At 37.8% G+C, this 55,579-nt stretch overlaps 1 protein-coding gene across 7 annotated transcripts; it reads left to right on the top strand.

The window, feature by feature from the left end:
- Nucleotides 1–2,294: 2,294 nt before the first annotated feature.
- Nucleotides 2,295–51,213, top strand: NADK2 (NAD kinase 2, mitochondrial). Of its 7 annotated transcripts, none has more exons than XM_042951925.1 (13): nt 2,295–2,823; nt 13,873–13,961; nt 14,835–14,923; nt 15,765–15,846; nt 22,458–22,541; nt 23,927–24,063; nt 30,342–30,420; nt 33,272–33,337; nt 34,678–34,773; nt 43,933–43,988; nt 44,113–44,166; nt 46,711–46,834; nt 49,150–51,213. In XM_042951925.1, the coding sequence occupies exons 1-13, from the start codon at nt 2,524–2,526 to the stop codon at nt 49,283–49,285; spliced, it is 1,392 nt and encodes a 463-aa protein (XP_042807859.1). In that variant the 5' UTR covers nt 2,295–2,523; the 3' UTR covers nt 49,286–51,213. The 7 variants fall into 7 exon arrangements, with proteins under 7 accessions (XP_042807859.1, XP_042807863.1, XP_042807898.1 ...); XM_042951964.1 differs by lacking the exon at nt 2,295–2,823 and adding an exon at nt 3,369–3,389; XM_042951948.1 differs by lacking the exon at nt 2,295–2,823 and adding an exon at nt 7,459–7,541.
- Nucleotides 51,214–55,579: the final 4,366 nt, after the last annotated feature.

Here is a 55,579-nt window from a genome sequence, read left to right on the forward strand (position 1 = left end):
TCTCCATACTTTTGCTCATGCTGTTTCCTCTCTAGAAATCCTTACTATAACAGTGTTGGAATAGTGAGAAGAGAAAGGACCTTGAGGATGTTCAAGTTATAAATGAGTAACTCACAGGAGTGCCTGGGTGGCTCAGTCAGTTGAGCGTCTGACTTCGGCTCAGGTCATGATCTCACGGTTTGTGCATTCCAGCCCCACGTCAGGCTCTGTGCTGACAGCTCAGAGTCTGGAGCCTGTTTCAGATTCTGTGTCTCCCTCTCTCTCTCTGCCCCTCCCCCAACTCACACTCTGTCTCTCTCAAAAATAAACATAAAAAATTTAAAAAAAAGAAAAATAAATAAAAAAATGAGTAACTCACATCCCATAGAAATTAAGAGATGTGCTTAAATTTCCACTACAAGTCACTATTAGCACCTGCTGTGAGGCAACGTTCCTGGCCAGTGACCTACTAAAAGACATCTGGGGCGCCTGGATGGCTCAGTTGACTAACTGCCTGGCTCTGGATTTTGGCTCAGGTCATGATTTCACAGTTTGTGAGTTTGAGCCCATGTTGGGTTCTGCACTGACAGCGTGAAGCCTGCTTGAGACTCTCACTCTCCCTCTGCCCTTCCATATGCTTTCTCTCTCAAAAAAATAACATTAAAAAATACTGTGTGGTGGCTGGGTGGTTCAGTCAGTTAAATGTCCGACGTCAGCTCGGGTCATGACCTCACGGTTTGTGCATTCCAGCCCCACATCAGGCTCTGTGCTGACAGCTCAGAGCCTGGAGCCTGCTTCAGATTCTGTGTCTCCCTCTCTCTCTGCCCCTCCCCTCCCCCCACTCATGCTCTGTCTCCTTCTGTCTCTCAAAAATAAACATTTAAAAAATACTTTAAAAGTAGACATCTATCAGACTCAATTGTATATTTCCTAATAATATAGTACCCGGCACACGTTAGGGATTCCATAAATATTCAGTGAACCCATGAATAAATGGTGGTGGTGGTGGCTAGCTGAAAAGGAAGAGCCCAGATTCAGAATCAATTTGGGCTTGATAGAGCCTTGGTGCCACTCTAGTTCAGTATCTTCATTTTACCGATGTGGAATCCGAGGCCCAGAAAGAGTTAGCAACCTTCCCAAAGTCCACAGACTATTTATTGATAGTGCTAGGACTCTAAAGAAGCAAAGAGGGAGCCAAAGCAAGTGCATGTGAGGAGCATTAGGGTAACAGTAGGATGTGGACTGCCATTTGACTCTCCCCTTATCATGCGAGCATTTTCTTGCACGTCCATTACCACCAACTCAACCTAGGGCCACGTCTAACTATTCCAACAGTGCCAAGTCTCCTTCCTACCCCTGCCTCCCAATCCACTCAATAGTCCCAAGCCAGATCAACAGTCCTCAAACATTGTTTTCAGGACTCACATCTTTCCAGTTAAAAGCTTTCAAAAGGCCACGACTGCCTATAGAATAAAGTCCAAATTACTAACATTCTTAAGCTTTCTCTCTTGTCCTAGCTACCTTTTCAACGTTCTTTCCCCATCCAGAAATGCTTCACTTGGCCAGATTCCTCTACCCGCTATCCTCTAATTTCCTCAATGGCTACCTGTCTCTTTCCGGACTGATAGTTTTTTGGTTGTCAGCAGAGGCTGTAACTTGTGCAGTCCCACGGGCGCCATGCTTAGATGGGCCGGGCACCCGGCTTACCGCTCTCGGTCTTGAAATTCTTGATAATTTCTGAACAAGAAGCTCGCATTTTCATTTAGCACTAGGCCCCACAAATTATGCACATGGTCTTTGGTCAGTTTCCTTGCCCCTCCCCCTCCCCCCACACCCCCCAGCCCAGTGTTGGTCATATTGGCCATCTGCCTAGACTTAGTTTTACGAAGGAATAAAGAATGCAGTCTTATGTGCCATGATTAAAGAGTGGTTTTATGTGGTCTGTTCAAGAGCAATAAAGAAGCCCAGGCAAGGAGGTGCTTACAGGCACCTGCTCTCCCGCCAGGCGCTCGAAACCCCACCCGCAGTCCCCCGCGCCGCTTCAGACCGGTTCCAGCTGGATTCCTAAGGCAGCTCTATCGCCAAATAGAATCCCAGCCCTTCTTCTGGCCACAGCCAACCCCCGCAGCTCCTCAGGCTCCGAAACCGCAGCGGGCTCTGATTGGTTCACAGAGTTGGGGGCGGGCGTGTGGGTTTGGTGCCCACCCAGGGAAGGGGGTGGAGCTGGAGGTCGGTCCCCGGGTGTCGAAGCGGCCACTGCGCAGGCGTGGATGGAAACGGATACACAAACAAACAAAACCCACCACCCTGAGGCCTCTAGCTCTTCCCCGCCCACCTTTCCCTGGCTCGGGCTCTCCCTCCTCCCAGTCGCCGGGTTTTCCCCGCCCCCGTCAACGTCTGGGCACGTCCCCCTCGCGGCGCGGGCCACGCACTGTAGTGCTCTTAACCTCTGCCCGCCCGGCGCGGAGTTAGAGGCCGGGTCTGCGCGGGCCGCGCGCACTGTTGGTGGCGGGAGCCCGGGCCTGCAGCCCCGCCGGGCAGAGGATGACTTGCTACCGAGGCTTCCTGCTGGGCAGCTGTCGGCGTGTGGCAGGCGGCCGGGCGGCGGTGCTGAGGGGGCCGGGCGCGGGAGGCCCCGCCGCGCGGCCGCGGCTCTGCGGTGACGGCGGCGGCCGGCGACACCTGGGGCAGGGGCAGCTGCGCGAGCTGGCGGGCTGTGGCAGCCGCCCCGAAGGCGGCTTCCGCCCCTCGCGGGTGGTGGTGGTCGCCAAAACCACCCGGTATGAGTTCGAGCAGCAGCGGTACCGTTACGCGGAGCTTTCGGAGGAGGATCTGAAGCAGCTGGTGGGTCCCTGCGGCCCCCGCGGTTGTGTGTGTGCTCGACCCCGGCTTTGTGGTGTGGCGGAGACCTCTCGGGATGACCCTTCTATCCCGGCGCCCTAAATGCCCAGCCTTCCCCGCTCGCTGCCCTCCATCCTTCTGGCTTCGCTCGTAGACCCCCGCCCTCTGTGTATGCTGAGGGGGGGGGGGGGTCATTGAAACTGCAGAGACACCCCCCCCCCCCAAGACCGGGACGAAGACTTGGGGGGCAGGGGCTCCCAGTGGGAAGGGTTTGGGGATTCATTTGCGCCCTCACTAGCCCCACTCTCTATTCTCCCTTTGGGGATTAGCAACAACAGCCCCGAGAAAGGTGGGCCAGTGGCTGAGGTCTGGACGCCCTGGAAACCGCTCCCCAAGCCTCCCCAAGAAAAAGCCCCCCCCCCCCCGGGCGCCGCTGCGGGAAGTGGGAGAGAGGACGAAGGTACCGCGGACACACCCCCTTTTTCTCTGCAGGACTGCTAGGCCTGGGATACTCCAGAAAGCCGGTCTGGGCGAGCCTTTTCCGTGATGGAACGTGGTCGTCAGACAAGGTTCTAGCAGCTTGTTTTAAAAGCACACGTGTTTTGAGTTCAGAGGTTAGCAGGGGAGAAAATTTGACTTTGTGTTATTAAGTAGAAAGGGCAGGACAGAAGGCAGGTGAACCTGGCAATTATGAAATAAAGAGCCTACGTCTATAACATAGTATCTCCACAAGAGACTGTATTTGGTACAGATAGTAACATGTTTGCAGAAGTATATAAATCCATCCAAGAAAAAGCCCTGAATATCTTCTCTCTTCACTCTCCTTTTGAAACTTCTGAACCCATGCTCCCTATCCACCAACTCTAGGAAAAGGGGAGTGAAGATGCTACCATGAACAATATGGAAATCTCTAATTGTTGATACTGTGGCCCCAAAGGCTCTGGAGTTATACATGCTTATAACCATAATCTTGTAGAATTCTGTGTAAGAGTGGACAGCTTGTTTTAAACTTCTGGTATGGTTTGTAATCTTCAGATTTTTTCGTAATATTTTGCAGAGGTATCAAAATGAAATTGTAAATCCTCACTGCTTAAATATGGAGTCTGTTTTCAGCATTAAACTTCTTGATTCTTCAATGAGTTAATTGAGCAGGGTCCCTATTTTCCTTTAATGGAGGTGCTAGGTGCAGGTGTGTTTCCTCTCATTTAGTGTTTGAAGATGTAGCGATTTATAGAAGACAAGTGTATCATTTTAAAAAGTAAATCAGTTAATTTGAGTAGGAAGTTGGAGTAGTTATGTTTTGTCAGGGAGTGAAATTGGGGATGAGGCAGGGAATAATGTCAGAGGCAAGCACATTGTTTCTGTTCTGGGAAAGAGGTGTGTCCCTTGGATTGTACTCCCAGTTTTGCAAGATCTACTTTTTAGAAATTGTCAAACATGTATAAAAATGTTTTCTATACAATTTTATCAAAGCCCCTTGCAGCAGTTTAAGGTAGCACACTCCATTGGCATGTTTGTAGTGTGGGATTGGGATTTAGGAGCTTGGGGTTCTAGGCCCAGTTTGTGTGGTTAACTTCCTATCAGTCTTTTTAACTTCTCTGGGCCTCATGCATGAAAATGATACCTTTTTGTAGTACTGTCAGGTTTTAAAAGTGCTTTCACCTAGTTCAGTATATGAAACAGTAGGCTGGACTAGATAGCCTCTACAGGCTCTTTTTCGTGCTGGCATTTTGAAACTCTGGATGATTTTTCAAGGCCTCAAGAAGATGAGTGTCCTCTAAATTAGATTAATTCTGGGACCTCTGAATTAGATTGCCACTAATCAAAACATTTTAAATGTAGGCAGATCAATAAGTCTTTAGAAATTGAACTACATAGTGTACCCACTATGGGTATCTAAAGAGAAATCTCTAATAGGTAAATATTTGTCTATTGCTAGGTAATGCTGTTTGGGAGAAGAAAACTTAGCGTTAAAACTTCTGTACTATAGAACACATGGTTTTGTAATCTCAAGGCAGTGAAATAGTCGTTGTTGTCATTTCAGTTACATTATATTGGATTAGTTCCTTACTGATTTGAGTTTACCATTTACATTAAAGCCAGTATTCAGAATGGAGTAGCAGTAGATGGAGTTGAGGCCAAAGAATATGGGGCTGTGTAAAGTTTTTCTAAAATGGGACTCTGTAGTAGGACTGATAAGCTGGCTAATATTGTTTGCTGTTTTGCTGGGGTAAAAGATACTAAGATATATGAATAATGTGAATTGAGTACAAAAGAAAGTGGCCATGTGCTTACTTTAGTCTCTGGCACCTTACCTCTGGTGTCTATAGTGTCATGGTAACCTGAAGTTTTATACCAGAGGGTTCTCTTTTGTTGTGGAGGTGGTGGTTTTGTTGCAGAATAGGTCTCTGTTAGGTTGTTAAAATGCAAATAGAAGATGAAGGATGGAGTGCCAGTATAATCTTATACCCCAAAGCCTCATGGGTTACTTAAGTAGAGGAAATACTTCTTAGTTGATAAAGCATGTATAAAATAGGGTTAAATCTTTGAAGCTTGGTCTTTCACTTACTCTTATTGGTGGCATTGCTTTATTTTTAATTCGTGCAGTGATGTTTCCTGTGAATTTCTGGTGTAGGATTTTTACCTCTGCTGGCTCATTACCTTGCAAGGGATAATTAAACTATTATTCCAGTTTACTTACATCATAAGAGATGTAGCTGTTGGCAGATGTGGGACTTTTATTTATAGGGTCTGTGACACTCAACAAATTAGATCTTTAGATGAATCAAAGATGATTGGAAAGGGTTTTGACATTGTTATCATGCCTTATTGGCCAAAGAGAAGGTTTTATTGAAAACTATTTTAATATATACTAAATGAGACATGAACAATTTCCACCCTTCTCTCCCTCCACGCAACTCCTTTTAATGGTTGCCTTATTTATGTATTTATTTATTTATTTAAAGTTTGGGTGCATGTATGGGTGTGTGTGTGTGCATGCATAAGCAGAGGAGGGGCAGAGAGAGAAGCAAAGAGAGCATCTCAAGCAGGCTCTGCTCTCCAGGAATTGTGAGATCATGACTTGAGCTGGAACCAAGAGTCACTTAACCAACCTAGCCACCCCTGCAGGCACTCCTAGTTGTTGTTTTTTAATCTTTATAATGGGATGGAATAATTTCATTTAGCAGTCCCTTTATTACTGGATTGAATTATTCATAGTTATTACCTTCCTAACATATTTGGGAGATCCTAGCACCTTGGATTTTGTTTCCCTTAACAGTGTTTCCTGCAGTGATGGTGTAGCTTAGGTTGTGGTTCTTGGGCAGGTAATACTTTTGCCACATGGTGTGCAATGAATGTAGTGTATATGAATATTTATCAAATTAAAGAACATGATCTGGAGTACCTCCAGGGCTTTCTAACAGAGTCTCACTCCTCTCAAATCTTTCAGATACAGGCACCAGAGTGGTCTATCTATAGTGAACATCTGGCCAGTTTACTCCTCTGCTTAGAACTACTCAAAAGCTCCCCATAACCGGTAGAGTCACCTAGGAAGTTTGTTAAAATGCAGATGCCTGAACCTTTGCACCCCAAGATTCTGATTCAGTTTGTGGAGACTCAAGACTCTGCCTTTATCAACCACACACCCTTAAGGTTGATGGCTCTGTCCAGGGGACTTCATTTTTAATAAGCTCTCCAGGTTTGCAGGTGGTCCCCAGATCACACTTTGAGAAACACTGCTCTATGGGAAGCTTCATGATCCTTACTCAGTATGCCAAACAAGGCCCTTCATGAACTGGCTCCTGTATGTCTGTTGAGCTTTATTTCTAATCAGTTTTTGTCTCGAACTTCATTTTCCACTAATTTCAAACTGTTTTAATTTTCACTAGGTGCTGTGCTGATTTAATTTTATGTATTTATGGATTAGTGCATTAAAATGTTCAAAATGTAAAAGATACAGAAGGCTATACAATGAAAAGTCTCTTATTCTTGTTACTGGGCACTGTGTTTTTGTCCCTGGAAGTAGCCAGTGTTATCAGTTCCTTGTGTTTCCTTCCAGAAATAATCCATACATACAAATCAACACAATGAAATATTATTTTTCTTTGTCCCACCCCTTTTTACTTAGTGATAACATACTATTTAAGCTATTCTGCACCTTGTTCTTTCTTTAAAATAGTATGTGTGGGAGTCCATTGTGTGCATGTCTTAATTTATTAAAATACATTCTGTAATGGGGGTGCCTGGGGGGCTCATTCTGTTAGGCTTCTGATTTTGGCTCAGGTCATGATCTCAGATTTGTGAGTTTGAGCCCCACATTGGTCTCGCTGCTGTCAGTGCAGAGCCCACTTTGGATCTTCTGTCCACCTGTCCCCTCCCCCCCCCCCCCCCCCCCCCCCCGTCTCTACCCCTCCCCCGCTTGCATGCATGCACACTCTCTCTCCCTACCCCCCCAAAAATAAACATTAAAATACATTCTATAGTGAATAACGTGTGTGTTAATTTATGTATGTGTGAACCAGGCTCTAAGATAAATACCTAAAAGTGGAATTGCTGAGTCAAAAGGCATGTACGTTTGAAATTTTAATGGGTATTGCTAAATTTCTTCCCTTCAAGGCTGTACCAATGTATACCTTCCCCAGCAATGGATGAAAGTTGCTGTTACTCCACAAGAAGTTTATCACATTTTGGAGTTTTACCAAGCTGGGAGGTGAAAAATGGTATTTCAGGGTGGTTTGATTTGTATCTGTTAGTGTCTTTTCCTCTGCAGCCTATTTTAGTGCGAATATTTCTCTTTCCTCTAACCAAGTTCCTTTGAGGTCAAGCTCCAGATGTTACTGTCATAGGAAGCCTTCCTTTGTAACCTTGCTGTGCCCCTCTTGGGCCCCAAAGTTGTGTTAGGTACTCTTCACTGTATCTTCCCAATACTTACACATTTGAGCTTTCCACCTCTGAGTATGATCTGATTATTTTCTTCTCTAGACTTCAGGGCAAAGACTGCATCTTATTCATCATCCTCTCCACCTTCCCATCCCCACCAAAAAAGGTAGTAAAACGTTTGTCTTTCTAAAAGTTATTTTTAGTTCTTTTCTCTTGGAGGCTTCCAGTCCAGAGCCGTATTTCCAGCTATCATTCTTCTGAAAGACGTTAGCTGCTGAAATCTTAAGATAGAGGTTACCAACATGAGTTTCCTGGAAGAGGCTTCATGTGTTAAAGAAACATGAGCCTAAACAAAACAGGATTTTTATTTGACCATGGGATTTTGGAAGGGGGACAGAAAAATGTGTCAAATTTTGTGTGATACAACTTGGAAAATAGAGACTTACAGTACACTCCTTCCCATAAATATTTGTCGTTAAATGGGAGACCCAGAAAGATGTAAAAGGGTTGAATGTTACAGTAGCTGAAATTCCACCACTAACGTAATCATTGACCAGTGTGCTTTAGAGCCCTGATTTTCAGGCTTTTCTTATCAGGATTACTTAGGGGAGGTTTTCAAAACTACAAATATGTGGCCAGCCATGAGACTGTAAACAACATAATTTCTTACTGTGATCCCTTTTCCTGTGTTTTTAATTATATGAATTAAGTTTTGAGTAAAAAAGTGTTTATCAATGCACATTAGTATCTTCTTAGCTAGTAAGGTGTAAGTTAACTTTATTTTTCGCTATCACTGATCTTTGTAATACGTAATAGGTGTATTTCAAAATATCACCAAACGTGCCGGTTATTTCATGCCTTAGGAAAGTTCATTATATATGATGTGGATTGTGCAGGAGATTAGACCAACCTCCATAAGACATTTGCATTCAAGGAGAGGTTAGTCAATTGGATTTCTTCTTCCTAACTGCAAGTTGGTAGAATTAGGACATAGGAACAGAATAGTTCTTGGCCTGTGTAACTTAATCATTAAAATGAGGCTTAGTGCCCTAATGAGCATTTACAGTTCCCAAGGAGGAGTGAAATCTATAGCTAATGTAGGGTTGTTAGGAGTCTCTAGTGGACAAGTCTTGGATTGAGAGCAGGGACGCCTTGGGTGGCTCAGTCTTGGATCTGAAGAGGCGTCTGGGTGGCTCAGTCGGTTAGGCGTCCGACTTCAGTTCAGGTCGTGATCTCACAGTCTGTGAGTTTGAGCCCCACATCGGGCTCTGGGCTGACAGCTTGGAGCCTGCAGCCTGCTTCGGATTCTGTGTCTCCCTCTCTCTCTGCACCTCCCTTGCTTGTGCTCTCTCTCTTTCTCTGCCTCTCAAAAATAAATATTAAAAAAAAAAAAAAAAAAAAAAAAGCAGGAGATCTGAGTTTGGATACTGGCACCAATCTATTAGCTTTGTAAACTGGATCAAGTAACCTAACCTCTTTCTATTTATCAGCCTCTTTGACTTTGAAATAGGTATAGTGTCTGTTTTTCCTTGTTTACATAATTTTTAGGAAGAGCAAATTGATTGGAAATTTACATAATTTAAAGCAGCATAATTAGGATTTTTAGCCACAATAATGATCATTATGTAAATGTCACCATTACTTATTAAATTTTGTACTTAAAATGGTACTGATTTGGTCACTTCAAAATAGGTTCCTTTATAAAACAGACAGCTAAAGTAACTGAAGACTTATTGAATTTAACTTTTGCTCATGTTTTTTTTTTAAGCCCATTTCTCGGAGGAAGTGGTACTTTTGAATTGTTTACTTCTAAGAAGTATTTTTGTGGGGCGCCTGGATGACTCAGTTGGTTGAGTGTCCAACTCTTTATTTTGGCTCAGGTCATGATTCCAGGGCTGTGGGATCGAGTCCCGGGTTGGGTTCTGTGCTGAGTGTGGAACCTGCTTAAGATTCTCGCTCTCTACCTCTGCCCCTGTCCCCTGTTGTACTCTGTCTCTCTCTCTCAAAAAAAGTATTTTTGTAGTGGAGAAAATAATTATAAAAATTATGGTCTTTAAAAATAAGATCTAAAAATATGTTTAAAAATAAAACTTGCTTACAGTGTCACTATTGCCAACATTCATGAAGTTTGTTGGTTAATTTGTTTAAAGTGTCACCCGTTCATTGAGCACTTGCTAGGTTCTGGGGAACCACAGGTGAATAAAAGGGTTCCCAAATGTATGGAGAAAATATTTTAAATTGTGTTATAACTGTAAGTGGTCCATGGGAATACAGAGAAGGGAGGGAGTAATTTGGGAAGGGTAAGAATGAAAGAGAAAAAGATGACCTTTGCATTTTTTCAACTTTTAAGTAGACTTGCTAGTGATCTTTTTAAAGTTTAGACTTTCAGTTATGAAATGTTTTTACCACATAGAGAACTTTCAAAATAGACCCCTGTATATCCAGCTACTAAGACTTAACAGATACTAATATTTTGCCACATTTGCTTGAGATACTTACAAAAAAAATTTTTTTTAAATATTTGTTTATTTTTGAGAGAGAGAAACAGAGTGTGAGCAGGCGAGGGGCAGAGAGAAGGGGAGACACAGAATCCAGAGCAGGCTCCAGGCTCTGAGCTGTCAGCAAAGAGCCCGACACAGGGCTCGAACCCTCAAGCCGTGAGAATATGACCTGAGCCGAAGTCGGACCTTTAACCAACTGAGCCACCCAGGTGCCCCAATGCCAGAGATATTTTTAAAGGGAATGTTATAACTTATAACTAAAGCCTTATTCCAACTTTTTCCCTCCCTCTGTCCCTAGAGGTAACCACTAGCCTGAAGTTGTTAAATATATATATATATATATATATATATACACACACACACACACACACACACACATATATCTTTTTCATGCATATGTTATACATTTATTAATGTGACCATGCCCATAAAAAGTGTATTGTGTGTCTTAAAGTTACATCAATAATATATTCTTTAAATTGTATACCTGTTCTTTAGAAATTTACTTTTCTTATTCACTATTGGTTTTGAAACTTCTCTATTTTGATATATGTTAATTCATTTTAAGTGCTGTCAAGTATTACATTGTTTGGATAATGAGGTTGTTTCTAGTTTTTTCTATTAAAAAATGCAATTAGAAGTACAAATAATATTTCCATAAGCACTGAACATCTCCCTGATACCCCATGTTCTCATTAGCACTTGGTGGACTTTATCATTTTTGCCAATATGATGAGAGTGAAATGAGATCCTTTAAGTTTAGGGTATTTTAATTAAATATTAAAGAATAAGGAAGAATTTATATGTCAAGGGTAGAGAACAGTACTAATGAGACAGTGGAGAAGTTAATCTTTGCCAGCCAAAAGAACTGAGATATTTCTGACTGTAATCTACAGTTGGAAAAATTTTACATATGACTCACTAAGTACATATACTCGTATTTGAAATAAAAGGTAATGTGAAACAACTGAGCAGTTGCATGTAGTAGAGTTTATTCTTAATACCAGTGCTGCTTGTGATCAATAAATTGATGTGACAGCCATTTTAAGGGCAGTTTGAAAATCATTGTTCAAGAGTAAGTATATAGAAGGGGAACAGGTAGGCTGGACCTTACCAGGGTATTAAATGTCATGGACAGGAGTTTGCTTTATGTCCTAGTCATTTTCAGTGTTTTTTAGCAATAGAATACAACTGTCCTGTTCTCTTTCCCCACAAGAGGAGTGGAGGGTCAGTTTTTCTGAGACGTTAGCATTCTGGGCCTAGTATGAAAGCAGGCTTCTGGTAGTGGTGGTTAGGTTGGAGGACTGGGAAATAAAGACTTTTAAAGGAAGCAGTTAGAAATTCTGGAGGCAGGCTATTGCGTGACACCAGATAAGAGCTGATGTTGCCCAGAACTCAAGCAGTGGCAGCATGACTGTGGACAGATTGGACAGACAGTTTATAGGTACGATTGTTGTTCTTCACCACTGACTGACTGTGGAGATTGTGAGGGAAGAATTAAAGGTGACGCCTGCATTTATTCTGTTGCTTATATAAATGTAAGTATTATTAACTGGTATACGGGACTGAGAAGAGCAAATTTGAAGGAGGAATATGTAATCAGATTTAGATGGTTGTGGGGAAAGGTACCTGATCTACCAATGGGGGAGTATAAATGCTCACGTTGAAAATTTGAGCCGAAAGCTTAAAGGAAAGATGTGAGCTAACAGTGTATATTTCATAGTTGCCAGTGTATACTTGGGCCATCAAGTCCTGCAGCAGGGAGGTAACTCCAAGAACACGAAGTGGGAGCAGGTAAGAAAGTCAGGGATGGAACCTTGAGCAATCCCAACGTATGAGGGAATGGGTAAACAGGATAAAAAGAGGAAGGCAGAAGTAGGAAGAGAATTATGGGGAAAGTAAAGGTGAGTGCCTGGGAGAAAGGCTAAGTGAAACTGAAATGATCTAAGATAAATGCCAAATATAGCTGGAGAAATATTTAGGGTTCACTGTACCAGGCCTGATCATGCTAAGTGGAATAGTTTACTTTCTAGCTGTTGACTAGGTGTTTCTCATCAGTGTAAGGCAGTTTTGAGTTAACAGTGTATCATTTAGTTAAGTGGGTACTCTTTTTAAGAGTGCTTCAATTCTGCCTGTGAGTTTACATACCAAACAAACAGGTCATTGTCTCAAAAAGCTTGTGTATTTCTTATGCGTTAAATTTGAAGACTATTTCCTTCCCTTACTGAGCTTTCCTGTGACTTATCACAGAGAGTACAAAGTAGTAACATTCAGCTGACTGTAAAATAAGATAAAAATTTGTTTTGTAATAAACTCAGTTTAGGTCAAGTAAAAATATCTATGGTACTTTAATAAAAGCAGTTGGATCATTTAGGAAATGACCTATCACATCTAACTTTAATGTGGACAAATTTTTGTTGGTTTAGAATCCATTTTTCCGTTCATGCTTTGTTGTATTTTAACTTTCAGGCTACTTGGGCAGAAGTGATGTTCGCTTTTGGAAATTTTGTAGGAGAAACTCTTTTTGCTTGTTTATTATATTTTTAATGCTTATTATTTAATGTTTATTTTTGAGAGAGAGTGTGAGTGGGGCAGGGGCAGAGAGAGGGGGAGACACAGAATCTGAAGCAGGCTCCAGGCCGCGAGCTGTTGGCACAGACCCTGACGTGGGACTTGAACCCACTAACCACGAGATCATGACCTGAGCTGACATCGGATGCTTAACTGACTGAGACACTCAGATGCCCCACAATATGCTTTTTAATTCTGGCATTCACTCTACTGGACAAATTTCCTACTTGATTAAATGGATGTTCATTGAAGATATTTCTAAACTTCTCTCTCAACATTTTATTTACTTTTATTTTATTTAGAAGACATATACTTTAAAAGGAGAATATTAATGGTACGGTAGTAACATTATAAAATGTCACTCCAATGGACTAGGAAAGATAATTCTTGAATGATATATGTCTTTATATCTAAATGTTATCCAATTTCAGTGAGCTAACCAGTCCTTTGTTTGGATTGTGTGGGGGAAATTCCAAATAGAGTTCATAAATCTGAACAGAAGAGAGCTGCAAATCCAAGTGGAGTAAAGGTCATCTAACTGCCTTCTAAAATATTAGAAGATTAGTTTATCTTTGGTCTTCGAGTAGCCGTATGCAATGTGTTAAAAATCCATTTAAAAAATTAGTTGTAAAGTAAGCAAAAAAAATTTTTTTAATGCTTATTTATTTTTGAGACAGAGAGAGAGAGCACGAGTGGGTTGGGGCAGAGAGAGAGGGAGACACAGAATCCTAAGCAGGCTCCAGGCTCCGAGCTGTCAACACAGAGCCCAATACGGGGCTTGAACTCACAAACTGTGAGATCGTGACCTGTGTTGAAGTCGGACGCTCAACCGACTGAACCACTCAGGTGCCCCAAATAGGCAAATTTTGAGATCTTGTTAACTACGTGATTCAGAAAACTTAATGCTGTATTTGGTATTGAAACCAAATTATAATTTTCTGAAGCCAGGCTTTCTAGTTCAGTTTAAACTTGTAGTCCTACAAATATACCTTTAAAAAAAAAAATCTTTCTGTTTTTACATAGGGTTTTTTAAAGAGAGATGTTCTACTGTGTACTATATGACATGTAATAAGACAGAATTTGTTTTATTTTGATATAGCTTGCATTGAAAGGCTCTAGCTACAGTGGACTGCTTGAACGGCATCATATTCACACCAAAAATGTAGAGCATATTCTAGATAGTTTACGGTGAGTCATTGGGATTGGATCTTGGATGGGCTTTTGTATTCAGGACTTTTAATTTTTATTTTTACTAGAAGATGATCCTGCGATTTTTAGTAAAGATTTCCGTTATAAAATAATTTTCAGAAAATTATATCGTGGTTAATGGAGTTGACATTGTAGTGTTTCTAAGGAAATTTTTGTACTCTGAAAATTTCACAGATTTTCAGTTAATATTTGGTCTGAGAAGTGCCTTTTCCACAGAGACAATTCTGTATACATTATGCTTGAACTGTATATGTAATGTTTTTTTAAACAATACTAGATTATATGGGTGTTCATTAAAATATTATTTGAATGTCTGAATATCATAGAAACTTCAGTTAATTCAATTAATGCAGTCAGTGAATAAGTTTATATAAGAGAATCAGTGTGAGAACATGCAAAGTAGAAAGTATTTTAGTTACGGTTTCAGCGTCTGACAACTGAATGAATATTTTGGATTTAAAGTAATGACTATTTTGTTTTATAATTAAAAGTCTCTCAAGATGTGACTCTTCTAGGACATTTTTGTATTAATGAATTTTAGCATCAGGAATAGAGAAAATGAATTGAAATTCTCATTTATCAATATTGCTATTTGTCAGGGACTGTAACAACATGTTTTTAAAGCATGTAAAAGATTTGGGATCATTGTTAACTTTCAGTTTACTCTTGTGCATCTTGACTTACCATAGTTAATTGGCTGTTGTAATTAAAATGAAGCTAAGCTTGCAAAGCTAAACATAAATTTGTTTATAAAACAAGTTTATTTTACATCATTGTAATAATTTGCCTCTCAGAAAACATCCTTTAAATTATTAGTGGAAATTTTATGTAACGTTTACTTTCTTATCTTAGGAATGAGGGAATTGAGGTTCGCCTAGTAAAGAGGAGAGAATATGATGAAGAAATTGTTCGATGGGCAGACGCTGTCATAGCTGCAGGAGGTAATAGTTTTACAGAGGGAAAGATTGGAATACAGAAATGCTCTTTAATATACATTTCCAGATACCCTGTAGTCTAGCTGTATTGAAGGCTTCAGAATCCTACCACAAGATGCATTTTTAGATTTTTAGGATAAGATTTAAAAAGATCTGCTATATGTAACATTTTGCTTTTTTAGTGAATGAATGATGTTATTGTGAGGTTCCATGTATATTAAAGGTATATTTAACTTCAAATATGATTCAAAGAATGAGTTGTAACTGTATTTTGGTTTAGTTATACTAGTCTTAAAAAAAAGTTGAAATTATTTAAGAGTTTAACAGGATTAAATTTCATCCCACTCTGACTCTCATATACTTATACCTATTTTTTCCTGAGCTTTATTATTAAGTTAGTGAACATTCTTTCTAAAGCTTTAAATTGATAGCATTTGTTAGAAAAATCTACACCGGACACTTTGTTAGATATATTCTCATTAAAATATTTTATGAGTTTGGATTGATGTTATGACAGAAAGAAAAAGAATTGGCTAATAGAAGTGATAGGATTAGAGCAGTAGTTCCCAACTGGAGGCTACTACTGGGCATCTAGCATGTAGAGGCCATGGATACTGCTGAACATCCTGTTATGCACAGGACAGCCCCCCACAACAAAGAATTATCTGGCCTAAAATGTCAGTCTTGCCACTGTTGAGAAATCCTGGGTTAGGGCTGGTGGGTAGAAAGGCAGTGGAGAGGCCTCTGGTGGTCAACAGGATGGGGTGGGAGTGAGATTGTTAAAATAAAAGTACTTGTGTTCAGAATGATGTTAAAAACTAGTTTTGTAACAAATCTGGTTATGTAGGTGATGGCACGATGCTTCTGGCGGCAAGTAAAGTCTTGGACAGACTTAAACCAGTTATTGGAGTAAACACTGATCCAGAACGGTAAGGAAAAACACATTCTCTTTATTTGCTGTGTGTGTGTGTGTGTGTGTGTGTGTGTGTGTGTGTGTGTGTTGTACATACAGTTATACTTTGCTCTGCTTAGTATCTATTTCTGATAAATCTTAAATTTTGGAAGGTCTTTATTTCCTCTACCGTAGTCACATTGCTGTGCTCTGTTGCTGCAGAGAGTTTACTGTGGTGCATGATGTTTAAGTGAAAGCATCATTGTTCCTGGTTATCATGAATATTAGAACCATGTTCCAAAAACATTTTAGAGATGAAATTCAGGCACGTAGAATTCATTTCTACTTTTAGTACAATTTTTATTCTTTAGTACAAGTTGTTTCCAAGGATCTAGCTCTTGCTTATAGCTCAGGCATGAGAAATATATATGCATTTAGCTGCCATTGGTGGTAGAAAATTTATGATATGGGATGGACAGGTCCTCACATTTGACTTCCCAGGTAGTCTGGGAGTAGGATCTGTGGCAGGATAGACCTGAGCCCTTGACCTAGGTGAGTATTGGTGTCCTTCAGTATTGCTGAAGAGGGATGAGTTAATGTCCCATCTTCTACCTTTCTTATGTCTCTCATCTCCATTCCTGGTTATATCTCCACTGATTTTCTGGGTGACTTCATCAATTTAATGAAGAGACCAAACCCTGTCATCACTTCTTTTTTTCTTTCCTCAGCTTCACTGACATTTAGCATCATTCTCTTCCAGCCACCCACAGCATGACCATACCTGGACTTGATGATCATCTAGAATTGCCCCATCTCGCAAATCTTAATTCCACTCTGACCACAGTCTCCTATCTTTAATAGCAGTCTTATTCCCTCAATTCTGCTAAGTCTGCCCTTTGGTTTTCAGTGCATTGAACCCCTCTATTTTCTTCAATTAATTTTCCCTCACTTCATTCACTTGCTTGACAAATTTCGTAGACATTTTGTACCATTGTCTTTCTGCTCAATCCTACCTCTGTCGATCATCCTTTTTATTCCTCCCATCAGCACTGCTGAGGCCATCTGGGTAAAAAAATAGAAACTTAAGCTTCGTGGCCTAGTTTGCACCCCAACTTACTTCCAATTTGTAGTTTCTAGCACTTAGAACTGGACCCAAAATTTTCTGTGTGGCTCAGGTCCTCTCTCTTCCCCATTCTGTGTGGTAGCTTCTTCAAGGCTATTAAACTTGTATATATTCCCTGCTTTCCCTACCCTTCCTCCTTCAGCATTAGCCTTCTCCTTTACCTGATAGAGGAAATGGAAGTCATTGGATAAGAACTTCTTTACCTTTTCCCTGGCTTAAAATAAAAACCTTGTTCTGTTCCCTTTCTTTCCTTGTCTCCCTTTGCACATGGTTCCTCTTAGGCTAAAACCTTGCTCAAGACTGTCATCTTTTAAGAAAATTTAATAAATTCTTTACCCTGTGCCTTTCTCTTGATTATTATTCTTTTTCTTCCTCTTTACCCCCAAGCTTGGTATCTGCACTTACTTACTTTAGTTGTTTTTAAACCTTTGCTGGCTTTTCTGGATTTGCTCCCACCAGTTCCTTGACATTCTTTTTGTCTTACTAGTGATGTCCTGGTTATTGAACTTACTGGACATTTTAGTCCTTGTCTCACTTGATTTCTGGGAAATTTTTGGTGCTGACTTCTCCTTTAACGCATCTGTACTTCTTTGGCACTTATGACCGCCATTCCCCCCCTGCCCCTTCTTCCTATCCTGATGGCTACTACTTTGTGTCTTTTGAAGGATGTTATATTTTAGTCACTGCTTAAATAGTGGTGTTTTTATATATTACCCTCTGGGCCATCTTTCTCTCACTCCTTTTTTTTTTTTTTAATTTTTGATAGAGACAGAGTACAAGTTGGGGAGGGGCAGAGAGAGAAGGAGACACAGAATCCGAAGCAGGCTCCAGGCTCTGAGCTGTCATCACAGAGCCCGACCTGGGGCTCAAACTCACTGTGAGACCATGAACTGAATTTGGACACTCAACTGACTGAGCCACCCAGGCGCCCCTCTCTTTCACTCTTTATAATGTCTCCAGAATAGCTGATTAATATCTCTGGTTGAACTTAGATCGTGGACTCCAAAATATTTATATCTAACATTGATCTTGTTTCCACTCTTACCCGTATTTATATTCTCTTCCCACTGCAGCCAGAGTGACTTCTCTGCTCCAAATCTTATGGTGGCTCCCTTATCTAACTCAGAGTACAATCTAATTCTTTATTCTGGCTAGGGTGACCAACTCATCCTGGTTTGCCAAGGACTTTTCTAGTTTTAGCACCAAAAGTTCTATGTCCTGGGAAAATTGTCAGTCCCAGGCAAACTGGAACAGTTGGTCTCCTTCGCTGTGATATGTAAGACTCTACGTTTTCTGGTTCCTGATTATTCTTTGTCCTTTTCTCCTGTTATTTTTCTCTTATTTGAGCCATTCTACCCTCTACTTGAATGTATCCATTGGCATTAAAAATGTAACATGTCTGAGCGCCTGGCTGGCTCAGTCCGTAGAGCATGTGGCTTTTTTTTTTTTTTTTTTTAATGTTTATCTTTGAGAGAGAGAGAGAGACAGAAAGAAAGAGAGGGAAGGAGGAAGGGAAAGAGAGGGAGACAGAGAATCCTGAGCAGGCTCCGCACCATCAGTGTGGAGTCTGACATGGGGCTCGAACTCATGAACGGTGTGATCATGACCTGAGCTGAAATCAAGAGTCGGGTACTTAACCAACTGACCCACCCAGGTGCCCCATGTGAGTCTTAATCTCAGAGTCGTGAGTTTAAGCCTCACATTGGGCATGGAGCCTACTTGAAAAAAAAAAAAAAAAAAAAAAAGTAACATGCCTGCAAATGAACCTATCTCCTTTGCCCTCCCCTACCATACTTGATGAATGGAGTCATAACCTGTGCTAAAGCTGTGACCACCTGTCCCTCATCCACCCCCCCCCCCCCCCCACCCCATCCCCACCTTACCACACTGGTCTGTGGATCTAATTCTGAGTTCTTGGGATCTTACCTTTGAGCCCATCTCTTGCCATCGTCACTGGTAATGAACACCGTGTAGGCGTTTATAGTTTGTTGTTTAAATTACCACAGTAGTTCCCAGTCTTGCTCTTTCCAACCCATCCATTACACTTTGTCTTCATGTTACTCCAAAGTACAAATAGTGTATCCACTCCTAAATTAGAATCTTTTAGGCTTTCCCATGACTTTTAGGATACATTGCAAATTCCTTAGTATAATAGTATGATCTTTCACCATCTGTTGCCTGTTTGCTTTTTAGTTTAATCTATCCTCATTTACTGTATGCTCTTCAGTAAAAAACAAAACAACAACAAAAACAACACCTCTAGGAACAGCCTAGGATTCTTCCTAAGGCTGTTTCTTTTTTTTTTGAATCGCATCTTTTCTCCCAGTTTTGTTGAGATATAATTGACATGCAGACTGCATAAATTTAAGGTGTAACACATAATGACTTATACATAATGTGAAATGATTGCTACAGTAAATTTACTTATCTCATATAGACATGAAAAAAAGGGCTTTTTTTTGTGATGAGAACTCTTAGGATCTACTCTTTTAATAACTTTCAGATATACTATACAGCAGTGTTAACTATAGTCATCCTGTTGTCCATCACATCCCCAGTATTTACGGTCTTATAAGTGGAAGTTTGTACCTTTGACCATCCTCACCAGTTCCTCTACTGCCCACTCTGACGGCCGTTCTTAAGTGCAAATGTTCGATCTGAGCGTCTGCTGACACCATGGGTGGAGGCTTTTCCTCTGGTGAGGAGCTTTGTTGATATTTAAGACAGTAGGATTTGAAAGAATAAGTGAAAGAGTGCTCCAAAAGGCCCATATTCTTTTCATGTCTATATATGCACTTTTGTCCAGAATGCCCTTATACCACATACTGAGTTGTGTAGTTGTATAATTGTTCATTCATGACTCTGGTGCATCTTGTGGGCTCTGACTATAATTCCCTGTAGAGATTGCTTATCCTTTCATATCGTTTTCTGCTTGGTTGTTTGTCTCCTCCATTAGACTATACATTTCTTGAGCATAGGACTTTGTATTTTAATTTTTCTATTGTTTTTATAGTATTATACGTAGTCCATAGACAGTAAACCTTTGAACTGAATGATTAATTAAATGCTTTTAGGGAATAGGGCTAGGACCCCAACCTGAGTAAAAATTTCTTGAGCATAAGTTATTGAGATCGTTGGTTCAGTAAATATTTTTTTGACTGCTTTCAGTGTTGATGCATGTATATTTTAGAAATTCTTATGGCATATTTTTATATCGTTAAGAGATTCTTTAGTGGTCACATTTCATACGGTTTGTTGAGACATATTTTCCTTTAAAAACCTGGCTTAATAGTCATAAGCTTGTGGAGATTTTGAAACTGGTAAACAGACACTACTGCTTCTCTAATTTCTACCTAGAATAATAGGCTTTAGAAGTCCTTTGGGTTCTCTTCTTGTCTACAGGCCAGAAATGTATTAAGCCTCCTAGCTTGTTCGGTAATTCAGGTTGCCTGACTTCTTTTTCTTAAGCACTGTGGTGACTCACAAGCCTTAATCCTAGAAGTTAATATTCAACTTAAATTTCCTTTCCTCTATTAGTTATCAAATGCTGCATAACAAATCAAACCAGAACTTAAAGGCTTAAGTAGTAAAAATCATTTATTATCTCTCCTGGTTTCTGTGTATCTGGAATTCAGGAGTGGCTTGGATGGGTGGTTTGGCTTGAGATCTCTCCTCATAAGGTTATAGTTACATGTCAGGTGGGGCTGCAGGCACTTGGGAGGCTTGACTTGGGCTCGGAGATACCCTTCTAAGATGGTTCACTCACATGGTCACTCACATGTAAATTAAATATATAACCGGTTTGTCTCATTTGTATTCTGCAATTGTCTACTGAACTTTTAAATAATAATGACATTTGAATGCTTAATAATTAAAATAGGGTATACGACATGTAGTAGCTAGCCTACAAGATAGCTGCCTAGCATTTACACCTTTATGTGGTTACCTCTCCCCTTCTGTATTCAATCAGGACTGGCCTATGGAATATGGTATGACAGTGTGTAGATTCCAAGGCCAGGTCATAAATGGTATTCCAGCTTCTGTTTTGGTCTTTTGGATTGTACATTCTGGGGTAAGTCAGCCAGCATGATGTGAAGATAGTCAAGCAGCCCTATGGAAAGGCTCACGTGCAGAAGAATTGAGGTGTCTTGCTAATAGCTCACACAATTTGCCAGCCCTGTGAGTGAGCCACACTGAAAATGAATCGTTCAGGCCAAGTCAGGCCTTCAGATGCTCACAGCCCTAGCTGATATCTGACTATAACCTCATGAGAGATTGTTCTCTCTAGGATGTTTTAGACCTCCAGTTGACCCTAGCTGGTATTGTTCTATCAAATGACTGTTGATACCTTTTATATACTTAGCACTATGTAAAGTGTTGCAGGGAGTATAGAAATTAAAACACTTAGGCCTTGCCTAAGTGTCTTAATTTCAGTGTTGATCCACTCAGATAAAGAAATTGACTAGTCACGACTTTGTAAAAAGGTTTTTCTCTGCTCTTCACACTTAATGTAGTTATTATGAAGAGTTTGTTTTGCAAAGCCTACTCTCAATATTTCCTTCAAGATCAACGCATCATGTAATGATGATTGAGCTTTCTGGACACCTTTTCTCATGTTAGGTGCCATATTATCTCATCTTTCTATAACAACTATAGGCAATCTTAACACTTTGTAATTTGCAATTTTTTAAAAAAAAAATTGTCTTCTGCATCAAGCTCTTTGTTTTTAATGTTTATTTTTGAGAGAAAGAGTGAGAGTGGGAGAGGGACAAAGAGAGAGGGAGACATAGAATCTAAAGTAGTCTCTAGGCTCCGAGCTGTCAGCACAGAGTCTGACATAGGACTCGAACTCATGAACCACAAGATCATGACCTGAGCCACAGTCAGACACTCAACCAACTGAGCCACCCAGGCGCCCCATACATCAAGCTTTTAACTCCTTGAAAAGGAGTTAATTCTTCTATATTTTTTTAATAAATGAAGGATTGCATTGGATTAAGCTTTATGATTTCTCTTTATGACTTGGAATATCTTAAATGACATTTAAAAGATTTATGGTTCACTTTTGAACCATAAATAGTTTGATTCCTCAGAATAACCTTTTGAGATTGGTGGTTCTATCACCCTTTTAGAGATGAGGAAGCTGATGCTAAAATGACTTGCCTAAAGTTAATAGATAAATATTATAAAAGTAGGATGCAAATGTCACTATACCATCAGATAATTTTATAGGGAAATCAATCAGTGGCACATTTGCTGTTATTTTTTAGTTTCACTGTAATGTGGAAACTTAAGTAGTTTTGTGTATCATGGCAATAAAGCTGTATGTAAAATCACTTTGGTCTTTCTGTTTGGTCTTTCTGTCTTATTGAAAATATAGAAAACTTTGTAGCAAAAAAATGAAGTATAGAATAAAAATTTACAAAATTTTATGTCTGATTTTTATAGCTTAGTGATACCTTTTGAATTAAATTTTTTTTTCCTCTTTCTTCCCTTTACACCACTCCAAATCTCTTAAAATAAAGGTCTGAGGGTCATTTATGTCTTCCTGTTCGATATACACATTCCTTTCCAGAAGCCTTACAGAAGTTCTATCGTGGTGAGTTCAGGTAGGAATTTCTTACAGTTGTTTTACAAATAATCTTAATAAATATGTGCTATTAAAAATGCTATTGAACAGTACAAGTTAGATAATATTTGGCTTAGTCCATAGTTACAACAGTAGCCATAAAAAGTAATAAACTAGCTGAGTCACAAACATCTCTACCTTACTTTCTTCTAGTCCAGGTGGAACTGTCCAGAAACCCTGACAAGTGCCCTTGGCCTGTAACATAATTGCACGTGGAGGGGTTTTCTCCATCAGTGAGATAGAGGCCGCATTTCCACTTTTTAAAACTGGTTCTGTGTTCTTAGCAGTTTGGTAGAAAGATAGTTAAAACTGTTGGCTAAAATTAAGTGTTCAAATTCTGAGATTTTATATTTTTTATCCTCATCTCCCATCCGGAATGGCTGAGGGTTGGATTTACTCCACTATGCTGAAGGTTCCTGATGTCTTTATTTTACATATTAAGTGTATCTTAAGCAGGGGGATGTTTTTTCATATTTTTTTTCACTTACTGTGTTTGGAGGCCAGGCTGTCCTGAAAAAAGAAGGATGGGGGGAGGAGCTGAGATGGGGTTGGTGATGATAGTAGAGTGAGCCAAGTTGGACTACTTTTTTATTTCCTGATTTAGACTAGATTTTTATTGTTGGAGAAAGCTTTTTCTCTGGTTTTTGTGAAATTGTATTAAGTCTTCTTGACTTGTGGAATCATTAATAATGATTCCAGTTTCTATTGATTTCAGAAGTTTGGCACCTCTACAGATGACCAGTTTATAGCTACCAAATGGGAGTATATTTTTATATGCTAATCTAGCAGAATCTGTCCCACTAACTTTTTGACACATCAGTTTTTGGTTTTGAAATTAATTTTACCTGATTTTTTTTTCCTTTTATCAAAAATGTTTAAGTTTTAGGTATAATCTTAAATGTTATAATATTTGTCATTGATTTCTTTTTTATTATTAAAGAAAATCATCATTACAGAATTTTAGGGGAGGGAATTTTATCTAATCTGACCACCAGAACACAGTATTATTTTAATTTCAGAGTGCTTTCTTTTCTTCATGTTATGTTTTTGTATGAGCAAAATGCAACTATATCTAACTCAGTATCTTAGATTTAATGGATATATGATAAAGAATTTGGCTTTAATTCAGTTATGTGTGAGATTCTATATAAATACATTAGATATTTCTGTTATAATTGAGAGACCTAATCTCTAAATTTGTCTTTGAGTAGGAACCTGTGGGTTTTGGATGTTTCTGGTATAATTTGTTCATGGGATAACTAGTTTTTTAATATTTTTATTTTTTTAATTTGGTGAAATTATATCTAATTCTAAAAATACTTTATTCTATCTTAAATTAATTTGATTTTCCTTCACTCTTCTAAGGTGGTTATGGAGGCAACGAATCAGATTGTACCTTGAAGGGACTGGCATAAACCCTGTTCCCGTGGACCTTCACGAACAGCAGCTGAGTTTGAATCAACATAGCAGAGCCTTCAACATTGAAAGAGTTCATGATGAAAGTAGGTGGATTGGGAATTAGATGTGTTTGGAGCAATATTTAACTTAGAGTTCCTTTGATTTCTAATTTCTAGAAGTAATAATCTATAATTATTTGAGGATTTTAGTGCCACTGACCATACTTAAGAAAATAACAGTGAACTACTTCAGGTGTAAAATTTAATGACTAGATACTGAAATAAGAAGTAAGCATATTTCCAGAAGAAATGTTATCTAGGATTGAAAACTTGTTGATTATGGAAGGATTATAAATGTCTAAGAGAATAGTTGATATTTAAGGACAGATTCTTGGCCTTAATCTTTGAAATGTCAAAAAGGAAAAAGAAAGCAGTAGAAATAAAACGAGCTAGTATGTAGATTTCATCATAATTATACACTTGTATGGTTGTATTTAAATGTATTCACCACAGTTATGCTCATTGATTTAAAACCTTTTTGTTGAGAAATTTTGCATGTTAGCCTTAAGATTTGTGTTTCAATCTCTGTAAACTGCTAAGAGAATATTAGCATAAGGTGATATGCAGTTTTTTGTTATGAGTGTTCAGTTGAATTCTCAGTTGTGAGTTAATTTGTGGGTTATAATTTAACCATATTTTCCCACTTTTTCCAGTAACTATAAGATTTTTATGATACAAGAAGATCCCAAGAGATATACTAGATATCTACGGACTCCAGGAAAAGATATTTTTTTGTCCTGTGTTTCATTTCTTGGCTAAACTTACCAGGAAAAGCTACCTTTAAATATCTGTTTTGTCTCTGTCTTGTCGTGGTACCTGATGTTTATTTATGGTCATTGTTCTCAGAGTTTTTCATGGTGATTTAAAGCTTTTTATTTTTCAGTTTATTTATTTATTTTGAGAGAGGGAGACAGAGTGCGAGCAGGAGAGGGGCAAAGAGAAGGAGACTCCCAAGCAGGCTTCCAGCATCAGCACACAGAGCCCAGCACAGGGCTTGAACTCACAAAACCATGAGATTGTGACCTGAGCCAAAATCAAGAGTGGGATGTGTAACCAATTGAGCCCCCAAGGCACCCCCATGGTGATGTATAGGTTTATATAGGTTAGGATATTCTTAAACTGTGTGTTCATGTCATGTTTTAAAGATGCTCCCCCCACCCAATCATATGCATATGGATTCCTATTACTGTTTTTCAAAGACTGCAGTAAGATTTAAATTTTTAACTAAAAGTTTTACTTTATCCCTCACCAAAAGAAGTTATTGCTACCACTAGAGGTGTTTAAGATTTGGCTCTGAAATTCACCAACTACATTATAGGAAAGCTATAGATTGATATTCAGAGATTCATTGCTCAGATTCCTGTCTCAGATTTACTGTTTAGTTTGTAAAACTAAATATATATAGAAACAAAATCACATAGTTATTAACTAAGTAACATCCAGGATGTTCACATCTGATTAATGTTTTTCTAGAAAAAGAAGAGAAAATGTTCAAAATAAAAAAAACACAAGAGAATTTCTCAAAATGTAGGCACCATTCTTTGAATTGAAAGGACTCACAAGTAATGGTAACAGATTTCAAACCAAGGTATGTCAGAATATTAGGGATGAAACAAAGCTCCTGAAAGCTTCCAGAGAGGAAGTGGTGGTGGTGATTGTGGCTGAAGTAGGTTATTTTATATATAAAGAATCTGGAATCAGAATAGTTTCAGAATTCTCAATAGCAACACTGGAAATTACTATGCTTATTGTAATAATTATTTTTGTTAGAAGCAATTATATGATATTTAACTGTGCCTAGGCACTATTTTAGAGGGCTTTTTTGTGAGTTTTGTTATTTTTATAGCTTTATGAGAAAAAATTTAGGAAGATTTCAAATTGTATCTCATTTTTTTCTATTTAAATTCTTAGCAAGTTGGTAGGGAACATTTCTTAGGAGGCTGCCATTAGGAATTTTGAAATATTGGAGTAGATTTGAGAGTATAAATATGCTACCATGTTTTATCCTGGATTTAGCTTTCTAATAATATATTTATATTTATGTGTTTTAATTTTTTTTTAATTTAAATTCAAATTAGTTAACATCAGTATAGTCTTGGCTTCAGGAGTAGAACTCAGTGATTCATCTCTTACATAGGATACCCAGTGCTCATGTCAAAAAGTGCCCTCTTTAATGCCAATCACCCATTTAACCCGTCCCCCTACCTACCTCCCATCCAGCAACCCTCAGTTTTTTCTGTGTATTTTAGAGTCTCTTATGGTTTGCCTCCCTCTCTGTTTATATCTTATTTTTCCTTCCCATCCCATATGTTCATCTGTCGAGTTTCTCAAATGCCACATGAGTGAAATCATATACCTGTCTTTCTTTCACTGACTTATTTCGCTTAGCATAATACCCTCTAGTTCCATCCATGTTGTCTGTTGTAAATTAAAAAAAATTTTTTTTAGAGAGAGCATGAGTGGAGAAGAGGGGCAGAGGGAGAGCGAGAGAGAGAGAGTGAGAGCGAGAGAGAGAAAGAGAGAGAGACAGAATCCTAAGCAAGCTCCACACTCAGCACAGAGCTCTATGCCAGGCTTGATTTCATGACCCTGGGTTCATGACCTGAACCAAAATCAAGAGTCAGATGCTCAACTGACTGAGCCACCCGGGCTCCCCTATCTTTCTAATTTAGAACCAAAGATTACAGAGAAAAAAAAAAAAATTCTAGTATTGTGTATGTTTGTTTAACTTTTCAGCTTAAGAAAAATCTATCCTTTATTGGATTGTATTTATGTACAAGTTGTTAAAGGATATGTTCAAGGGAAGGTAGGGTTGGTATATTATTATTTTTAAAAATTTTCATCGCATAAATTAGTAGCTTTATTTGCAAGTCTAGTTGTATTAATTTGGATAAGTGAATTGATTTGATAAATAATCCCAGATTCTCAGTGGCTTAACATATTGAAAGTTTATTTCTATTTCATGTCACTGTCAACTGGGTGTTGAAGAACTTCCAAACAGTGCCTCCTACCATCTTCTAAGGCCTCTGAGTTTTCTATTGGATCCTCTGTAGCTTGTGGAAAGAAGAAAGAGCATAGAGTATCTTAAGGCAGGTTTTAGGAGCCAGGCTTTATCACTACTTTTCCTCATATTTCATTGGCCATTACTAGTCTCATGGGTGTACCCACTGCAAGTAAACCTGGAAACATAGTATAGCAGCATGGTGGTGAAAGAGAATTGTACATGTAGTGGTCCCTGTTACTAGTATAACAATTCTATATTTAAAAATACAAATTATAATTAATTTTGTAATCCATTGTTTTGGATAGAAAATTGTTAGTTGTCCTTTACATGTCCTATTGAATTAAGTTATAAATGTACAGTTTCATTGGTTAGGTAATGTTTGGTAGTAGTCAATTAGCATGAAAGAAAATATAGGCAGAATTAAGATGATTAATGAGACCTGAAGCAATCTTAATTTTCTTGTTTGACAAAGGGTTCTAGGTGAAATTCAGCAAGTACACACAATAAAAGTGCAAAATGGAAAGGAAAATTTGGATAGGGAGAAATGGGAATAGAGGCAGAAAGTCAATACTATATAAAATACATGGTTACAGTTTGGTGAGAAATCAGATTTATTAGTAATATTTAGTGAGTACCTACTGTTAGTTTGGCATTTGCAGAAAACCTGTGGGGAGATGTAAAACAAATTCCATTAGGAATTACCTTACGTAGGGGTGCCTGTGTGGCTCAGTCAGTTAAGCCTCTGACTTCGGCTCAGGTCATGATCTCACAGTCTGTGAGTCTGAGGCCTGCGTCAGCCTCTGTGCTGACAGCTCAGAGCCTGGAGCCTGCCTAGGATTCTGTGTCTCCCTCTCTCTCTGCCCCTCCCCCACTTGTACTCTGTCCCATTCTCTCTCTCTCCCTCCCTCCCTCCCTCCCATCCTCCTTCCCTCCCTCCCTCCCTCCCTCAAAAATAAACAAACACTAAAAAGAAAAAGGAATTACCTTATGTAAAAAAAAATAATTTCAAGAATAAAATTTAGTTTTTTACATTTGTAAAACTGTTGAATTTTGACATGTGTGAGAATGATAGATCTAGTACCAAATTAAGACAATTTCAAAAGTTAGGTTTTATAATCTTTAATGTGAATTTGATTAAACATAACAAATTTTTTGATATACCTTTTTGTGTCAAGTTTTTTCAGCTATATTATGAGATTGAGCTGATCACGTTAGCCCATCGTACAGTTTAATCAGATAACAAGTTTTCTTTTGGTCTTTGGCATTGTATGACAACTTGTTATATTCAAAAGCATCGTTGGGTCCCCCATAGACTGTTAAATCCAAAAGAAATGAGATACGTGTAATTAGTGTCTAATAAACATATAAACAGGAATATAATAGGGTAGCAAGTCAGGAGAATATTAGATCAGTGGTTGTGTTGGTGACAGTGGTAGAGATTTTATTAGTATATGAGGTGTTTAGTGTGTATTAGATATTTATTACTGCATAACGAATCACCCCCAAATTTAGCATCTTAAAACACAAATATTTATGATTTCAGAGATTGTGAAGGTCAAGACTCCAGGAACAGGTTAGCTTGTTAGTTCTGGTTTAGAGTCTTTTTGGGAGGAGGATCAAGCTGTCAGCCAGGACAGCAGTATTTGAAGACATCTGGGACTGGAAGATGTGCTTCTCAGCTCCTCACATAACTGTTAGCGGGAGGCTTTAGTTCCTCACTATGTAGGCCTCTTTATTTGACTGCTCATGAAGTCTCTCCCCATCCCCTCAACCCCCCAGAAGCCAAGTGATCTGAGAAAAGAGGCTGAGGTGGAAGGAAGCCAGGGTGGCTTTTTAAACCAAATCTCGGAAGTGTCGTACCATCACTCGTATCGTACCCTATTTGGTCACATAGACCAAACCTAATATGCTATCAGAGAGTTACACAAGAATGTGAATACCTGCAGGCAGGAATCACTGGGGACCCTGTTAGAGGCTAGTTACCACAGTCCAGGTAGACTTTCAAGCTTTGACTTAGGAGAAAGCATGGAGGAGACAGAGAAGGGAACTTGTTCCACAATGCTTGCCCAGCGAGAGTTGGGTGCAATGAATCCGCTTTTGGTGACATTGAGAAGATGAGGTTGGCATTTCCAGTTGGGAGACTGATAAAAGAGAAGTAAAAGAAACCATTTGAAGGTGACAATTGCAATTTTAATGGAGAAAGCAGCGGGAATCCTTTGGAAGATTTTGTGATGAAGTGAGGTTTAAATATCAAGGCAGATTACATAAACTGTGCATATAGCCTTATAGAATAAAAAAGAAAAAAAAGATGACATTTTTCAGAAGTCATGAAAGGAGATGTGGCAGTGTTCCTTCAGGACTACTATTGCTAGAAACACTCTTGAAGTTTTCTATTTAAAAAAAAGAAATCTGATCTCTAATAATAACTGATTTGGTTTCCAGTATGAGCCATGGGTGTAATTTGCCACTTAACTTCAAAGTGGCTCTCCTCTGGAAGTACTTGATCATTTCTACCTCTGAAGCTTTTAGAGAGAAATTAAATGTGACAACAAAAATCTTATGAGAAGAATAAATATGTATTTTCTCGGTCTTGAAAAATTGTTTCAAGAAGAATGAAGGCTTATTTTGGAGAGCTAGAGGCTTCATTGCAGCAATGTTAGGTGACTTTGAGGTTCATATTATGAACATTTTATTTATTTTTTAATATTTTTTTTTTTTTTTTTTTTATAATTTTTTTCGCATTTATTTATTTTTGAGAGACAGAACAAGACAGAGCGTGAGTGGGGGAGGGGCTGCAAGGGGAGGGGGGACACAGAATCTGAAGCAGGCCCCAGGCTGTCAGCACAGAGCTTGATGTGGGGCTCAAATCCACGGACCCTGTGATCATGACCTGAGCTGAAGTCAGATGCTTAACCAACTGAGCCACCCAGGCGCCCCAGTTTTTTCATGTTTTATTTATTTTTGAGAGAGCGAGTGAGTGAGCATGAGAGTCAAATGAGCATGAGTAAGCGGGGGAGGGGCAGAGGGAGACAGAATCTGAAGCAGACGCCACACAGTCAACACAGAGCTGACACGGGGCTTGAACCCACGAGTGGTGAGATCATGACCTGAGCTGAAGCTGGATGCTGAACTGACTGAGCCATCCAGGCGCCCCTATTATGAACACTTTAAATAAGATATTTTATTTATATGTTAATAATGTTAAAGTATGGATTATAGTGAAAAGTGTGAATATTGTAATGTCTCATAAAATTGAAATCCTAACGTTTCTAAGATTTAAACAAGTTGTCTTGAAAAAAATTTTTTTCATCACCTTCAGGACCTGAGGCTTCAGGACCCCAGCTTTTGCCAGTGAGGGCACTAAATGAAGTCTTCATTGGGGAGAGTCTATCATCCAGGTACTTTTAAACCTGTGATCTTGAGTTTGGAATTTAATGTTTTAGTATTTTTTAGATATTTATTCAATTTCTATAACTTAAGAATTATGAATAATTAAGGTGATAGAAGTAATAGAAGTGAATTATTAAATGAAATATTTCCCAAACCCTCTCACACATTTATAATACGTGTTAAGGGGAAAGAAGGTTCTATGACCAAAAAAGTTTGTGAAACCCTAGATTAAACAAAAAGTTATTTGGGTCCTGTTACTGCAGGGCCTTTAATCTATCATATAGGTGGCTTTATAAATGTTTAAGAGAATGATATACTAGGCATACATTTGCAGTTGTTACAAACTTTTATAGACAGTCCATATCACAACTTCCCTACTAATTATCTTAATAGTGTCCCTTAAGGTAGATTTGTTTGCTTATTTTTATCCAGGATCTAGTTAAGGATTATGCATTGCATTGGCCATCATGGCCCTTTAGAATTAAGAACAGTTCCTCAGTCCCACCACTGTTTTTTCATTCGTGATAGTCCCACCACTATTTTTTCATTCATGATATTAATATTTTGGAATAGTCTAACCCAGTTGGTTTGTAGAATATCCCTTGTTTTAGATTTGTATGATTTTTTTCCTATGCATGATGAGATTCATGCTAAACATGTTGGGCAGGAATACTACTTGGTGCTAATTGTATCCCTTATGCAACATCGTATGTCAAGTATATTGACAGTTTAAGATTTGTAACCATTATTAGCAAATATTAAGGTTAATAAAGTTCCTCATTAGTATAAAAATAATAGTATTTTATTACTGATGAAATCTGTTTTGTGGGTGTTGAGTATAATTTAGGCTTAAATTGTCAGAATTTTGTTTCAAAACTTTTTGTGTGACATTAGTTACCAGTTGTAAAATGACTGCCATAATGTAACGTTAATTTAATTCTTCATTGTCATTTAGAACTTGCCTTTGCATTTTTCTAGATGTAAATGAATTAGGAGTGGAAAATTAGAGATGAATCTGTCCCACTTTGCTGCTACCAGAACCATGTGACCCTTTGAAGATCATGTAGTTGATTCCCTAGTTTACTGAGAGTTCCATGTATTCTGGAATTCTGTTCGTTGTCCTGTCTTTTCATAAGAAGTTTAATTATGATGAGAAATGTTTGTCTTAATTAAAGAAGATATCTCTGTTTTAGCCAATCATTAACTCAGGTAGTACTGAAAAGAACAAAGCCTGATTCAGCAGCATGCTTTGGCCAATCTTTTTCAGTTATAATTATTTTGATTAATGTAATTTTAAGTTTATTCAGTAAAAATATATTGTGTACCTGCTATGTGTGACATGCGAGTCACTAGGGATCTTATTTTTTTTGGAGCGTGGTAAAATGTATAATTTTTAAAGTATTAAAAGTAAAAGTTATTCTTCAAAGGAATCCTAAACATACATTCTTTACAGAACGTAAAGTGTAAATATATTTATTTTAACGTAGTAATAAGACTTACACTATACATAAGATTTTTTTCTTTTGCTATATACCAAGTTTGAAGCAATATGGAAATGAATAATGGATACTTTTATGTGATAAAGAAGGCAGAAAATGTATCTCTAATTAGTGATATAATTTAGTCATGATTACTAAAAACAGAAGGCAGAAAGCAACAACTTTAAATTAAATTGAAGAAATTTCTACAATAGATGACAAATGAAACCTTGCCATTTGTGACAGCACGGATGGACCTAGAGGGTTTTATGCTAAGTGAAATAAGTCAGTTAGAGAAAAGCAATTACCGTGTGATTTCACTCATAATGTGGATTTTAAGAAACAAAACAAATGAACAAATAGAAAAAAAAGAAACAGACTCTTAAATACAGAGAACAAACTGGTGGTTGCCAGAGGGGAGGGGTGGTGGGTGAAAGAGATAGAGGGGCTTAAGAGAGCACTGGTCTTGATGAGCTCTGAGAGATGTACACAATTGTTGAATCATACTGTACATCTGAAACTAATAGAACACTGTTAATTATACTTGAATAACAAAATAATAGATGACAAAGGTAAAAATGTTTTGTAAGTTTATGTTTATTCTAGAGAAGCCATTTAATGGCTTATGTTATTCGGTTTGTATATTTTAAAAGTTGTAACTTCTGAGAGCTTCTACTAGTGTTGCTTTATAATTTGTACTTACTAAAAATTAAATAACTTATAAAAGGAGGAAAACTGGGATCAGTTGACAGACTTTTGGGAATTCAGTGAAGTCCCATTAGATTTTAGATTGAATGTTGTTTTCTGTGGCAGCAGTGATTTGGTTGGTTTATCTCCTAAATAATGTCTGATGCTGCTTATTTTTGTGTTCTTTGAGCCTCACCTTATATCCTTACTAAGATAAGGAGAGCAGTGGGTTCGCTTCTGATGCTATTGAAAAAGTTCTCACTATTGGAGGTATTAGAACTTACTTTTAAAGAATCTATGACCTAGACCCTTAGCTGGAAAGGAAATGAACACTTACTGGATGCCTGCTGTGTGTCAGGCACTGTGTGTATTACCGCATTAAACTCTCATAGCAACCCTGTGAGAAAGGGTAGTTGTAATTATCAGTGAAAAAACTGAGATTTGAAGCGTTCAAATGACTTGTCCATGGTCATATAATTAATTAGTTAGCATTATAACTGTCATATAAAACCCAGTATTTCTGATTCCAGGTCCTGTACTGAGGCTTCACTATGCCCTGAAAACTTAAGTGCTTTGCTTGGAAAATATGAAGTGCAGCAATATTATTCCTGCCTCATTTATAATGTTCTTACATTTAAGAACATTTTAAAAGCCCAATTTTTTTTTTTCTTTTCTCCTATTTGTTCTAACCTAGAATGTCTTATTCTTGGGCTGTAGCAGTGGAGAATTTAAGAAGAAGTATCCCCACTCTAAAGGGACTGTGAGTTTTATTGCTGCCTTAAAAAAATAATTTCCCTGAAAAAAAATTTCTGAGTTGACTAATCTTGATAAACCTGCATGTGAGAATGACACTAAATTTGCTCATTGTTTTTGGACTCAACACCTCTTACCTGACTATACTTTTCTTCCTCTCCAGCTCTGCTTCTCTCCTGTCCCCACTTAACTCTAATCAATCTTTTGTTTCAGTGTGATTCTGGCATAATAGCAGCCATTCCTGTAGAGTTGACTGGCTTGTCTGAATGTAATAGGCTCCTAATATGTCTAAAATTCCCAACATTCTAGGAAAACATAACAAAGCTATGAAATAGATTAAATGTGAATATTAAGCCTATCTTTTATGAAGAATGGTGACTTCAGAGAAAAAATGAAAAGGAGTTGTGCCATGTAAAACCTTTAAAGATTGAATTTGGCAGGAGAAATTGAAAGGGTTAAAATAAGAGATAATATTATCCATTGAATGTTAGTGTTTGCAAGCCTAATAATTGTCATTATTGGAAAAGCTATATTAAGAGTTTAACTTTTTTATCTGCTGGACAAAAATAACCCAGTGTTGATCAATGACACCATTATTTTAAGATACAGTTTACAAAATAAGCTTTTACATGTTTCAAAAGTTTTTTTGAATAATTGTAAATTTGTATGTTCATACAGTTAAGGAATAGTGCCATTTTTTCTGGTGTCAGAAAACCCATTTGATTTAATACTTATGAAATACTGTAAGAAATAGAAATCTCTAGAAATTATAGTTTTAGTTTTATTCCTAGTTTTGCCCACTGATGCAGCACTGACTGAGAATTTTCTTTAGAACTTTATCTCTCTTAGCTTACTATCAATTCAAAAGGCACATTAACATGTAACTTAAAAAACACGAGTTGACCAGGAACTGTTGGTAACTTGAAGGATTAGATACAGATTGGGATATATCAAGAACTATCTACCAAGAATGAAACTCACTTAAGAATGGTATTTTCTTTTTGAATTCTGAAATAAGGATCTGTATGTGCTAGAGTCCATAAAAACAGTAGAAGCAATCATAGGTAAAAATTTATAAGGAGCCCTTGTTTGAAATGTTAAAATACTGATATAAAGGAACATATGGATAGGAGAGGGATGCAGTTTTACAGATTTTTTTTTTTTTTTTTTTTTTACTTTTTCACTTAATCAGTATTGGTATTAGCATCATGGTGTGCGTGCCTAAGTCAGGTATGTCTGAGTCAAGCTGGCCCACTTAGAGTTCATTAGTTCTGAAGAAACGGTATTTGTCTTATTTACCGTGAGCCATAAATCCAGCAAATCCAGTTTTATATTCTCAATTCTTAGGGCTTCCTACTATGAGATTTCAGTTGATGATGGTCCATGGGAAAAACAGAAGAGTTCAGGGCTCAATTTGTGTACTGGAACAGGATCAAAGGCCTGGTGAGTACCTTGGGATGTTACTTATTGACTTTTGTGAAATATTTTAAGTAATGTAATTAACTCGATGCTGCATATCGGTGTATCTAAGGCCTCTGAAACGCAAGAGGTAGCCTGGTGTTGTTATGTTGGTTGGCCCAGTTTCTGCTTTACTCATCAGTTGGCTCTAGAAGTCCTGCCTGGACTTCTTAGATTAGAGCTATAGCCTGGATTTGGTCATTCTTTAGCCTGTTGCCCTAGGTTTGTAAAGAGAAAAAAGAAAATGTTTTGGGGGACTGTATTGTTTTTAAATGAAAAATATTTTAAATAATAGTAAAGAAATGAAAACAAGTACAGTAACAACAACAAATGTCCTGGAGGTTTGTGCGTCAAAGGCTTAACTAGAGATAACTTGGGCTCCTGTATCTTGTTTACCCTATAACCTCTCTCTGGGTAATGGCTTCGCTTCTTGGTACACAGACACGGATGCCTCCCAGACTTTTATCTGTAGCTATCTTGTTTCCTGAGCCCAAACTTCTGTTCTAGAATTACCTACTAAATAGAATGTTAATAGACCTTCAAATCAACACATTCAAAACTAAATTTATTATCTTCAGGTTTTTTTAAAGGTTTTATTTATTTATTTTGAGAGAGAGAGAGCAAGTGGAGGGGCAGAGAGAGAGGGAGAGAGAGAATCCCAAGCAGGCTCCACACTGTCAGCACAGAGCCCATGTGGGGCTTGAACTCAGGAACTGTGAGATCATGACCTGAGCCAAAATCAAGAATCGGACACTTAACTAAGTGAGCCACCCAGGTGCCCCCATCTTTAGTTTTTCTTGCTGTGATCCCTGTATTGCTTAATAATATCACTGTTACCATGAGTTCATGCTCTAGAGAAAAAACAGCACTCCTTAAAACCTGGCTCTTACTTTTGAGTCTCCCTGTTCTCCTCTTTACATGTACTGGTCTCTGCATCCTGCCAGTCACGCTTCTGAAGTCCTTGCCCCTCTTTTTCAGTTTCTACTGCAGTGTGGTCTACTGCTCTATGCCACACTTCTGTTTCTGCAGTTTCTACTGCTGTTTGGTCCAGGCCCATCTTTTTAGTGAATAATCTTTGTGCCTCACCCTTTATTCTTCAGGCCGTCGTCCATACTGCCAACAGAGTAATATTTCTAAAATGTAGATAAATTTGACTATTCCTTTCTGTGCTGTAAAAGCTTCATTGACTTCTGACTGTGTTCAGATTAGTCTGCGTGTAAGACGCTTTAAATATGATCTAAGAAACTTCACCAGCCTATTGTTGCCTTACTCTAACCCATTGGCACAACGGGGACACTGCAGGCTACTTGCAATTCTCAGCACAAGCCACATTGTCTCTGGGCTTTTTGTTTTTGCTCAGTGCAACTTCTTCCTGCATTGAATGCCTGAACATTTTCCACTTTCCTTACCCTGGCTGAAAAATCCAGTCTTCAAATGTCATTCTCTGTAGGAAATCTTTACTAGGACCTAGTTCTTCTCATCAGCATAATGAATCCCCTTTTGGTGCATCCCAAGCACTTTTTTGTAATAGCACTTTGACAGCACTTACCACATTATTAGTTCTCTAATTACCTAATACCCAGCTGGTTTGAGCAACTTGAAGTATTTGGCATGGTGACTAGTGGTTTTTTTGTTTGTTTGTTTGTTTAATTTTTGCATGTATAGCACAGTACCTAATACATATTCTCTCATTTTTTTTTTTTCAAATAAATGACTACATGTTTACAAATGCAGCTAACAAACACAGTATTAATCTGTGATTTTAAGTTTGGATAGTTTAAAATGGAATTTTACTTCCCATTTTTTCGGTGTTTTTAATACTTTTTATTGTGGAAAAACTTAAATATCTGTAAGAGTAGGCAAAATAGTATAATCAATATCTGTGTACCCATTAATCAGTTTCAATAATTATCAACGCATGCCCAATCTTGTTTCCCTTTTGTCTTCTTTTGTCTCATAATACTTTGAAGTAATTTTCAGAAAGTACTTAGTAACTTCACATCTTTTAAAAATATCCTAGTCTTAGCCAAATAAACCTTTGGAGAAAAATGAGAAGTATCATTTTAAAATATTGGTTAATTTTTCATTTTTCTGAGGGGGGCCAGTGAGAACTACATGTCTAAAATGACTTTAACAATAGTTTGCAAAAATAATTTAATAATCTAAGATGCTATAAAATTATTTTGTAGCCCTCATAAAATGAAAACATTAGTTAATTGCTTTAATTTATCATAACATCTTTTCTGCTCAATATGATATGTTACTTGGTGAAAACTGGATTGAAAATCAGAAATAGTTTCCCAGATCCTGCTCCTCTTCTCCTAGGATTCTCACTGCCCCCTCACACACCCCCCTCCCCCCCCCCCCCCCCCCCCCCCCGCCCCGCGCCCCCATCGTGGGCAAAGTGGTATAATTGAAAAGAGTACTGGCCTGGAAGTTAGAGAGACCTGGCAAAATCACCAACTAGCTTTGTGATCTTGTACAAGTTTCCTTTTCTGAAAAATGAGGGGAAATGGAACAGATAAAATAAGATTATCTTCTGGACTGTGATTCTGTAGGTTCTGTTGTATGCAGTAAATACTAGCTATCAGTTATTTAGCCCCTGTTACTTTGAATATACTGTGGTAGGTACTTTTTATACATTGACTATAATTCTTACAGAAATCCTGCAAGAAAGTGGTAGTATCCCTGTTTTATAAAGTAGAAATTGAGGCTTCACAAGGATAAACAATTTAGGGTGAGGTCAGAACTAATGTCAGAACCTGGATAAAAAAAAAGCTCGGGTGTGCTTGACTAAAAAGCCAGTGCTTTTTTGACTGCCAGCTTTTTAATGTTTATTTATTTTTGAGAGAGACAGAGACAGAATGTGAGTGGGTTAGGGGCAGATTGAGAGAGAGAGAGAGGGAGACAGAATCCGAAGCAGGCTCCAGGCTCTGAGCTGTCAGCACAGAGTCCGACGCGGGGCTCCAACTCACAAACCGCGAAATCATGACCTGAGCCAAAGTCGGGTGCTTAACTGATGGAGCCACCCAGGCGCCCCTGACTGCCAGCTTTTAAATGCAGAGGGGGAGCTGTCTGTAGAAGCCGCTGGTTCAAAGATGTGTCACTAGGTTGTATCGAAAAATTATTAAGGTAAACTTGCTAATCTTAGTGAAACCGTGGTTATGCTAAAGGCAGTGAATAGGCTTTTGACTTTTCAACTGGGGTGTGTGTGATTTTATTTTTTTTATTAGAAAAATTTTTTTAATGTTAATTGATTTTTGAGAGAGAGACAGAGCATGAGCGGGGGAAGAGCAGAGAGAGAGAGAGACACAGAATCTGAAGCAGGTTCCAGGCTCTGAGCTGTCAGCGCAGAGCCCAGTATGGGGCTCGAACTCACAAACCACAAGATCATGACCTGAGCTGAAGTCAGATGCTTAACCGACTAGCCACCCAGGTGCCCCTGATTTTGAGTTTGTTTTCAACCTTTCAGTAGTAAGAAGAGCATAAAGGATAAGAGCCATTAGGCTTGCTTGTAAAGCAGTCCTGCCCTCCATTGCCACACACCTTATAGTTGAGTCCTGTGTTCCCACTGGATGTGAGTAAATGTGGCTTAGATTAGAATTTCATTCATTTCTGTGTTGCTTAATAAAGTCTGATGTCTAGAACTCTGTCACTAACTATATCCTATCCCTGCCACCTTGATTACTCAGCCTCTTCTCTCTTCAGCCTATGTAGCTTGCTTGCTTCTAATGTTCTACCTTACTCCCTCCCATTGCTGATTGTTCTTTGCCTGTGATTGCGTTTTCCCATTCATCTTCTGTCCTTTTTCTCTTCAGAAAATGGAGGGAGAGAAGAGAAGCCTAGGGGCCAGAAGGACTGAGGAAAGCTATACATTTCCATACATTAATAACTTGTATCAAACTACCATTAAAAAAATTTTTTTTAACGTTTATTTATTTTTGAGAGAGTGTGAGCAGGGGAGGGGCAGAGAGAGAGAGGGAGACACAGAATACAGAGCCTGATGTGGGGCTCCAACCAACGAACCATGAAATCATGACCTGAGCTGAAGTCAGATGCTTAACCAACTGAGCCACCCTGGTGCCCACCCCCTTTTTAAAGTTTATTTATTTTGAGAGACACTGAGACAGCACAAGTGCGGGAGGGGCAGAGAGACAGGGAGACAGAGAATCCCAAGCAGACTTCATGCTGTCACTGCAGAGCCCGATGCGGGGCTTAAATCCACAAAACCATGAGATCATGACCTGAACCTAAACCAAGTCAGATGCTTAACTGACTGAACCATCCAGATGCCCCTTGAACTACCATTTCTAAGCACTTTCTTTGAGCTAAATATGTTAAATTTTCAAAAATACTCTGGAAGTAGGTGATTATTTTTTAAAGTTTATTAATTTATTTTGAGAGAGAGCATGTGTGCGATTAGGGGAAGGGGCAGAGAGAGAGGAAGAGAGGGAATCCCAGGAAGGCTCTGCACTGATGTGGGGCTCAAACTCATGAACCATGAGATCATGACGTTTAACTGACTGAGCCACCCAGGTGCCCCTGGAAATACGTGATTTTATTTTCGTTAATAGAGTAGCAAAGTCTCAGAAGTTTCCCAAAGCCATATGGCTAATAAATGGTGGAGACAGACTTTAAATTCTGTAGACCTTAGGAATCACTGGAAAGAAAGGAATAGAATAGCTTATTTCTTTTACTCTTCTTTTTTTTTTAATTTATTTTTTATTTTTTAAAATTTAAATCCAAATTAGCATATAGTGAAACAATGATTTCAGGAGTAGATTCCTTAATGCCCCATACCCATTTAGCCCATTCCCCCTCCCACAACCCCTCCAGCAACCCTGTTTGTTCTCCATATTTATGAGTCTCTTCTGTCTTGTCCCCCTCCCTGTTTTTATATTCTTTTTGTTTCCCTTCCCTTATGTTCATCTGTTTTGTCTCTTAAAGTCCTCATATGAGTGGAGTCATATGATTTTTGTCCTTCTCTAATTTCACTTAGCATAATACCCTCCAGTTCCATCCACGTAGTTGCAAATGGCAAGATTTCATTCCTTTTGATTGCCGAGTAATACTCTGTTGTATATATATATACCACATCTTCTTTATCCATTCATCCATCGATGGCCATTTGGGCTCTTTCTATACCTTGGCTATTGTAGATAGTGCTGCTATAAACATGGGGGTGCATGTGTCCCTTCGAAACAGCACACCTGTGTCCCATGGATAAATGCCTAGTAGTGCAATTGCTGGGTCATAGGGTAGTTCTATTTTTAGTTTTTTGAGGAACCTCCATACTGTTTTCCAGAGTGGCTACACCAGCTTGCATTGCCACCAACAATGCAAAAGAGATCCTCTTTCTCTGCATCCTCGCCAACATCTGTTGTTGCCTGAGTTGTTAATGTTAGCCATTCTGACAGGTGTAAGGTGGTATCTCATTGTGGTTTTGATTTGTATTTCCCTGATGATGAGTGATGTTGCGCATTTTTTCACTTGTCGGTTGGCCATCTGGATGTCTTCCTTGGAGAAGTGTCTATTCATGTCTTTTGCCTGTTTCTTCGCTGGATTATGTGTTTTTTGGGTGTTGAGTTTGATAAGTTCTTTATAGATTTTGGATACTAACCCTTTATCTGGTCGTCATTTGCAAATGTCTTCTCCCATTCTGTCGGTTGCCTTTTAGTTTTGCTGATTGTTTCCTTCACTGTGCAGAAGCTTTTTATTTTGATGAGGTCCCGATAGTTCATTTTTGTCTTTGTTTCCCTTGCCTCTGGAGATGTGTTGAGTAAGAAGTTGCTGTGGGCAAGATCAAAGAGGTTTTTGCCTGCTTTCTCCTCGAGGATTTTGATGGCTTCCTGTCTTACACTGAGGTCTTTCATCCATTTTATTTTTGTGTATGGTGTAAGAAAGTGGTCCAGGTTCATTCTTCTGCATGTCGCTGTCCAGTTTTCCCAGCACCACTTGCTGAAGAGACTGTCTTTATTCCATTGGATATTCTTTCCTGCTTTGTCAAAGATGAGTTGGCCATACGTTTGTGGGTCCATTTCTGGATTCTGTTATGTTCCATTGATCTGAGTGTCTGTTCCTGTGCCAACTTTTACTCTTCTTTTAATTCTTGATACTAGGAGATAAAAGTTTTCCTATGTGACCCTCTCCTTGCTTTGACTATAAAATATGGAAATGTATGACTTTGGATAAGATAGTTGTTATAACTGATAAACACCCACTCAGTGACTTAACACAATAGAAGTTTATTTCTTGTTCTTATAAAGTCCAAGTGGGTGTTCCCAATTGGGAGGTGGGTCTCAAAGTGGTGACTCCAGGTATCCAGGCTCTTTGCATCATCTGCCTCAACCATCTTTTAAACATAGCTCTTGAAGTCACTCTACTCATTTAAATGAAGCCACAGAAGGAAGAAAAGCATGGAGGGTCACCTGTGGCAGGCTTATGAGACAGTCTTAGATATGTTGTCTATGACATCTACTCTCATTCCTGTAGCTAGAACTCAGTCACATGGATTTATGGCAAGAAAGGATGGAAAAGATAGTCTAACTATGCATGTATGCATGTTAGTACACACACACACACACACACACACACACACACACACACACGAAGGGTTTGGGGATTAGCTCTCCCATTTTGCACTTCCCAAAATTCCTCCACAGGATATAGGATGTAGGGGTTATGTTGCATAGCAGGTTGTCTCTGATTTGTCCCATTGTCATCTCAGTCCTCTTCCCAGCATGGAACACGATTTGCTACATTCACTGGGAGAAGTACTACTGAGTGCAATCACATATATTTCTGTGTGTTTTTTTCAAAGACTTTTCCCAGTTCCCTTCCTTTATACATTCTGTTTTAGCTGACTTAATTAAGGGTAAGTGTTCTTAAGTGAAGAGAGAAAGCTTTACTAGCTAAAGAAGAGACGAGATTCAATTTGTCTTCAATTTGATTGTCTTTAGTGGAAGTTTTATTTGATTTCAAATGGAAACTCTTAGAATGGTAAAGGTTGTAGACCTAAGAATAAAGGCATCATGTGTTAGCTAATACCTGTTTAAGCATACAGTTTGTCTTTGATGTAGAATATAAACCACTCCTAAAGGGAGAGTGAATTGGCTGAGATCCAGGTTACAACCATAGGAAATTCATCTTAACCCCAATTCAGAGGACTTAGTTTGGGTTGGCTTATGATATCCCTAATAAATCATAATTCTAGGAATATTTGATCAAATCATAGAAGACTTTTGTTCTCTTAAATTAAGTCTTCAAGGGTCACCTGGGTGGCCCAGTTGGTTGAGTGTCTGACTATCGAATTCGGCTCAAGTCATGATCTCACGGTTTGTGGTTTCAAGCCTCACGGTGCCTGCTTAGGATTTGCTCTCTACCTCTCTGCTCCTCGTGGGCTCATGTGCTCGCTCTCAAAATAAAAAAAAACTTAAAAATTAAATCTTCAGTATTTAATTCAGTGGAACCCTAATAAACATGGCTCATTGTATGTGACTTTTAATTTAAAATAAAATTCTGAAACCGTATCTTCTAATAATGTCAATTAGAATATAATTCACGCATATCTCTTTCATTTGATACTTTCATTCGGTGTTGAGTTCTTGCCATGAGCCAGGTAGTGCCGCAAATGCCTTGCAGTGTGTATGTAATTATGCAGACACTAATTATGATGAGATATGTATTGCGAACTTCACGCTGAACAGTAAAAAAGTCAGGACACTTACTGGTGAAAAATAGAATATGGTGAAAAATAGAATAGGCAAGGGCCAGATTTGGGATTTTTTTTAGCATAGGGATTTGGTGTGTGAATGACCCCAAATTTTTAATATAAAACTTGTTACCTGCATTTTTAAGAGAATGCCCTAAATGTTATCACATTTCTCAAAACGTGAAGGGCATAGGGTTGGAAGTGTATGCAAGAGTTATCTATTACTGCCCCTCCTCAGAAAGGTTAAGAGCCACTGAATTATGTTTATAGAGTTGTTTGGGTCATTATGCTGCTGTTCATTGAGATTATCTACTGAGGCCATGTGAGAATTCTGTAGCAATTCTCAAACCCAAAAACCCAAAACCCAAAAACCTTTCCTTAACCTTCTTTGTAGACCCAAGGGCAGAGCTACTTTTAGGTGATTTGTGTTTGTGTTAATATTTGTTCTTAAGTGTTTAAGCAAAGCATCACACTGGTAAAGGATTTCCCATCTTTTCTATTTTATAATTTAAAGAAATATTTACAAGTTAAAAATAGGTTATAGTACAGGGACACCTGGGTGGCTCGGTAGGTTAAGTGTGTCTGATTTCTGCTCAGGTTATGATCTTGCAGTTTGTGGGTTCAAGTCCCACATTGGACTCTGCTTGGGATTCTCCCTCTCCTTCTCTGTCTGCCCCTCTCCTGCTCATGCTCTTTCTCTCTCAAAATAAATAAATAAACATGAAAGAATGTTATAGTACAAAAGGGTTTAAAATGAAAAGCTAGTCTTTCATTTCATATATCTAGTACTAATCTCCAGGCACAACCTATATATATATATATATATATATATATATATATATATATATATATATATATATATATATAACACATATTCTACATAATGCCTGTTGTTTTTTTTAAACTTGTTTCTATCAGCACATACAGTTCTATTTTATGCTTTTTAATCTCTACATAGTAACATATTTAACCAGCTTCCTACAGATATGAGTTGTTTTGCTATTATAAACAATGCTTCAGTAAATATCCTTGTACATGTCTTTTGTGTACTATAGATAGAAGTATCTTTTAGGATAAATTAGGATGAGTAATATGTTCATTTAAAATTTTAATAGTGAAGAATTGCCTTCCAACTGCAACTTCCATAATGCCATCATGTATGAATGAGAATGTCTTTCATATACCTTTCATACATTATCAGTTTTTAATTTATGTGTCCTTAAGTAGGAGTAAGATTGAACGCTTTTTCATATAAGCCTATAAACCGTTTACTTTGCCCACTTTTTAAAAGTGGGTGAAGTAGCTATCATATTTTGGTTGCTTCTTCTTGATAATTTCTAAGAGTTCTCTGTATATTAAGTAGATAATTCCTTTTTAATTTAAAGTGTGTTTTTAGAATGAGAACAAAGAACTTACATGGTGTTTCTTTCTAGGTCATTCAATATTAACAGGGTTGCGACCCAGGCTGTGGAAGATGTTTTAAATATTGGTGAGTACCAGAATAGCTATTTATGTTACAATTATAATGTACTATATAATGTATATATTTTATTGTATGTTAGCTATTATGACATTATTTAATCAAGATATTCCACCCTTTCCTTTTTCAATAGCAAAACGACAAGGAAATTTAAGTCTTCCATTGAACAGAGAATTGGTAGAGAAAGGTCAGTGACTAATGATCATAATTACTAACAATTTCATTCAAGTTCTGTATCAGTCTTTAGGATGTTATTATGAAGTATACTTGTCTAATTAGCAAAGCGTTGTACTTTTTTGACTCAAACGGGCCCTTGATATAATACCTTTACGTATATTTAAACAATAAAAAGCTTAGAGCTGGACTTTATATTAGATTTTTGTGAACTATGAAATATAACCTCTGTGCCAAAACTCTTAACTACATACATATTCTGGGGGATAGGAAAATATAGAAAAATACAGATCTGGCAAATGGGAAATGTTTACCTAAACTCCGTGTGCCATTAATATCCTCTGAATGAAAAGGAGTTCACTGAGCTGTGAATGCTTATCTTCACATTCACTAAAATCTTCTCTTTAATTTTCTCCTTTCTATTCCTGCCCGGTTACTTCAGGGTTCCTTTGAGAGAACCAGCACTGTTGGGAAAGACTACTACTGATCAGGGAACTTGAAGGCCTGGGCTCTAATCCCAGACCAACCAGTCACTCACTGGAAATATGAGCAAGACTGTGGTTCCATTCTTCTACTTCTTGAACTATAAAAGGATGAAGTAGAGATAGATTGGTAATACCTAAGGGGGTTCTTCAAATTTATTCTTCAAGTTTTTCTGTTCTAAATATTTAAATTCTTAAATTGGAAAAACACATTCCTTTGATTTGCTTATGAAATTAACTCACTAAAATCCCCTCTCCTGTACCAGAATCATTTTTGTACAGACCTCAAACTAAAGATTCTCTTGTTGTCTCTGTTTAATTGAAGAGTATCCTAAGTTTTCAAGATTATTAAAAAATCCAAACTTGTTCATAGTGCATCTCCTTATCTATGTAAGGGTGTTCAACATATACAACCAAAACCAAATACACAAAGTGGATATTGGCAAATGTAAGACTGCAGCTGGCATCCATAAACACAGACACTTGAATTTAAGAGTTATCAAAATAGTCTCACTCTTTTTGGTTGCCTTTTAAATAATTTAGCAATACACAATAAAGTATTTGAATAGTGCCAGTTCATTTATGTGTGTATTTTAGATTTCCACATAAGACTTACTTTACTGGGGGACATGGTTGGCCTTTAATAGTTTGAAAACAGGACTAAATCTCTGAAGTCCCTTTCAACTGTCTAAAACAGACTTTCTCCCTCTCTCAATTTGAGACCAAAACGATTATTTTGATCACAGCTTATGAGCTAGCATTAGCTTTAAATCTGTGTTAGAGTTAAATTAGGCATTTACAGTAGTTGATTCATTATATAATTTAACTTAAAGGGGTGCCTGGGTGGCTCAGTGGGTTAAACATCCGACTCTTGATTTCAGCTCAGGTCATTATCTCATAGTTTATGAGTTCGAGCCTTGCATTGGGCTTGTGCTGAGAGTGCAGAGCCTGCTTGGGATTTTGTCTCTGCCCCTCCCCTGCTCATGCTCGCTCACTGTCTCTCAAAATAAAAAACTTCAAAAAATAATTTAACTTAAAACGTATATAAAACAACTGAAATTTATATCGGGTATGTAAATTAATTTAAGGGTATACATAAAATACAGTGATTTTTCCACTTTACTGAATGAATGTTATTCCTTTGAAGATTTGACTGTCCTCAGAAACAATGGTGAATGCCAGTAGTGCAGTCACTGTTACATTTCTGGAACTACCTTCAGAGCTAGCACTTTTTTTTTTTTTAAGTGATCTCTATGCCCAAAGTGGGGCTCGAACTCACGATCCTGAAATCAAGAGTTACATACTCTACCCACTGGACCCAGCCAGACAGCCCTGTAGCTAGCACATTTTGAGTGTGTGTGTTCCCAGAGGAGCAAATTTTTGAGAGTAAATTAGGTTTTTTTCAAGGAGCCAAATAATCTAAACAAAATTTTGGTAAATCAGGTGGATTGTCTGACAGTCTTATAATGTTTTCATGTGGTGTTCAACTATACATTCTTTCAAGCCTGATTTCCTTGTATAATTAATTGTTTTTGACCAATTTATGTTTTGCCTACCAACTGTCATGTGCCTCTTGGTTAGAAAGCAGGTCCCAAAGATTTCTAAAAATGTCTGTGTAATGAGAGTTTCATTAGAGAAAGCGTATTACCTGTAATTTTTTGAGACTGCATTTTTAATCAAGAGAATTAACTTAATATTTATGGACACTTTGACATGGTGTTTTGGAAGGGAACTTGGCAAGGGACAATGGCAACTTAGGTTCTGTTTTTGAATGCCCCAAGTTGGTTCCTCTACTTTTGTTTAATTACTGGTTTTGTAGCCCACTCCCCAGTATGTCTCCAGCTGATGTGTCAGGGGCTTTGGTGGCCTTATCTTGAAACCTAATCCTCATTTTATAAAGTTTTTTGTTCTTTTAATGGAATGTGTTGTGAGTTCCAAGAAAGTTTCTGCCAAACAGACCTTTGAAACATAGTTGCATTTAAATTGGGGACAGCATAGCATCCATTTTTCATTTTGCACTTCTCAGAAGTGACTGTCTTTCTTTGAATGTGCTAATACTTTTTTTTCCTTTATAGTAACAAATGAATATAACGAATCACTGCTCTATAGTCCAGAAGAACCAAAAATACTTTTCAGTATTCGAGAACCAATAGCAAACAGAGTTTTCTCCAGCAGTCGTCAGCGCTGCTTCACGTCAAAGTAAGCTTCCAAAGGCCAGCCTGTGACTATGCTTCCATCTCTTGTAATTATAAACGGGTTTTGGTTTTAAAGTATTCAGTATGATGAAATTCACTCATTCACACTTAATCTAGTAGGAAAAGTAGGGATTTTGGAACTAGTGAGGCATCATGCTATATATACCCTGGAGGAAATATTTCCTTTCCCAACTTGTGCCATTTTAGAGAAACTATAAGTAAATAGAAGGGGCATAATTATCTAACTGGGTGATATGGATTTGTTGTTTTCATATATTAAGACAGAATAAGATCAAATTATCACTTTAAAAGAAACTGGAAAGCAACTTTTTTTTTAATATGCTATTGGATAAAAAAAAAAAGCAGGACAAATATTCATATAAAACCTAACTTGTAAAGCCATAAACTTTTAGAGTAGGACTCATTTCTTTCAGCTTTTTCCTAAAAGTGACCTCCCCCTTCCTCGCATTTACTGAATTTGATTTTTGTTTGAAGGGAAGATATCAAAAAACCTTATAATTTATTTTATAAAGGTTGCCCAATTTTCTACACAAAACTATGAAAAAATGTCATTTGTCTCATGGCAAGCAAAGAACAGTTTAATTATGAATTGCTACTTATATAGTGTGCATATTTTCTTTTTTGAAATATGGTTATTTTTTCTAGGAAAAACAAATTCCTTTCACTCATTTGAAAGTTAATTTTGATTAATCGACAAATCTATGTACTCAATTTAGGTTAAATTACAAAGACATTTAAATTTTGCTCATATAAACAGAATAAGCTTCATGACTTTGGCAGTTGGACAATATTAACAAAAGATGGAGAAATTGAACTATTCAGAATTAAGTACTTTTCTTAATGGAGACACCATTAAGGGAAAAAAAAAAAAAAAAAAAAAAGGCAAGCCACAGAGTGATAGATATGCAACAATGGACTTCTATCCAGAATATTGTAGAGATTCCTACAACTCTATTAAGAAAAAGGCAACTCAGTAGAAAAATTGCCAAAGTCCTGGACAGGCCTTTCACAGAAGAGGGTATCCAAATGGCTAAGTGAATGAAAAACATCCTTGACCTTATTATTCATGTGGGGAATGCAAATTGAAACTGTATAATATGATACCATACACACCCACCAGAATAGCTAAGGTGCTAGTTGTTGGTAAGGTGGGAGTAACTGCAACTTACATGCAGTATTTTTAGGACTAGTTTGGCATAGTGTTTGGCAGTTACCTACCAAAGCTGAATAAAGCACACACACTGACCCAGCAAATTTGCTCTTAGGTATATATCCAACAGAAATGTATACACACAAACGTCTGCAACAAAAGACATGCTTAAGAATATTTGTAGTAGCACTACTTCCAGTAGTAAAAACCCAGATGTCTATGAATAAAGGAGGTACGTAAATTTTGGTATTGTCACACAACGGAAATGTTTTCATATAGCATTGAAAATGAACACAACACAATACTACTATATGTAATAACCATGGATGAATTTCACAAGCATACTTTTTTGTTTATTTTTGAGAGAGAGTATGAGCAGGGGAAGGGCAGAAAGAGAGAGAGAGAGACACAGAATCTGAAACAGGCTCTGAGCTGTCAGCACAGAGCCCCACATGGGGCTCGAACTCATGAACCATGAGATCATGATCTGAGCCAAAGCTGGCCCTTAACTGACTGAGCCACCTGGGTGCCCCCACAAGCAAACTGTCAAGCAAAAGAAGCTAGACACAAAGCAAACCTATGTGTTCTTCCATTTATATAAAGTTTAAGAGCTATTACCACTATGGTGACTGAAATTAGGGTAGTGAGCATGTGTGGGAAGGATGGCCCAAGGGTAGAGACTGGAGGAGAGCAGTGAGGGAGCTTCTGGGGAGCTGGGGAACATTTGATTCCTCATTTGGGTGATGAAAGCTGCACAGGTGTGTTCACTGAGCTGTTCATTTGTGCCTCTTCATTTGTTCCTAAGTCAAAATTATCCATGAAAATAGTTACATTCTCAATATTCGTACTTAAAATAGTAATAACTCAACATTTTGTCATATGAAAAAAGCCTGTGAGTTCCATCAAGTCTGAACTTGTTCTCTTAAAAATGTTTGGGTGAATGGAGCTATCCTGAATATCTTAATTTTGAGATTTTGATAACATACAGTTACTCTCTCAAACCAAAGAACAACTTGATTTTTAAAATCAAGGCTGAATGATCTGCCAGTTTCAATGAAAATTAAAGAAATCATAATTTTAAAGTTTTAAAGAAATCATAATTTAAAGTTAAGAAAACTTTATATTAATGAGATGTTTTTTCTACTTAGGGTATGTGTTCGATCTCGTTGTTGGGATGCCTGCATGGTTGTGGATGGAGGTACTTCTTTTGAGTTTAATGATGGAGCAATTGCCTCGATGATGATCAATAAAGAAGATGAGCTTCGAACTGTGATTCTAGAGTAATGAAAAATTTCCTCAGATGACAGATTTTGATTACTGGGAAAATATGTTCACTGCAGAAACAGACTACCAATCATAAAGCTACATATTTTGGTTATTGTTGAGACTGGTTGGCCCTGAGCTCCAAAGGTGACCAAGGAAGTGAGATTTGCATTATTCTTCTTTTGGATTTGGATAAAAAAGATGTTCACTGTGTTAGAGAATGGATGGACTAAACTGATCAGAATTTATACTTCTACATTGCTTATAGTTGGTATCAAAGAGTACTGATACATTTTTAAATTTAGAGAGGTAAGCTCAAATAAAGGATTAAGTGTTTAAGATTTGAAATTTCACTGTACAAGATTTTTTTTCCCCTTCTCTTTCCTAACTTTGTGGAATTGGTCAGACCAACATATATCATTTAATTAGGGTATATTTTTTATAGTACCTAAAAATCAAGATTTTTAAAAAATTTTGATGGAGAATTTTTGATAAATCCTGACATTGACCTAACTGAAGTAGGTAAATGTGTTTTTTATATGTGCTTAGAATTTTCTAATTTCAGAGGACAATACTGTTATGGTCTATTGATTTAAGAAGTTCAAATCATTTTTGAAATTATCGATGTTTTCATTTAATTGATTTTCAGGTTAATTTTGACAGTTCTGGGTGAAATACATATATCTGGACAAAATCATGATACTGTTGCAAATGTATTAATTATCCAATAGCTATTTGAGGGAAGAGACTTTTTTTTTTAAATGGTTTTGAGTCTTAATAGATTCCTTCCATATTTAAAACTCTAACATGGAATCAGAGACTGTAAGAATGAACTGATTAGACGTATTCTATTAGGAGTTTGGTAAAACCTTTTAAAAATATTTTCATCCAGTATTATGAGGTTTGTCAGAAAATGGATTCTTTAATAAATATGCAAAACACAGTTGGAATTGCCTTGCTTTTAATATCATGGTAATTTTCACTAGCTCATATTCCATGTTTTTACACATTAGCTTTGGGAGATAAAATGTTATGGCTTCTCTTGCCCTCCCTCCACTATGAGATTTCCTTTAGTTTGAGAGGAAATTATCTAATTATTGATCTACTTACAAGTAATCCTAGAATTTTCACAAAAAGCACCTATTGCTGTGTCATGAGACAACTGGTAATCTGATGCCATTTATTCAAAGTTGTATCTGTTTTTTTTCACTTGCTGCTAAAAAGTTCAACATTGAAATATTTATTGAACACATACCTTGTGCCATGTACTGTGTCAGATGCTGGATCTCAGTTGATCAATGAAACAGACTGTCCTGATAGAACTTGAGACAAGTGGGCTCAAATTCTGTGAGAGCTAGGATGTATAATCGAATTGAGTGCTATTACTTTTGCCAACATTTAATATATTCTTGTCAAATTTTTAAATAAATGTTACTGTACAAAGGTAATCTAGGTTTTGATGTATATCCAGAACAAGAATCTGTTTTTCTTTTTGAAGTTTATCTGCATAGACGTTCAAAGCAGTGTTTACATGATGTGTACAATGAAAATTAGTGTTTTCCCAGAGCTGGATCTAGTTTCTGGCTTGATTTAAAAATGTACTGAAGATAACATTTTATGAAGAAGTGAAATTCCACACCATAAAAATTCCTCTAAGAAGTTTAAAATACCTTCTTGACAAAAATGCCAACTCTATCCAAAATGGTACCATAGATCTGTTAATGTTACATAGTAATAGGCAATCTGCTCTGTAAAACTGTTCATAAGCCATATTTTAAAGGTTTAAAAAATAGTTAATGTGCTGCATTTGCAGTATAACTAACATTTCTGCTAGGTGTTGGGGATTTATTTAAGAGATAAGAGGCAAAGGATATTGCAATAGAAGAAACGTGTTTATGAATGAGTTAACCTTTTAATGGCAACTATGTGAATAAACATAATCAAACTGGTATTATCTTTTTTTTTAAACTACCATTTGCTTGCTTAACTCTTATAGCACCATTAATGGAAAATCAGATTCTCCCAAAATGGTAAGTTTCAGGTCTTTTCCACCTGGAAAAGATACTTTCCAGGATACTGCTGATGTTGCACACAGAACTAGGACTTGTTATATAAGCAGAGGGTAAAGTACTTACTTTTTAAGTATAGACTCTACAGATATTTTTCACTAGTTTTGATGTTCCACATGTATTTATATTCGTGGCCCCACTAAATCAAATCATACTGAATGTTTAGTAGCCTTCAGGTATAAAGAAATTCCATTCATTTCACTTTTTAAATATCAAAATAAACTATGTATAAATCATTAGAACCAGTTAACACAAAGTTATCAAAAAATATTCACTTGATGCACATGGAACACTCTCCAGAACAGATCACATATTAGGGCACAAAACAAGTCTTAACAAATTCAAAAAGACTTAAGTAATGTCATGCATCTTTTCATCTAGTTTCATAACAATGCTATAAAACTAGAAATCAACCACAAGAAAAAATCCGGCAAGACCATAAAGACATGGAGGTTAAATAACATGCTACTAAAAGCAAGAAATCAAAGAAGAAATATAAAGTTACATGGGGACAAATGAAAATCAACACACAACAATCTAAAATCTTTGGGATGCAGAAAAAGTGGTTCTAAGGGAGGTTTATAGCAATATAGGCCTATTTAAGAAGCAAGAAAAATCTCAATCTAACCTTATACCTAAGGAGCTAGAAAAAGAACAAAACTCAAAACCAGCAGAAGGAAAGAAATAATAAAAATCAGAGCAGAAATAAATGATATAGAAACTAAAAAAAACAATAGAACAGATCAAAGAAATCAGGAGCTAGTTTTTTGAAAATATAAACAAAATTGATAACCTTCTAGCCAAACTCCTCAAAAAAGACAAAACCAAACAGCCAATACCATAGAAATACAATTAGAATACTATGAAAAGTTAGATGCCAACAAATTGGACAACCTGAAAGAAATGGATGCCTCTCTAAAAACATGTAACCTACCAAAACTGAAACAGGAATAGAAAATTTGAAGAGACCAATTACCACCAATGAAATTGAATCAGTAATCAAAAAACTTGCAACAAACCAAAGTCCAGGACCAGATGGCTTCATAGGTGAACTCTACCAAACATTTAAAGAGTTAATACCTATTCTCCTCCAACTATTCCAAAAACCAGAAGAGAAAGAAAAACTTCTAAATTCATTCTATGATACCAAAACTAGATAAAGCCACAAAACAGAACTACAGGCCAGTATCTCGGATAAACATAGATACAAAAATCCTCAATAAAATAATAGCAAACTGAACCAAACACAATGCATTTAAAAAAATCATTCACCATGATCAAGCAGGATTTATACCCAGGGTGTGACAAGGGTGGGTCAATATTCACAATCAACACATGATGCATCACGTCAATAAGAAAGGATAAAAACTATAGGACAATTTCAATAGATGCAGAAAAAGCATTAGACATAGTACAACATCCATTCATGATAAAAACTCTCAAGGTAGGTTTAAAGGGAACATACCTCAACATAATAAAGGCCATATATGAAAAAACAACAGCAACCCTCATAATGGGAAAAAAACTGAAAGCATTTCTCCTAAGGTCAGTAAAAGATAAAGCTGTCCACCCTCACCACCTTTATTCAACATAATACTGGAAGTCCTAGCCACAGCCATCAGGCAAGAAAAAGAAAAGGCATCCAACTTGGCAAGGAAAAGGTAAAACTTTCACTATTTACAGAAGACACGATACTATATATAAAAATCCCTAAAGACTCCCAAAAAAATACTAGAACTGATAAATGAATTCAGTAAAGTCATAGGATAAAAAGTCAATATACAGAAATCTGTTGCATTTCTATACACTAATAATGAAGCAGCAGAAAGAGAAATTAAAACAATTCCACTTATAATTACACCAAAACTAATAAAACACCTAAGAATAAACTTAACCAAGGAGGTGAAAGACCTGTACTCTGAAAACTATAAAACACTAATGAAAGATGACACAAAGAAATGGAAAGACATTCTGTGCTCATGGATTGTACTGTTAACATGTCTATACTACCCAGGGGCACTTGGGTGTCTCGGTTAAGCGTCCGACTCTTGGTTTTGGCTCAGGTCATGATCTCATGGTTTGTGAGTTTGAGCCCTGCATTGGGCTCCGTGCTGCTGGTGTGGAGCCTGCTTGGTATTCTCTCTCTGCCCCTCCCCCACTTGCACTGTCAAAATAAACTTTTTTTTAAAAAGCCTATATTACCCATAGCAATCTGCAGATTTAATGCAATCCCTATACCAACAGCATTCTTAACAAACCAACAGAACAGAATCTAGATAAACAGTCCTAAAGTTTGTATGGAACCACAAAAGACCCCAGATAGCAAAGCTGTCTTGAAAAAAAGAAAACTGGAGGCATCACAATTCCAGACTTCAAGTTATATTACAAAGCTGTAGTAATCAAAACAGTATCATACTGGCACAAAAACAGACACATACATCAATGCAACAGAATAGAAAACCCAGAAATAAACTCACAATTATATGGTCAATCTTTCACAAAGGACATAGCTGGCCTGCTGGCAGGCACCATTTCTGCCACTACCTAGCTAACACTGCTTGCCTTGTCCTACTCCCTTACAGACCTGATCCATCCAAATAGCCCACTCTATCAGGTGCCCCTCCAAAACAGCTCCCATCTTACTATACCCAGCGGGGGTGGTCTTGGTCCAGTGCTCCTCCCCAAAGCAGCTCCTACCCTTGGGAAGCAGCCTAGCCCACGAGTGCATCTATAGCAAGTGCAGCTAAGTGCTGCAGCCAGCTGAGCTGGGGGATCAGCTCTACCCAGCAGCACGATCACAGCATTGTGCCCTGGCCAAAACAGGACAGCACATATCCCCCACATGTGATAACCTTGGAGTGCCCAGTTCTGGTGATAAGGGTGGAGTGCCCTTCTGAGTCCCACAGGACACATTCTACATAAGCCTGCTCCTTCAAGATTGGGAGACATAGCTGATCTACCTAATACAAAGAAACATAGATAGTCAAAATGAGACAGGAATATATTTCAAATGAAAGAGCAAGACAAAACCTCAGAAAAAGAAATGAAACGGAGATAAGGAATCTACTGATAAAGAGATCAAAGTAATGGTCATAAAGATACTTACCAAACTTGGGAGAAAAATGGATGAATGCAGTGAGAACTTTAACAAATATATAGAAAATATAAAAAAAGAACCAATTGGGGCACATGGGTGGCTCAGTTGGTTGAGCATCTGACTTTGGCTCAGGTCATGATCTCATGGTTTGTGAGTTCAAGCCCCACGTCGGGCTCACTGCTGTCAGAGCAGAGCCTGCTTCAGATCCTCTGTCCCCCTCTATGCCCCTACCCCACTTGCACTCTCTCAAAAATAAAAATTAAAAAAATACAAACGAACCAATCAGCCGAAGAATACAACAATAAACAAAAACTACACTAGAGGGAATCAACAGCAGTTTAGATTATGCAGAAGTACTACCAGCATCTGGAAGACATGGTGGTGGAAAGCACCAAAGCTGAACATAAAGAAAAAAAAAATTTAATGAAGATAATTTAAGGGACCTCTTGGGCAACATCAAGTGCACTAATGCTCATTTCATAGGGGTCCCAGAGGAGAAGCAGGGCGGGGGGGGGGGAGAAGGGGAGGGCAGAAAATTTATACGAAGAAACAATGATAACTAAAAACTTCCCAAACCTGGGGAAGGAAACACACATCCAGGTCCAGGATGCACAGAGAGCCCCAAACAAGATGAACCCAAAGAGGTCTACACCAAGACACAATAATTAAAATGTTAAAAAAACTAAAAGAATCTTAAAAACAGCAGGAGAAAAATAACTAGTTATATCCCCCATAAGATTATAAGCTGACTTTTCAGCAGAAACTTTGCAGGCCAGAAGGGAATGGTACAATATATTACATGATGAAAGGGAAAAGAAAACCTAGGAACACCAACACTCTACCTGACCAGACTATTATTCAGAATTGGAGACAGAAAGTTTTCCAGACAACAGTTAAAGGAATTCTTTTTTTTTTTTTTTTTTCAAATGTTTATTTATTTTGAGAGAGAACGAGATAGGGCAAGCAGAGGAGGGGCAGAGAGAGAGGGAGAGGCAGAATCCTAAGGAGGCTCTGTGTTGTCAGCACAGAGCCCAAAGTGGGCTCGAAATCACGAACTGTGAGATCATCTGAGCCAAAACCAAGAGTCAGATGCTTAACTGACTGAGCCACCCAGGCACCCCAAAGGAATTCTTCACCACTAAGCTAGCC

The sequence above is a fragment of the Panthera leo genome, chromosome A1 (assembly GCF_018350215.1).
Source record: "Panthera leo isolate Ple1 chromosome A1, P.leo_Ple1_pat1.1, whole genome shotgun sequence".
Lineage (NCBI taxonomy): Eukaryota > Metazoa > Chordata > Mammalia > Carnivora > Felidae > Panthera > Panthera leo.

What these genes read in the sequence shown, in the direction of transcription:
- NADK2 (XM_042951925.1), top strand. Translation starts at nt 2,524, where the DNA reads ATGACTTGCTACCGAGGCTTCCTGCTGGGCAGCTGTCGGCGTGTGGCA. An exon ending in GTAAACACTGATCCAGAACG is followed by an intron (nt 15,847 to 22,457) that starts GTAAGGAAAAAC and finishes CTTAAAATAAAG; the next exon opens with GTCTGAGGGTCATTTATGTC. An exon ending in GGAAGATGTTTTAAATATTG is followed by an intron (nt 43,989 to 44,112) that starts GTGAGTACCAGA and finishes CTTTTTCAATAG; the next exon opens with CAAAACGACAAGGAAATTTA.